At 33.4% G+C, this 72,089-nt stretch overlaps 1 protein-coding gene across 1 annotated transcript; it reads left to right on the top strand.

Annotated features, from left to right (window-relative positions):
* The first annotated feature begins 60,035 nt into the window (after nt 1–60,035).
* LOC130841453 (homeobox protein TGIF2LX-like) lies at nt 60,036–60,743 on the top strand. The gene has a single exon (XM_057717613.1). It carries the CDS (start codon nt 60,036–60,038, stop codon nt 60,741–60,743), a length of 708 nt encoding a protein of 235 aa, XP_057573596.1.
* The last annotated feature ends 11,346 nt before the right edge of the window (nt 60,744–72,089 follow it).

The following is a 72,089-nucleotide window of genomic DNA, read 5'->3' as shown; positions in this document are numbered from 1 at the left end:
TAGAGAGTTTTACTTTTCATTAAAGGTTGAGCAGTATAATGTAAAACGTTTAAAATTTGGGCTTATGATATTGCATGCGTGCTCTTTATTTTATAGTTAAATATGTGTTTAAATAGAAAGAAAGTCATATTAAATAGAAAATATGTTTGTTCCAAATTTCTGGTTCCCTTTCGAAACAACCAGCAGATAAAAATCTTCTTTAGTGTGATTGATTGAGGAAATCACAAATCTAATTGAAGTAACTCTTTTCACAATCCCCATATACTCCTCTCAGCAAATCACATAATGAAGACAACTACACATGCCTGCAAGGAGCAGATTATTTAGAAAAAGCTAGCTATTTTTGTTTGTTTCAATTTTAAATAATTACCTTGTTTCTGCATTTTACTTTCTCTACAAGGGGAACTGAACATTTTACCTCAAGAAAAGTTATTCCTAAAAAAGTAAAAGATAAAACCAAAACATAAATTAGATTTTTTCTAGATCTGCTAATTTTCTTAAGTCCAAGACATGACCCTGTTTCATCATGATACCTAGATACTATGCTCTGTTGTTTTAATATTCATTTTCACATGACATTATTTCTACTTTTTTTATATATAATCAAAATTATTTAAATGGTGATTATAGCCTGAAAACTTGGTCAATATAATTCTATTCAAATATAAAAGCTCATATATAAAAAACAGTCTAGAGATACGTATTATAACATGTGCATATTATATTTCACATGTAAATTTTGATCATATGGCACTATACTGAATTAAGAATGCTTTACCAAGATGCAATGCTGCTTTTCTGCAGTTAAGTTATGCTGGAATTATTTCCCCTTAAGTTATGTGACAGGATTTCTTCCTTTCATTTTTGCACTTCACATAGTTGCTTTGTTAAAATTCAGGCTCATGTTTTACCATGATTAATGGCAGTGAGGGGATCTCTCTACCTATAAGTGCTGCTGTGAATATGTTTACTGATTTTTTTTCCTTTATTCTCCTGCTTATACTTCTCAAACTCACATGATTTTTTTTTTGAAAATATATAGAAAAATCAGTTACCTTGGGAAATGGAGTAGTGATATAGGTACTTGTGGCCAAATTTTGTCAGACTTGGTAATGATTGGTTTAGCCAGGTGGTAAATTAGGGTCATTCTGATGCTTAATTAACATTCATAACTATAGAAATTTGGACACTTTTCTTTTCTTTCACATACTCCTGCAACATCTTCTTTAGGCTAATATTTATAATCACATTAGCAGTTCTTCTTATAAACCTACCTACTTGATTTTTTTGGTAGTACTATGAATTGAATTAATAATAATTGTTGCAAACTTGTAACTGCCTACATATGAACCTGGTTTAATTAAAAGATAGAAATAGTCTCATGGCTGCTTTGTTCTATTAATCATTTGGTGCTCCTCTGAAATTGTACTTGGATCTGAAACAGTTTTCAGGGATAAAATTCTCAGGTCACTTTTAAGTGAGCATTTAATATTGTCAAAAAAAACCCAAAATCAAAAACAATTTTATCCTTATCTTTATAATGCCACAAATGGCTAAAAAGAGTGATTTTTTCTTGTTTTCTCTTTATCATATGGCTGATCTCCCACTTTTTCAAATATCTAGTTATCTGTGTATATTTTGTTGCATTGTTGTTTATTTTGTTTCTTTTTCAACTGAATCAAATTTTTACAATAATAAAACGTTGAGCTTTTTATTCCTATGTGCACATGAAAAATAAACCATTTTGTCCATCCTAAGGCTAGTCCACTCAGAAGGTAAAAGAAAAAATAACTGTCAAGAGTTTGAGGACTTTATGACCTTGATCTTGAATTCTAAAACAAGGAAAACACTTTTAATTCAATTTAATGTACATCCACACAGTAACTTTTCTAAAGAGATGCTCATTTAATTGCAAGAAAGAGATATATTTAAATTGGTTCAGGTAAAGAGAAGCTTTTGTGAAGTGCTAGTAGAGCAAAAATTTACAGAGTCTCATGTATATCCAAGAATTCAAGAAAGATCATCCAGTCTTAAGGCTTTCTAAAAGACCTCTAAAGTAGAAATGTTGTTACAAATAAAGCTTCAGGATAAAAACTGCTTAGAGCTAACTCTAACCCCCATCACTCATTCAGAGTTTAATTTTAGGCAAATCATTTAAAACACCTGTTTGGGGTTTTTTGTTTGTTTGTTTGTTTGTTTTCATTTTAAAAATGAGGATGATAACTACCTTGTGGAGATGTTGTGAGGATAAAAAGAGTTTATTCATGTTGCTAAATTATTTTCATGGTAGATTTAGTGCATGGTAAATGGTAAATCATTACTACCGAAATTATGTATATTTGCTTCTTTCAGCCCCACTCCAGAATGCCAACATTTTTTGTACTTCTAATCTTGAGCAAGTATTTGTTCATTTATGAATATTATAGCTATATCAGAGCAACTCTTTAAGCCAAGATATGTCATCCCTTGCTGGACAACCCATAAATAACCCATCCTTGGTTACGGTTAGCTGCCGCTGAAAGAACAGAGTCATGTGATGTGAAAATCACTTCCCAGACAACAGGGACTTGAAATGGTGAGATTTCCATAAGATGGAGATGTGGGCATAGCAGATAATAATTGATGGCATCACCTAATATAATTACTTTTCTTTTATACTAATGATAGACATGTATAATATATAATCTTCCAACATCAAAAGCAATAATAAAGGGGGTATATTGAGAACAAAGAGGTGACTGTTTAGAGGATCAGTGAATAGATTAAGAAGTGGTATGAAATAGAGAGATTTTTCTACTGTTGTTTTCAAAAATGGATAGTGGGACCTGAGCACATATCAGAAATCATCTTTAATGCCAAACCAAAATATCTGAAAAAAAAAAAAAAAAAAAAAGCTTCCCACTAATGATTTTGTTTACTTCTAATTGTTCATGAATATTTTTCTCCCAGTTTTTATAGTGTTATCCATGAGCAAGTGAACAACTGATATTTAATTGTATAATAGCCAACTGTCTCAATGTTTTTGAAAGATTAACCAGTTAACTGTTTCAATTCTTACTTCATTTTCATGGGTAGGTAGCATTAAGAAAGATTCTTACCCTCTCTTTTTATTTCATACAGCATTTCCATATTTCACTATTCATGAATACACAAATGGCTGCCCATAGAGTGTCTGACATATGTTGTAAACTGTGTAAAATCAATTAAATTGGTGTGTATTTAAGGAAATAGGCAAAGAAATTAGGAAGAACCAGAGTTTAAAAATAATAATGTAAATTTTATGTTTATACTTTTAACCTGGTAAATGTAAACAGTAGGTCATGTTGTTTCAGAAGAAATGGGAATTATTTTTGTTCTGACCAAAACATCTAAATCAGGAGGGTACGAGAAACAATGTTTTTTTTTAAATTTTCAAAATATCTACCAGTCAGAGTAACAATAGAGAAATCTCCCTTTCTCATCTACTTAGAATGATTACAGGATATAAAATACATTGTACCAAATGATACTTTTAGTATATCCCAGACAATATCTACTGTGTAGTTCCAAGAAATTTGTTCTCTCCATTTTTCCCTCTTAGGCAAAAAGTGATAGCAGAAGAAAAAATAATATTTTCCAAATATAATGTGATTAGATAAGGATCAATCTAAATATATAAATTGCTTGGTTACAAAGTCCACTGGCACTCTTTAGAATATGAACAATAGATCAGAGCACCAAGTATCTCTAAAAATCTCTATATGTGAAAAACATGGTATACAGGTATTAGAATCACCAGTTATTGAATCAAAGGTTCTGTACCTTATTCTTTATTTCAATATTCTGGTTTTATTTTCTATTTTATTAGTTAAATGATAATTTGCTCTCTTTTCTTATATCTTTGTAAGAGATTATTAATTAGTTTGCATTTGCAAAGCAATTGCATGTCAGTTCAGTCTTTCACTTAAAATAAACTGTAAAGTTGAATCCCAGAAAGTTAATGAGTCATTTTTTCTTTTGAGCTAAAGTAACTTCACTACTATCAAAGAGACTATTAAGACTTCAGTATTCCACTAATTAGGATTTTAGTAACCCCAATTCTTGCCTAATTGCTCTCATTTTTTTCTCATTAAAAACACTTTAATAGAAATATATTTTCCTACTGTAATCAAGAAGGTGAGGTGATATCAAAAGCATTTCTGTTATTTCATTAAATTGGGTTAAAAAGGTGAATACTTCACAGCATGACAAAGGTGCATAAGATAGTACTTGTCAATGTCATTCTTAATAATTTACTCTCCCATCTCTGTTTTATGAATGATGTTTCCCTTTGAACTATTTCTGTAGGTTTTCTTTTAATTTTACTTTTATATTTAATTAACATTGCTTCATTCAGCCATTAACAGAAGTCTCCTCAATGCTATTCACCTCTCATAATTGTCTCATTATTCAAACAAGATGCAATTCAAAATTTTCCCCTTTAGTCTCTTTTAATTAGCTCTGTCTACTCACTCTAGCCCCTTGATCTGCTCCCATTGCTTTTTTTTTCTCTGACTTTGTACTTTGTCCTTTGTCCATTCAAGTCAAAAAAAAAAGTATCAATTCACCCATTTTTAATTGCAATTGCTACAATTTAGAAAGTGCCATTTTCTGTCTGATAATGAAAATAAAACCATGAATCAATGAATAATAGGAATTTGAAGAATATGTGCTTGCAATAAAGGATTTCTGTCAATAAGGAGAAAAAAAGAGTGCATATCTTCCCATTATACATTTTTTAAACAATATATTTCTCCAAAATGAGAGAGAGGAATAGATCAGCATGGTACAAAATGTACTAACAGAGTAATATAATAAAATTTTCATGCAAAATTTGTATCAGGTTGAGCTAATGAATTAAAAAATGAAGTCACAATTAGTTCCCAATTGGACAAAAAAAAAATGCTGTCATTTGGCTTAAAACAACAATATAGTTGTTTCAGCCAGCAAATTGTTGACAGCTGCTTAATAAATACAGGATTCATTACTTGAGTCAACCTACAGAGCATTGTTCAGAATATAAATGTGTACTTGGTCAAAGGCTAAAAGTCTTTCCTATAGATTTTTAAAGGATATTATAAATTTCAAAGGCATCACTACTATATAAAGAGTTTTAATCATCTTTACATTCTTTAAAATATGTACAAGGGTGCATGCATAATACAGTGCTTTGAAGATAGATGTCCAGTGCTAGAATTCCACTGTCTTGATGAGGAAGCTTTTACTTAACCCAGAGAAAGGAACTGAGTAAAAAGTTGGATGTTTAAGAATGATGAGCTTTTAATCCTCTCTACAACCTCAAGTTCTTGGGACTGGAAAAATTTCTAGCTTGCCAATCTGACACTTGTGTCCTATGATAATCCTCTTCTACTTGCATTACCCTGATTAAGTCAATGTGGAATATTTTGAATGTTTTAATCTGAATATTTGTATCAAAAATAACCTACCCTGCGTATTATTAGTAAACATACCATTTGTAATAATAGAAATCAGACCACAGAGTGTACATATGTGTGTGTGTTTACTGCATAGTTCAAAACACCATCATAGATAAATAGATGATAGATAGATAGATAATTTGTTAACCCCAAAGACATTTTTATAAATTGTGCAATAATTGTTTTAAAAACACATTTGTTGGGATTTCCTATGTAAAGATTGGCATTTTCACTTTGCTAGTTCATGGTGTTCCTAAATAAGCAAACATTGTTGACTGACTATAATGTTATAATTGAGATTATGTTTTTATTAAAGAATAACATTGATGTACATATTAAAATGTAAAAGAAAAATTCATATGTTTATCAATCTACAGGTCTGTTGATCTAGAAATGATAATCTAACCAGTAGTCATTCAAGTAAATGAAAATTACTTCCTAAGAGCTCTTATATCCCTAACAGAGACAAATCTAAAAGTCAAAACATATTTATATGCCCAAAGTAAATTTTAAGAGAATCCTCAAAGTTGCTATAAAGGATGGAATATTCCTTGGTTCCTACAATCACATTTACTCCTTTCTCTCAATGTCATAATATATATATAAATAAAAATATATATGTATGCATATATATATATATATATATATATATTTCTTTCCTTACTAGAACGTTTCATGAACATACCCTACATGCCAAATAGAGTCTAATTATACTACTATCCTTCATAAGAAAACTCCTTAGAATAATTATTTATTTTGCCTTTTATCTCCTTTAAATCATTGCTCATTCTGTCTTCAACTAGGCCTTCACTCACAGCATTTCAATAAGAATGATCCTTTCAAGGTTACCAATGACATATATTTGCTAATGTCAATGGTGAGTCCTTTGTCTTCCTCTTACTTATCCTCTCAATATTTGATACAACTGAACATTCTCTCATTATAGAAACACTTTGTTCTCTAGGCTTCTGTAATATTTTATGTTCCTCCTAACTAGTTTTTCATTTAAATGTTGGAGGTAAATTAACTCTTTCTTTTGTTTACTTCTGTTTTTTTTAACTTTTTATTTTCTTATTTTTTACAATAAACTGCATATATTTAGAGTGTACAATTTGGTATCCCAGTATCCCAATTCATTCCCCTCCCAACCCTCTCCCCTTTCCCCACTTGATGTCCATATGTTTGTTCTCTACATCTGTGTCTCTATTTCTGCCTTGCAAACCGGTTGATTTGTACCATTTTTCTATAGTCCACATATATGTGTTAATATACAATATTAGTTTTTCTGACTCACTTCACTCTGAATGACAGTCTCTAGGTCCATTCATGTCTCTAAAAACGTCCCAGTTTCATTGATCTTTACAGTTGTGTAATATTCCATTGTATGTATGTACCACATCTTCTTTATCCATTAATCTGTTGATAGACATTTAGGTTGCTTCCATGTCCTGGCTATTGTAAATAGTGCTGCAATTAACATTGGAGTGCATGTGTCTTTTTGAATTATGGTGTTCTCTGGGTGTATGCCCAGCAGTGGGATTGCTGGGTCATATGGTAGTTCTATTTTTAGTTTTGAAAGGAACCTCCATACTGTTTGCCATAGTGGCTGTATCAATTTACATTCCCACCAGCAATGCAAGAGCATTTCTTTTTCTCCACACCCTCTCCAGCATTTACTGTTTGTAGATTTTCTGATGATGCCCATTCTAACCGGTGTGAAGTGGTACCTCATTGTCGTTTTGATTTGCATTTCCCTAATAATTAGCGGTGTTGAGCAGATTTTCATGTGCCTCTTGGCCATCTGTATGTCTCCTTTGGAGAAATGCCTATTTGGTATTCTGCACATTTTTTGATTGGGTTGTTTATTTTTTTTTGATATTGAGCTAGATGAACTGTTTATATATTTTGGAGATTAATCCTTTGTTGATTCATTTGCAAATTTTTTTTTTTCCCATTCTGAGGGTTGCCTTTTCATCTTATAGTTTCCTTTGCTGTGCAGAAGCTTTGAAGTTTCATTAGGTCACACTTATTTATTTATTTATTTTTTAATTTCCATAACTCTAGGGGGTGGATCAGAAAAGATCTTGCTGTTATTTACACCAAAGAGTGTACTTCCTATGTTTTCCTCTGGAGTTTTATAGTGTCTGGTCTTACATTTAGGTCTTTAATCCATTTTGACTTTATTTTTGTTTATGGTGTTAGGAAGTGTTCTAATTTCATTCTTTTACATGTAGCTGTCCAGTTTTCCCAGCACCACTTATTGAAGAGGCTGCCTTTTCTCCATTGTATATCCTTGCCTCCTTTGGCATAGATTAGTTGACCATAGTTTATCTCTAGGCTTTCTATCCTGTTCCATTGATCTATATTTCTGTTTTTGTGCCAGTAGCATACTGTCTTGATCACTGTAGCCTTGTAGTATAGCCTGAAGTCTGGAAGCCTGATTCCATCAACTCCATCTTTCCTTCTCAAGATTGTTTTGGCTATTCGGGGCCTTTTGTGTTTCCGTACAAATCGTAAAATTTCTTGTTCTAGTTCTGTGAAAAATGCCGTTGGTAATTTGATCGGGATTGCACTGAATCTGTAAATTGCTTTGGGTAGTATAGTCATTTTCACAATGTTGATTCTTCCAATCCAGTAACATGGTATGTCCCTCCATCTGCTTGTGTCACTTTTGATTTCTTTCATTAGTGTCTTATAGTTTTCTGAGTAAAGGCATTTTACCTCCTTGGTTAGGTATATTCCTAGGTATTTTATTCTTTTTGTTGCAATGGTTAATGGGACTGTTTCCTTAATTTCTCTTTCTGATCTTTCATTGTCAGTGTATAGAAATGCAAGATATTTCTGTGTGTTAATTTTGTATCCTGCAACTTGACTAAATTCACTGATCAGCTCAAGTAGTTTTCTGGTGGCATCTTTAGGATTTTCTATGTATAATATCATGTCATCTGCAAAGAGTGACAGTTTTACTTCTTCTTTTGCAATTTGGATTCCTTTTATTTCTTTTTCTTTGATTGCTGTGGCAAGGACTTCCAAAACTATGTTGAATAGGAGTGTCAAGATTGGACATCCTTGTCTTGTTCCTGATCTTAGAGGCAATGTTTGTGGTGTTTCACCATTGAGAATGATGTTTGCTGTGGGTTTGTCATATATGGCCTTTATTATGTTGAGGTGGGTTCCCTCTATGCCCACCTTCTGGAGAGTTTCTATCATAAACGGGTGTTGAATTTTGTCAAAAGCTTTTTCTGCATCTATTGAGATGATCATATGGTTTTATCCTTCAGCTTGTTAATGTGGTGTATCACATTGATTCATTTGCATATATTGAAGAATCCTTGCATTGCGGGGATAAACCCCACTTGATCATGATGGATGATCCTTTTAATGTGTTGTTGGATTCTGTTGACTAGTATTTTGTTGAGGATATTTGCATCTAAATTCATCAGTGATATTGGTCTGTAGTTTTCTTTTTTTTTTTGTAGTATCCTTGTCTGGTTTTAGTATCAGGGTGATGCTGGCTTCATAAAATGAGTTTGGGAGTGATCCTTCCTCTGTAATATTTTGGAAGAATTTGAGAAGGGTGAGTGTTAGCTGTTCTCTAAATGGTTGATAAAATTCACCTGTGAATCCTTCTGGTCCTGGACTTTTGTTTGTTGAGAGATTTTTAATCACAGTTTCAATTTCATTCTTTGTGATTGGTCTGTTCATATATTCTGTTTTTTCCTGAGTCAGTCTTGGAAGGTTATACCTTTCTAAGAATCATTCCATTTCATCCAGGTTGTCCATTTTATGGGCATATAGTTGCTTGTAATAATCTCTTATGGTGCTTTTATTTCTGCAGTGTCTGTTGTAACTTCTCCTGTTTCCTTTCTAATTTTATTGATTTGAGTCCTCTCCCTCTTTTTCTTAATGAGTCTTGCTAGAGGTTTATCGATTTTATTTATCTTCTCAAAGAACCAGCTTTTAGTTTTATTGATTTTTGCTATTGTTTTCTTTGTCTCTATTTCATTTATTTCTGCTCTGATCTTTATGATTTCTCTCTATCTACTCTCTTTGGGTTTTGCTTGCTCTTCTTTCTCTAGTTTCTTTAGGTGTAAGGTTAGATTGTTTATGTGGGATTTTTCTTTTTTCTTGAGGTAGGATTGTATTGCTATAAACTTCCCTCTTAGAACTGCCTTTGCTGCATCCCACAGGTTTTGGATCATTGTGATTTCATTGTCATTTGTCTATAGGTATTTTTTGATTTTCTCTTTGATTTCTTTAGGGATATCTTGATTATTTAGTAGTGTATTGTTTAGCCTCCATGTGTTTATGTTTTTTACAGTTTTTTTCTTGTAATTGATTTCCAATCTCATAGCGTTGTCATTGGAAAAGATGCTTGATATGATTTCAATTTTCTTGAATTTACCAGGGCTTGATTTATGACCCAAAATGTGATCTATCCTGGAGAATGTTCCATGTGGACTGGAGAAGAATGTGTAATCTGCTGGTTTTGGATGTAATGTCCTATAGATATCTATTAAAGCAAGCTGATTTATTGTGTCATTTAAAGCTTGTGTTTCCTTATTAATTTTCTGTGTGAATGATCTGTTCATTGGTGTAAGTGGGGTGTTAAAGTCCCCCACTATGATTGTGTTACTGTCAATTTCCTCTTTCCTAGTTGTTAGCATTTGCCTTATGTATTGCAGTGCTCCTACATTGTGTGCATATATATTTATAATTGTTATCTCCTGTTCTTGGATGGATCCCTTGATCTTTATGTAGTGTCCTTTCTTGTCTCTTGTAACATTTTTTATTTTAAAGTCTATTTTATCAGATGTGAGTATCACTTCTCCAGCTTTCTTTTGATTTCCATTTGCATGGAATATCTTTTTCCATCCCCTCACTTTCAGTCTCTATGTGTCCCTAGGTCTGAAGTGGATCTCTTGTAGACAGCACCTATATGGGTCTTGTTTTTCTATTCATTCATCAGTCTGTGTCTTTTGTTTTTTTTTTTGTTTTTTTTTTTGTTTTTTGTTTATAATTTTTTTTTGGGAGTACACCAGGTTCAATCATCTGTTTTTATACACATATCCCCGAATTCACTGTTTTTTAATTTAGATATTCTGATAGGTGTGCATTGATATCTTATGGTTCTAATTTGCATTTCTCTGAAGGCTGATGATATTAAACATCTTTTCATGTACTTAATTTGCCATCTGCTAAAACTTCTTTGGTAAAAAATCTGTTCATGTCTTTTACCCATTTTTGAGTTGGATAGTTTTGTTTTGTTTTTAACTACTGTTTTGAGAGTTCTCCATATATTCTAGATATAAGTCCTTTGTCAGATATGTGTTGTGCAAATATTTTCTCCTAGTCTGTAAGCTTGATTCTTCATTCTATTGTGAGGATATTTTTTACAACAACATTTTAAAATTTTTGTGAGTGTAATTGATCATATTTCTCTTTTATGGTTCATGCCTTTAGCATCATGTCTAAAAAATCTTTGCTTAATCATGGGTCTTAGAGATTTTCACCTATGATTTCTTCTAAAAGGTTAAGATTTACATTTCATATTTAGATTTATGACCCATTTTGAGTTTATCTTTGCGTAGTATGTGAGGCTTAAGTCAATGTTCATTATTTTGCATATCAATCTCCAATTTATCCAACACCATTTATTAAAAGATCAACCTTCCTGCACTGAATAACTTTTGTGCCTTTGACAGATATCATTGGCAGTACTAGTAAGTCTATTAGTAGACACATTATTCTACTCCATTCATCTGTGTCTATCTCTTTGTCAAATATAGTGTATTTTTTTTTATGTTGTTGAATTCTATTTGGCAATATTTTGTTGAGGATTTTTCTGTCAAAGTTTATGAGATATATTGGTCTGTAGTTTTCTTTTTTTTTTTATATCATGTATCTGATTTTCCTGTTAGGGTATACTGGCCCCATAAAATGAGTCAGCATTTTGGATTATTTGAGTCTCTATGAATTTATAATTATACAACACTTCAACAAGAAGCAAAAGGAATAAAAATTGATTGATAGATGAATGAAACAAAGGGGAGAATATATGGGGAAGCAAAGGAAAAATATAGAAAAAAAAGAAGAAAATGAAATCTGTATATCACTTTGGATTTTCCAATAGTATATGAAAACAGCAGAGTTTGATAGCTCAGGACTGGAGAACCCTCAACAGAGTAGATGAATCCCCTTAAGAGCACTATTTCTGTAAAATATTTTTTTTAGAAACAGTGATCCCTGGTTTCTTACTGTTGATTATTTTTACTGATTTTTTTTTCCTTCAATGAATGCCTCTCACTTTGAAAAGAGATGTTTTTCCTCAACAAGAAAATAAGTGAAACACCAGTTTCTCTACTTTGTCAACAAGTTTTATAATGCTACACTGACTGCCCCTTAAAGCAACAGTTCTGAAAGTGTAAGGATATAGTATTGCATTTCCTTCAAAATAATTTAAAGTATATTACACTTTCTTATTACAGATTTTGTTTGAATATCATTACCACTGAAGGAGAACAATACACTTTCTTTTAGATAGTAACAGAGATATTTTAATTTGCTTTAGTACTTTCCAGTTTACAATGCAATTTCACTAACTGTCTCTCTTGAAACTATCATTGATTTTATGAGGTATGAGAACACTACTTTTAAAAAGCTATTTTTGTTTAGAAGTAGAGGTGAAACTTGTGGATCAGTCCAATGAGTTTAAGCAGCAAAGACAAATCTCATACATAAGACTATTAGCTGAAGTGATGGCACACAAATTCTTCATGCGATTAGTGACATCCTTGCAACTGTTTCACCTAACTACTATACTTTTCACATACTATTTAGAAAAATACAGCTGAACCTTAACATCTTTGAGAAAATACAAATAAATATGATGCAGTAAATAATAAAAAAAACTTACAGCTCATTAGTCACCTTAACAATTATGTTTTTTAGAATATATCCTTTTGTAATCTATGTACAAATTGTCATGTCCATCACATGCACACACTTGTTTAAATAAAAAAGACTAATAATAATTCCTTTATCAGGCTGAAGTACATCTCTGGTTCACTTGTAATTTAGTTAACACCTCACACCAAAAATAATACTAATAATAATATTTTATAGGTTTGGAATGTGATCATATTTAACTCTAACTTATTTTTTTTTAATTTCTTTTTCTTTTTTTTTTTTTTTTGGATGTGTGAAAACTCATGGACTTGTGAACAAAGGTGAATGATTATTTTTGTATGCTGTTGGTTTGTTATGCAGCAATATTATGGTAAAATGTAACTAATATTTCTAACATTTAACAGGGTGTATCCATAAGCACAAAAAGTGATGTAAAAAGTTTTCATTTATTCAATGGAATTTTCTTTGAAAATATAGCTTATATATAATCTTTATTATAATTTGTAGTATATTTATATGGCTTTCTATTCTGAAGAATTATTTGAGCTTGCTCTTATTTAAAAAAATAATTTCTATTTCTTAAAGAGTATGTAAGAATGATAAAAATATTTTCAGGCACACATAAGTAAAATTATAATAAAATTATGTAGAAAGTAATAGATGTGAAATATTTGTTTTAGTTAAAATGAAACAAAAATTATCTTTGCTAGGACATGAACAACACTATAGACCAAATGTACCACACAGACATGTACAAAATATTCCACCAAACAACAACAGAATGCACTTTTTCCTCAAATGCATATAGAATATTCTCCAACATTAGTCAAAAGATAGGCAACAAAACAAATCACAGTTTAAAAAGATTTTAATCAAAGTTCTGGAGATCTGCTTCACAACAATGTGAATATACTTAATGCTACTGTACTGTACACTTAAAAAAGATTAAGATGGTAAATTTAATGTTATGTGTTTTTTATCTAAATAATAACTTAAAAATAAAAAGAAAACATGAGGAGCTTCTATGACCAGTTAGACCTCATATATAAACTGCTTTAAATGGGCAAGGTAAAAGGTAAGAGGAGATTTAATTTGGCTGAATTAGATATGGTCCTAGGATGTTGCTCCTTAAAACGTTTGTCTTTCTGAGTTCCAGAATACTCTACCCAGCAAGGCTCTAATTCAGATTTTATGGAGAAATCAAAAGTTTTACAGACAAGCAAAGGTAAAATAATTCAGCACCACCAAGCCAGCTTTACAACAAATGCTAAAGGAACTTCACTAGGCAGAAAAGAAAAGGCCACTACTAGAGGCAAAAACAAAACAAAACAAAACAAAACAAAACATTATGAATAGGAAAGCTCACTGATAAAGGCAAACATATAGCAAAGGTAAGAAATCTTCCACACACCAGTATGATATGAAAACCAGCAATCATGAGAAGAGGAGAGCACAAATGCAGGAAGTTGGTAATGCATTTGAAATTAAGAGACCAGCAAGTTAAAACAATCTTGTTTACATGTAGATTGCTATGTCAAAACCTCATGGTAACCACAAACCAATAATCTATAAGAGATATACACAGAAGATAAAGGAATCCAAACACAATACCAAAGATAGTCATCAAATTACAAGAGAAGAGAACAAAACAGGAATGGACAAAAAATATATACCTATAAAAACAAACTCAAAACAGTTAACAAAAAAGCAACAATAACATACATATTGGTAATTGCCTTAAATGTAAATTGAATAAATGCTCCAACCAAAATACAAATCTTTGAGAGAGAAAATCAATAAAGAACAGGCCTTAATTGACACATTAGATCAGATAGACTTAATTGACATCTAGAGAGCATTCCATTAGAATGCAACAGAATACATATTATTTTCAAGCACATGTGGAACATTCTCCAAGATAGATCACATGCTGGGCCATAAAGCAGACCTTGATCAATTTAAGAAAATGGAAATCATATCAAGCATCACTTCTGACCACAATGCTATAAGATTAGAAAACAACTACAAGACAAACCTGTAAAACACAAACGTGAAGGCTAAATGATATGCTATCAAACAACCAATGGACCACTGAAAGTATCACATAGGAAATAAAAAAATACCTAGCAACAAATAAAAATGAAAAATATGACAATCCAAAACCTATGGGCTACAGCAAAAGAAATCCTATGAGGGAAGTTTATAGCAATACAAGCTTACCTCAGGAAACAGGAAAACTCTCAAAAAACAACCTAAATTTATACCTAAAGCAACTAGAGAAAGAAAAAAAAAAAAAAAAAATGAAAAGTTCATAGAAGGAAGGAAATCATAAAGATCAGAGCAGAAATAAATGAAATAAAAATGAAGAAAAGATCAATAAAACTAGTTACCATGAGATTTTGACATAGCAGTCTATATGTAAACAAGATTGTTTAAACTTGCTTGTCTCGTAATTTCAAATGCATTCATTGATCAATGAAGCTGGTTCTTTGAAAAGATAAATAAACATTTAGTGAGACTCCTCAAGAAAAAAAAAAAAAGGAGAGAGCCAAAGTCAATAAAATTAGAAATGAAAACTGAAAAGTTACAACCAACAGGACAGAAATACAAAGGAGCATAAGGCAACTATATGCCAATAAAATGGACAAATTCTTAGAAAGATAAATCTCCTGAGACTGTATCAGGAATAAGTACAAAACATGAACAGACCAATTCCAAGTAGTGAAAGTAAAACTGTGATTAAAACACTCCAACAAACAAAAGTTGATTACTAGATAACTTTGCAGCCAAATTCTATCAAATATTTAGAGAAGAGCTAACACCTATCCTTCTGAAAGTATTCCAAAAAGTTGCAGAGAAAGGAACACACAAAAACACATTCTATAATGCCACCATCACCCTGATAGCAAAACCAAACTTAACAACAACAACAACAACAAAAATTATAGGCCAATATCACTGATGAACATAGATGCAAAAATCCTTGACAAAATACTAACCAATTGCAACCAATAATATATTAAAAGGATCATAAACCATAATCAAGTGAGATTTATTCTAGGGATGCAAGGATTTTTCAATATCTACAAATCAGTGGGAAACAACCGTTAGCAAATTGAAGAATAAAAGCCATATCCCAAAAGCTGCAGAATAAGGTTTTGACACAATTCAACAAACATATATGATAAAAACTCTCCAGAAAGTAGGGATAGTGGGAACTGACCTCAACATAAAAAAAGCCATTTATGACAAACCTACTGCTAACATCATACTCAAAGTTGAAAAGCTGAAAGCATTTCCTCTAAGATCAGGAACAAGACAGGGATGTCCACTCTCACCACTTTTATTCAATATGTTTTGAAGACCTAGCCACTGCAATCAGAGGGAAAAAATACAAATAAAAGGAATCCAACTTGGAAAAGAAGTAAAACTGTCACTGTTTCTGAAGATATGATACTATACATAGAAAATCCTAAAGATGCTACCGGAAAATTACTAGAGCTCATCAATGAATTTGGTAAAGTTGCATGATAGAAAATTAATGCACAGAAATGTCTTGTATTCCTATACACTAACAATGAAAGATCAGAAAAAGAAATTAAGGAAACAATCCAATTTACCATCACATCAAAAAGAATAAAATACCTAAGAATAAACCTACCTAAGGAGACAAAAGACCTGTACTCTGAAAACTATAAGATGTTGATGAAAGAAATCAAATATGACACAAACAGATGGACAGACATACCATGTTCTTGGATTGGAAGAATCAATATAGTCAAAATACCCAAGGAAATCTTCAAATTCAACACAATCACTACCAAATTATAAATGGCATTGTTTGCTGATCTAGCACAAAAATATGTGTTTTTAATTTGTATTGGAGACACAGAAGACCCCACACAGCCAAAGCAATCTTGAAAATGAAAAATGCAGCTGGAGGAATCAGACTTCCTGACTTCAGACTATACTATAAAACTACAGTAATCAAAACAGTATATTGGCACAAAGGCAGACTTAGAGATCAATGGAACAGGATAGAAAGCACAGAAATTATCCAATGTACCTATGGTTACCTAATCTAAGATAAAAGAGACAAATAATATACAATGGAGGAAAGACAGTCCCTTCAATAAGTGGTGCTGGGAAAACTGGACAACTACATGGAAAAGAATAAAATTAGAAATTTCTCTAACACCATATACAAAAATAAACTAAACATCAACTAAAGACCTAAGTGTAAGGCCAAACACTATAAAACTCTTAGAGGAAAACATAGGCAGAACACCCTTTTACATAAAATGCAGCAATATCTTTGTGGATCCATCTCCTTAAGTAATGAAAATGAAAACAAAAATAGAAAATTAGACCTAATTAAACTTAAAAGCTTTTTCATGGCAAAGGAAACAATAAAGAAAACAAAAAGACAACCCACAGAATGGGAGAAAATATTTGCAAATGATGCAACTGACAAGGTATTAATCTCCAAAATATACAAACAGCTGATACAGCTCAATATAAAAAAATAACTACCCAATCAAAAAATGGGCATGGACTTCCCTGGTGGTGCAGTGGTTGAGACTCCATATTCCCAATGCAGGGGACCCAGGTTCAATCCCTGGTCAGGGAACTAGATCCCACATGCCACAACTATGACCCAGCACAACCAAATAAATAAAAATAAATAAATAAATAAATAAATAAATAAATAAAAACTGGACAGAAGATCCAAATAGATATTTCTCCAAAGAAGACATATGAAGGCCAAAAGGCACATGAAAAGGTGCTCAACATCACTAATTATTAGAGAAATGCAAATGAAAACTGCAATGAGGTATCACCTCACACCAGTCAAAATGGCCATCATCAAAAAGTCTACAAACAATAAATGCAGAAGAGGGTGTGGAGAAAAGGGAACCCTCCTACACTGTTGGTGGGAATGTAAGTTGGTAAGCCACTATGGAGAACAGTATAGAGGTTCCTTAACAAACTGAAAATAGTTACCATGTGTTCCAGAAATCCCACTCATGGACATATATCTGGAGAAAACCATGATTTTAAAGGATACGTGCACCCCAATATTCATTGCAGTGTTACCAATATTCATTGCAGTGTTATTTACCAAAGTGAAGACATGGAAGAAACCTAAATGTCCATCAACAGTTAAATAGATAAAGAAGATGTGGTACATATATACAATGTACCAGCCATGACAAAAAGATAAAATAATGTTATTTGCAGCAACATGGATGGACTTGGAGATTACCATACTAAGTGAAGTAAGTCAGACTGAGAAAGGCATATATCATATGATATCACTTATATGCAGAATCTAATAAGAAGATAAAATGAAATTATTTACAAAACAGAAACAGACTCAAACACTAAACAAACTTATGTTTACCAAAGGGGAAAGGTGGGAGAGAGGGATAAATCAGGAATTTGGAATTGACAAAACACACCACTATTTTTAAGATAGATAACCCACAATGACCTACTATATAGCACAGCAAACTTTACTCAGTACTCAGTAATAACCAATACTGGAGAAGAATCTGAAAAAGAACACATATATGTATATGAATGACTGAATTACTTTGTTGTACAACTGAAACTAACATGACATTGTAAATCAACTATGTTCCAATATTAAATAAAAATTTACAAAATAAATGACACAAATTAATAACAAGAAAATGTAAAAAGTAAAAATCTCATTGGAAAATGTTAAACTAATAGCAACGGTATCAGATCAATCACTTAAAAATGCAGGTATTAAGGATAAAAGACAAATGTAGTAAAATTAAATCTGCAACAGTAAGTTAAGAAATGCATAAAACAGGAAGATACAAAATGTGATATCAAAAACATAAAATGTAAGTTGAAATAGAAAAATATAAAGTTTTGGAATGTGTTGAAATGTAAGTTACTATCAACTTAAAACAGATATAGGGTGTTCATATGTACATTGGGTATTATATGTGAACCTCACAGAAAGTAAAATCTTACAGTAAATGCACAAAATAAAATGAGAAAATATTTAAACATAATACTAAAGAAAACAATAAAGTCACAAGGGGAGAAGAATAAAGAAACAGAGAAGAGTTACAAAAACTGCCAGAAAACAATGAACAAAATTACAATAAGTACATACCTATCAATAATTATCTTAAAATGTGAATAGATTACATTCTCCAATCAAAAGACATAGAGCAACCAAATGGATAATAAAATGAAGACCCCATCTATATGCAGCCTATAAGAAACTCACCTGAGAAGTAAAAACAGAGATTGAAAATGAAGAGATATAAAAAGATATTTCATGCAAACAGAAATGAAGAAAACAACAACAGCAACAACAACAACATGGTGTAGCTATACTCATATCAGACACAATAGACCTGAAAACAAAGACTATAATCAAATGCAAAGGACATTACATAATGATAAAGAAGTCAATTCAGCAAGAAAACATAACGTTTATAAATACATGTACATCTCACATAGGAGCACCACAATACATAAAGCAAATATTAACAGACATAAAGTAAGAAATCAACAGCAATACAATAATAATAAGAGGCTTTAACACTCCAGTTCCATCAATGGATAGATCACTCAGACAGAAAACTATTATAAAAATTTTGGCCTTAAACACCACATTAGACCTAATGAACTTAATAAATATGTACAGTACATTCCATTCAAAAGTCATAGAATACACATTCTTCTGAAATGCACATGAAACATTCTCAAGGATAAATCTCATGTTAGGACTCAAAACAAGTCTAAATAAATTTAATAAGATGGAAATCATAACAAGCATCATTTCTGACCACAATGTTATGAAACCAGAAATCAATTCAAAAACTGTGAAAACAGCAAATATGTGAGGATTAAACAACACGATACTAAATGGCCAATGGCTCATCAAATATATCAAAGGAGGCATTTTAAAAATGCCTAAAAACAAATGAAAACAGAACTACAATTTACTAAAATTTGTGAGATGCAGCAAAAGTGGTTCTAAGAGGGAAGTTCATTGCAATAGTGGTATATCTCAAAAAGCAAAAAAAAAACAAAAAAACAAAATTCAATAAACAATCAAGTTTTACACCTAAAAGAACTACAAAAGGAAGATAAAAGGAAATTTAAATTAGTAGAAGGAAGAAAATGATAAAGATAAGTGTAAATAAGCAAAATAGAGACTAAAAGTACAATAGATGAGATAAATGAAAATGTGCTGGTTCTTTGAAAAAGTATACAAAATTAACCAAAATTTAGCTAAACTAACCAAGAAAAAAAAATACAGTGGGCTCAAGTAAAATCAGAATTGAAAGAAGATTAGTTACACTGATACCAAAGAAATACAAAAGATCATGAGACAACTGTAAACTATATGCCAACAAACTGAACAATTTAGAAAATATGTACAAATTCCTACAACATACAATCTTTCAAGACTAAATTATGAAGAAATAGATAATCTGTTCTGAACAGATTAATTATTAGTAAGGAGATGGAATCAGTAATCAAAAATCTCCCAACAAATGAGTGTTCAGGACCAGGCATATTTACAAGTGAATTTCACCAAACATTCAAACAAAATTTAATATCTATCCTTCTCAAATTTTTCCAAAAAATTGGAGTAAGGAATGCATCCAAACTTATTTTAAGAGACCAGCATTACCCTGACAATAAAATCAGACAAGGACACCACAAAAAATTTAAAATTATAGGCCAATATCCTTGATGAACATAGATACAAAATCTTCAATAAAATATTGGCAAACTTATTCCAACAATACATTAAAAAGATTATACACTATAATCAAACAGGATTAATTCCAGGGATACAAGAATGGTTCAACACCCAGAAACCAATCAAAATAATGCACCATATTAACAAGATAAAGGATAAAAATCACATGGTCATCTCAATAGGTGCAGAAAGAATATGAAAAATTTTACATATATTTATGATAAAAACTCTCAACAAAGTGGGTATAGCAGTAATGCACCTCAACATAATAAAGACCTTACATGACAACCCCATAGCAAGCATCATATTTTATGGTGAAAGTTGAAATCTTTCATCCTAAGATTAAGAGAAAAACAAGGATGCCCACTCTTGCCATATTTATTCAATATAGTATTGATAGTTGTAGGCATAGAAATTAGGCAAGAAAAATAAAGTCATTAAAATTGGAAAGGAAGAAGTAAACCTGTCACTATTTGCAGATGACATGATAGTATATACAGAAAGCCCTAAAGATTCCACCAAAAAAGTATCAGAACTAACAAATGAATTCAGTAAAGTCACAGGATACAAAGTCAATATACAGAAATTGTTTGCATTTCTATACACTAATTATATACTATCGGAAAGAGAAATTAAGAAAATAATCCCATTTATAATTGCATCAAAAAGAATAAAATACCTGTGAATAAATTTAACCAAGGATGTGAAAGGCATATGTATTGAAAACTACAAAATCTCATAGAAAGAAATTGAAGAACACACAAAGAAGTGGAAAGACATTCTGTATTCATGGATTGGAAGAATTAATATTGTTAAAATGTCCATACTACCCAAAGCATCTACAAATGCAATGCAATTCCTATCACTGGAACAGAATAGAGTGTGCAGAAACAAACTCACACACCTATGGTCAATTAATCTATGATAAAGGAGGAAATAATATAAATGGAGAAAAGAGTCTTTTCAACAATTGGAATTGGGAGAATGCAAAAGAATGAAATTAAACCACTTTCTTACACCATACACAAAAATTAACTCAAAAGAAACATTTAAGTGTAAGTGAAACATAAAATTTCTAGGAAGAAAATAAAGGCTGTAACTGCTTTGACATCAATTGTAATAATATATTTTTTGGATCTATCTCCACAGACAAAAAAATAAAAATAAAAAAACAAAAATAAACAAATGGAACCTAATTAAACTTAACAGCTTTTGCACAGCAAAGGAAACTATCATCAAAATGAAAAGGGAATTTTACTGAATTGGGGACTTCCTTGGTGGCACAGTGGTTAAGAATCTGCCTACCAATGCAGAGGACACAGGTTCGATTCCTGGTCCAGGAAGATCCCAAATGCCATGAAACAAATAAGCTTATGCGCCACAACTACTGAAGCCTGTTTGCTGAGAGCCCATACTCCACAGCAAGAGAAGCCACCACAATGAGAAGCCTGCACACCTTAATGAAGAGTAGCCCCTCTTGCCACAACTAGAGAAAGGCTGCATGCAGCAAGGAGGACCCAACACAGCCAATAAATAAAAATTAATTGATTAATTAAAAGAACATTAAAATTTACTGAATCAGAGAAGGTAATTACAAACCATATATCTGATAAGGGATTAACATCCAAAATATATAAATAGCTCATAAAACTCAATATCAAAAAAACAATCTTATTTAAATATGAGCAGAAAACTTGGATAGGCATTTTTCCAAAGAAGATATACAGATGGCCATCAGATACATGAAAAGATGCTCAACATCATTCATCATCAGAGAAATGTATATCAAAATCAACAAGAGATATCACCTCACACCTGTCAGAGTGGCTAGCATCAAAAAGTCTACAAAAATCAAATGTTGGTGAGGATGTGGAGAAAAGGGAACCATCATGCATTATTGTTGGAAATATAAATTGGTGCAGCCACCATGGAAAACAAGATGGAGTTTCCTTAAGAATATTAAGAATTGATCTACATTATGATCCAGCTCTTCCAATGCTGGGTATTAGTAGAAGAATACAAACTCACTAATTCAAAAAGATATATACATCCCTATGTTCTTTCCAGCATTATTTACAATAGCCAAGATTTTGAAGCAATCTAAGTGCCCATTAATGGATAAATGGGTAAAGAAACTGTGGTGTGCATATGTACATTGGAATACTACTTTGTCATAAAAAAGACTGAAATCTTGCCACCTGCGGCAACAAGGATAGACCTTGAGGGTATTATGCTAAGTGAAACAAGATCAGACAGAGAAAGAAAAATACCATATGATTTCATTCATGCCAAATCTAAACAAAGTAACAAAAACAAAACCAAAATAAATTCAAAAGTACATAGAACAGACTGGTTATTAGCAAAGGGTAAGGGGTGGGGTGGAGGATGAAATGGGTGAAAGGAGTCAATTATATGGTGATAGGTGGTAACTAAACTTTTGGTAGTGATTAATTTATAGTCTATACAGATGTCAAATCATAGTGTTATATACCTGAAATTTATAGAATGTTATGTACTATTTTTTAACTAATTTTCTTAAAAAGTTTATACTTCTTTATTGCTATGTAATGCTTCCACATTATTGAAGTAACGTCAATCCTCATCACTTGTGGATTTTGTATTTGAGAATTAGCCTAGCAACAAAAAATTATTTGTTAACACCAAATCAATACAGCACTTTCAAGGTCATTCACAGGCTTGGGCAGAACAACAAAACATTTGAGTTGCATGAAGTGCATGTTCATAGATGAAGTCAAACGAGGCATCCTTTGTCTTCTTGTTTCAGCTCTCATACTGTAAACAAGTGTCCTTTTTGGTATATTTAGTGCCACATTTCTTTCACAGCATTATGGTTTTTCTTTGTTATTTCAATATTTAAAACAATCTCTAGTCATAGTGCTGAGGTACTGTCCATTTATCCTAAGCTTACAAATGCTACAAATATGCCTTACCAAGAAAATACATGTGTTGGATAAGGTTCATTCAGGCATGACTTGTAGTGCTGTTGGCCATGATTGCAGTGTTAATGAACCAATAATATGCATTAAATATGACGTCTTCAAAAAGAAATAGACAAAATGTAAGTTATGTATTGATTGGTTAGGGAGTATGTTGTGATCAGTCTCATGGTAACATAATCTGTATCTCCTCTAAGATCTATGGCTCAGTATTCACTGATGTTTCTGGCAACTTGATAGAACATAACTACTACAAATAACAAGAATATATCACACCATATTTATGTAACAATTCACCTGTTGAAGAACATATGAGTTATGTAAAGTTTGGCTTTGGATTTTTAAAAATAATGGTGCTATGAACATTTCTTGCACAGTTATTTGTTCTAACACAAATTTCCATTTGTTTAGGATTAATGTCTAAGAGTAGATTATAAGTCATATAATAGTTGTGTGTTTAGTCTTAGACTGTCAATCTGTTTTTCACAGTGATTTTTACATTTTATATTCCCCCAGAAGCATATTAGAGATCCAACTCCTCCATATCTTTACTAGTATGTGTTATCAAAATTTTTAACTTTAGCCATATTGATAATTATAGATAAATATCGGACTGTTATTTTAATTTGCATTTTCCTGGTGGATAAAAATGTTGAACATATTTCATACACATAGTTGCCATTGTACATCCTTTCAGTGAAATGTCTGTTGAAGTATTTTTCCTGTTTCTAAGTGTATTCTTTGTGGGTTTGCTGTTGTTGCTTAATTGCTCAGTTTGGAGAATTCTTTCTGTATTCTAGATACAAGTCCTTTGTTGTATATCCCAGGTTTGTAAATATTTTCTCCCAGTCTGTATCTTATCCTTTATTTCTCTTTGATGGGGTCATTTATAGAGAAGACAGTTTTAATTTTTATGAGGTCCAATTTATAAATTTTTCCTTCTATGAGTCAATCTATTGGAATATGTCTAAAGCTTTTCCTATCCCCAGGTTTTAAAGATTTTTTCCTAGGTTACTTTCTCAAATATTTATAATTTCACATTTTACATATAAGTCTATGATCTGTTTTGAGTTCACCTCTGTGTAAAATATGAGTTTTTGGCAAAGTCTTTTTTTTTTTTTTTTCTTTTTGCCTATACATGTCTCACTGAAACAAAATCATTTATTGAAAAAGCTATCTTTTTTCCATTGAATTGTTTTTGTGTCTTACACAAAAAAAATCAGTTAAGCATTTTTGTGTGAGTCTATATCTGGATATATCTCAGAAAAAAATTATATAGTGTGTACCTCCACCAATACCACCTTGTCTTGATTACTGGAGTTATAAACTCTGGGAGGATCTGATTGAATGGTTCCTTCATCTTATATATCTTCTCAAAACTGTTTTATTCTTAGCCCATTTTATTTCCATATAAAATTTGAATAATGTTGTCTATTTATACAAAAAACTTGCTGGTACTCAAAGTGCAGAACTTTGTTTCTAATACTATTCTCCAATAAATGTAATCAAGGATCCTTATGAAAAAGGCTGATTGTAGGGCTGTGGAAGGAAGTAAACAAGGTAAGACTGAAGCATCTTGTAATGTCAGAAAGTAAAGACGTGCTCAAATAATAAAACAGTCTGAGCATATCAAAAAGACCCAGGAGTCAACTGAGAGAGATTCAAATGATCAAAGCTGGAATAACTTGAACAAGAGCATCAATATTTTAATATTGGAAGTAACCCAAAATATTAAATAACTATCAATGAGTTCATACTAATATGAATAAAAATTTGAATAAATTGACAAATCTCATTACAGAAGAATTTCAAGTAATTTAGCTACTTTACATTCAAGAAGGTAGAACATAACTACCCACTCCTCAGTGTGGGCTCTGCATAGTGACTTCCTTCAGAAAAGATGAGAATAAAAAAAAAAAAAGAAGAAGAAGAGGAACTTAAATTTTTAAGTTTTCATGAAGTCCAGTTTATTTTTCCTTTTACGGAAAGATATTTCAGTGTCAAGCTTACAAACTCATGTTTAGCCTTAAGTCAAAATTTTTTCCCCTATGTTTCTACAAATCCTGTTATCTCTAACAAATTCTCAGCTGGCTTTCTTTGAAAAAATTCACACTGATCCTACAATTCATATAGAAAATCAAGGTACTTGGTGTAGAAAAGACAAATCCTGAAAAAGAATAACAATGTTTGAAGATATACACTTCCTGATTTCAAAACTTAGTACAATACTGCAGTAATCAATAATGTATGATTCTGGAAAAAAGGCAGACATATAAATCAATGGAATAGAATTGAAAGTCCAGAAGTAAACATCCATTTATAGTCAAATGAATTTTGATAAGTGTGAAGAAAATTTATTAGAGGAATGATCATTTCTATAATGGTGCTGGGACAATAGAATATAAAACAATGAAATTGGGACCTACTCCACATCATATATAAATATTAACTAAAAATGGATCATACACCTAAGTGTAAGAGACAAAAATAAAATTCTTATAAGAAAACATTTGTGCAAATCTTTATGTCATTGGGTTTGGCAATGCCATCTTAGATATGACATCAAAAGCACAAGTGACAGAAGAATAGATATATTGAATTTACAAATTTGAAACATTTTGTGCTTTAAAGGATCCCATCCAGAAGGTGACAAAAAACAATCCACAGAACAGGAGAAAATGTTTGCAAATCATGAACGTACACACACTACTATATATAAGATAGATAACCAACAAGGACCTAATGTATAGAACAGGGAACTATACTCAACATCCTGTGATAACCTATATGAGAAAAAAATCTATAAAAGAATGGATACATATATATTTATAACTGAATCACTTTGCTGTACACCTGAAAATAACACATTGTAAATCAACTATACTCCAATAAAATTAAAATTAAAAAATCAATAAAAATAAAAAGGAAATCATAGTAAAAATATAAGAAGTACTAATAAAAGCATTGAAAGAAATCTCATGAAAAGAATATAAGAGTAGAGAGATGAAAAATAATAAAATTAGAATACCTATTTAGGAGATCCAACATCAAAATAATACTTAGAGCAGATGAGAAGAGAAACAAATATTGAGAAAAATTTTTTTAAGTTAAAATGTTTTCTATAGTTAAATGTCTCCAAACTTAAAGATCCACTGATGTTCAGAAAATTTTAAAAAGTGCACATCATTGTGCAATTTGAGAGCTCCTAGGGTATGCAATAAGCCCTAAAAGGAATATGAATCAGTATCATAAGATTTCTCAAAAGTAATAAGAGAGACTTCCGTGGTGGTTCGGTGGTTAAGATTTCACCTTTGAATGCAGGGGGTGCAGATTCGATCCCTGGTTGAGGAGCTAAGATCCCACATGCCTCACAGACAAAATACCGAAACATAAAACAGAAGCAATATTGTAACAAATTCATTAAAGACTATAGAAATGGTCCTCATCAAAAAAAAAAATTCTTAAAAAATGTAATGAGATGCTATACTTAAGAGTAACAGTAGATACTTGAAAACAATGGAGCAATGACTTCAAAATTATGAGTAAATGTTTCATTCAACCTAAAATTATATATCAAGTCAAATTATCATTCAATTGTGATAATACAATAAAGTCATTTTCAGAGAAAAAAGACACATCCAGAATATATAAATAATACTTAAAAAGTCAACATTAAAACTCGATTTAAAATTGCACAGAAACTCAAGTAGATATTTCTCCCAAAGAATACACACAAAAGCCAATAAACAAATGAAGAGATCATAATCATTGATCACTTGAGAAATGCAAATTTAAACCACAATTAGATACCCACTAAAATGGTTATAATCAAACTGATGAAAACAAGTGTCAGCAAGGGTGTGGAAAAATCAGAGGATGCAATTATTTTGTAAAAAGTTTGGTAAATCCTCAAGATTTTTTACTTGAACCTATTAAATGCCCCAGCCTTCTCACCCCTATACACATACCCAAAAGAATTGAAAGCCTATGTCCAAACAAAAGCATGTACATAAATGATTACAGTAGCATATTCATAATAATCAAAAATTAGAAACTACCCAAATGTCTATCAACATATGAATAGATAAACTAAATGTGGTACATTATCCATACAATGGAATATTATTCAGCCACAAAAAGGAATGGAGTACTGATAAAAGCTATAACATGAATGAACTTTGAAGATATTACGCTAAGTTAAAGTAGTCATTCAGAAAAAGTACATAGTGTAAAATTCTTTTTATATGAAATATCCTGAATAGTTAAAGCCATGCAGGAAAAAAAGGTAAATTAGTGGTTGCTAGGAGATAAGAGGATGGGGAATAGAGAATGACTGTTAATGAGTATGGGGTTTTTTGGGGGGGTGATGAAAATTTTCTCAAATTAGATAATTGTGATGATTGAAAAATTTTGTGAATATCCTAAAGTCACTGAATTTTAAACATTAAAAGGATGATTTTTATGACATGTGAATAATATCATGGATGAAAAAATGGAACCAGAGAATAAATTGCTGAACTTATGAATAACAATACATCGCCAAATTTTTTCTTCCTTTCTCATTAATTACTTATAATCTCAGAAATACACAGCATAAAAAAGATACCTAGTGGTAGTTTAATCATGATTTTATTGTTTGCTTGGCTGTATGTGTGAGTGTATAGTATTTGTAGCAAGTTGAATGGTGGCTCCCCAAAAGATATGTCCACCCAGAACCTGTAAATATGATCTTACTCAGAAAAAGTTTTTGCATATATAATCAGTTTAAGAATCTCAAGATAAGACCATTCTAAATTGTCCAGGTACCCCTTAATCTAATGTGTCCTTATAAGAAGACAGGACACAGAGGAAAAAGTTGATGTAAAGTTGGAGGTGAATATTGGAGTGATATATTTACAAGGATTTCAAGCAGCCACTAGAAGTTGGAAGATTAAAGGATGATTCTTCCCTAGAGCCTCTGGAGGGAGTGCTTCCTCACAGACTTCTGGTCTGCAATAAACAATAAATTTTTATTGTTTTAAACCACAAAGTTTGTGGCCATTTGTTATGGTCACCCAAGGAAATTAATACATATTTGGGTACTGGGATTTAAGGTGCTGTTGTAACAAACACCTAATATATGGAAGTAGTTATGAAATTGTGTAATGGACAGAAGCTGGAAGAATTTTGACATGTATAGTAGGAAAAGGCTGAGTTGCCTTAAAATTATTGCTAGTGGAATTATAAATATTAAAAGCAATCTTGGTGAAGGAGGAAGGAAGAAGAGGCAGTCACAATAATCCAGAATAGACAAGAAGAGATTCTCCCCCAGAGCCTTTGAAGGGGCATTTCTCTACTGATACTTTGATTTTGGACTTGGTATCCAGAACAGTGAGATAATAAATTTCTATTCTTTTAGGCACCAAGTCTGTTGTAATTTGTTATGACAGTCCTAGGAAAGCAATACAAATAAAAAATTCCAATGACTTTATGAAAATATTTGAGAATTAATAAGTGCATTTTTCAAGATCCCAGGAAACAAGGTCAATCCACAAAACCAGCTGCATTTCTATGTAATGATAGTGAAGAATTAGAAACAGAAATTCAGAACGATTTACATTCACTTCAATAAATAGCATTCCTTTAAAAACATACAAATGGCCAATAAACATATAAAAATATGATCAACATCATTAGTAACTAGGTAAATGCAAATAAAATCCACAACAGGATCCCACTTCACAGCCACCAATGGGCTATTATCAAAAAGACATGCAATAATACTTATTGCAAAGAATATTGAGAAATTGGAACCCTCATGCATTACTGGTAGAAAGATAAAATTGTACAGCCACTTTGGAAAGCAGTCTGGTAGTTCCTCAAAATGTTATACATATGACCTAAAAGTCCTACTCCATAATGTATAACAAAAATTGAAAGTATGCATCCATGCAAAAATTGTACAAGAATGTTGATGGCATCATTATTCATAACAAACAAAAAGCAGAAACAACCCAAATGTCCATCAACTGATGAATGGATAAATAAACGTGGGGTATCTCTACAATGAAAGGAGTCATATCTAATTAGTAAGGCTATTTTATAAAGTAAAATTTTTAGGGTGTAAAGCATTCTAAGAAAACATATGCAGGATTTGTATATAGAAAATTTCAAAACATTGATAAAGGAGATCAAAGACAAACGGAGAGACATACTACATTCTTTCATTAGAATACTCAACCTAGGGAAGATATCAATTTCCCACAAATTGACCTGTAGATTTAACATAATTGCAATGAAAAGTCAGTATGATTTTTTTGTAGATATAAAAAAGCTTATTCTAAAATTTATATTGAAAGGCAAAGTCACTAGAATTACTGAAACTATATTTTAAAATAAGAATAAAGTTGGAGAAATTACAGTACCAATTTTAATATTTACTACAAAGTTACAGTAAACAAAACAGGATAGCACAGGTGAAAGAATAGATATATAAATCAATAGAGCAGAATATATAATCTAGAAGTATTCCACAACAATATAATCTGTTGAATCTTGCAAAATGTTGAAAAGCAATTCAATGGAAAATTGACAGTCCTTTCAACAATATTATACAATTTGGACACCCATATAGAAAAAAAGAACCTTGACCAAAACTTCCAACCTTATACAAAAATTAACTAAAAATTGATCTTAAATAGCTTTAAATGTCAAATGTAAAGTTATACAATATTTAGAAGAGATATGAAAAAGTTTACTGACCTGACATTATACAATTATTCTTAGACATGACACCAAAATCATGACATTAAAAAAATAAATTGAACTTCATTAAAATTAAAAACTTTGTCTCTACAAATGATGCTGGTAAGATAATGAATAACAAGATACAGACTAGGAGAAAATATGTGTTAGTCACATATCAGACAAAGGACTTATATTCAGAATATATACAGAATTCACAAAATTCAATAGTGAGAAAACATAAAACTCATTTTAAAATGTGCCAAAGACTTGAAGAGATATTTTGCCTAGTGAGAATGCAGGGAAACTTGAACTCTTTTGCATTGCTGGAGGAAAAGGCAAAATGATACAGGCACTCTGGGAAATACGAGGGTGAGTCCAAAATTATCTGCACTCCGGTTATATTAAAACTTATTTTGGCTGCAGTGTCTTATCAGTGCTTTCCGTTCAATACTACTGTGTCCCCAGTCACTGCTGTGCAGGTGTGAATGTGTTACATCAGTTCATTTGTAACTGTGGCATGAGCAAAAATGGATGCCCCAAATTGTGATTTGCACAAAAGAAGAGCAGTGTGCAGTTATTTGTATTTTGTGGTTTGAGGGTGTACCTGGTGCCATTATTTATCGAAGACTTTGTGCACAGTATGGAGAAAGTGTTTTGTCATGAAGAAGTGTGTATGAATGGATAGAGAAGTTCAGGGAAGGTCGCATAAGTTTAAGCTATCTAGAAGGAGCCGGACGCCTGTCCACATCCAAGGCTGATAACAACACTGAGTGTTCGCGTGAAATGATTCTGTTGGACAGACATGTGACAGTGGATTATGTGGAAAATAATTTGCAAATCAGCCATGGCTCTGCCTATGAAATAATCCATGACAGACTTAGGTTTTGAAAAGCTTGTGCTGAAGCCTAAACTTTGGATTAAACGTAGAGGACTACTATCTAAGGGTGTTGTGATCTTGCATGACAATGTATGTCTGCACACTTCTGCCCACACTGTCAAAACTCTGCAAAAACTTCATTTTGAGGTGTTAAAGTAACCTCTCTATAGTCCTGATATTGCTCCATTGGACTTTCACCTGTTTGGTCCCCTGAAAGCAGGCCTACAAGGACAAAGATTCACTTCTGGTGAGGAAGTGAAGACAGTGGTCATTTGTGGATCACTGCTCAGTCTAAAACATTTTTTTTTTAATGAAGGAATATGAAAGTTTGTTGACAGATGGACAAAGTGTATTGAAAATAAGGAGAATATGTCAAAAATGATGTAATTGTCTTTCCTAAAATTTAATTAAAATAAGTTCTACAGCCAGTGTTGATAATTTTTGACTCACCCTTGTTGTTTTGCACTTTCTTATGAAGTTAAACACACATTTAACATATGACCCAGCAACCTCAGTTCTAAGAATTTAGAGAAAAATTATGTTTACAGAAAAACCTGTAGAAATGAATTTATAGCAGCTATAATTATAATCACTTAAATCTGGAAACAATCCAAATACTCTTCATAAAGTAAATGGTTAAGGTAACTACCATATATGCTCCAAATGGAGTACTGCTTAGCAATAAAAAGGAATTCATGATTGATATGTGCAACAACTTGAATGAATCAAGCCATCATATTATGTGAAAGGATCCAGTCTAAATATGTAACAAACTGCATGATTTCATTTATATGCCCTTTTCAAAGAGACAAGACAGTTCTAACATCCTTAGGGGTTAAGAGAAGGTATGCCTACATACCTTCTCTTTACTTAGGGGTGGAGAGAAGGTATGCCTACAAAAAGATAGCATAATGTAGTTTTAGGAATGATGGAATAGTTCTGTTTCCTGATTGTAGTAGTGGATATTAGAATTCATAGAACTATACAAAAATTTATGTTAATTATAATAAATTAAATTTTAAATTAGATGGATAGAAAGAGAGAAAAATGATTGGTTATTTCAGATGGAAAAATGATAGCATTAGAAGTCTGAGTAAAGAACATGAGTCTGTAACGAATGACCGAGTACATTTGATAAAGAATTGCATTGAGCTTTTTCACATAAAAACAGTCATTACCAATTTTAAAAGCTCAGTAGTTGGCTTAAGCAAGGAGCTGAAGAATTAATGGAATTTCAAGGGCTAAATGGTAACTGATTTCACTAAGAGTAAAACGTGAAATTAAAACATAAAATTTACTTTCATTTAAGTGTTATATCTACTAGAGCATGTTATATTTTTATAAAAGTTAATATGTTATAAAGAATAATTTCACAAATGTATTTTGGCAAAAGGCCATAATCACAAATTTCTAATGTAACTGTCAGTTCAAATTCTTATGTCAATACCCTCAAGCTTATTCCACTAACTTAAAAATAAATATAATTTTAACACTGCCAGATATCGAAAGACATAACATAGAGTTCTTAGGCATTATTGTAAGTAATATTTTGCTTTTTTTCATAAGCAGTAACCATGCCTCTTTATTTTCTTCTCAGGAACAAGAAATGTAAGTAGAAAACCTTTGCCAATGATATTTTGAAACAAATGGTTAACAAAAAAAGGTCCTTCACAATATCCATGTTAAACAGAATACTTCAATCAGCATCAAATACGAATACCATCTATAACCAGGGATTTAGTAATACTGTCTAATGACAGCTCAGATATAAAATATTGACCATCAAGTTTGCTTAACACTGACCACGGCAGCCTCTCCAATTTCAAAAGAAACTAAGTTTCTTTCTATTATCTTAAATTAATCTTTTATTATTAAAGAAAATTGAATTTCTTGAGAATATAATTCTCTCATTCTCTACAGAATAATACACAACTTTTTCTTCTTTTTGAATTAATATCTGATATTGTCCTCACTCTCTCTTTCCATATCATGTCCACTTTTAAAAATAAAAATAATGGGGGTCCTCTAAGAACTTTGACTTTAATGGAATGAAAACCAATTCCTCTGGCTGCTAGGTGGTAAGGAAAATAAATACTAGTGGAATTAAAAATACATATGGCACCTTTTCAGTGCATTGGCACAGTCCTTTCCATAGGGACTCATTATTAGGAGTGGTGGTATTTAACTGAATAAATAGCCACATAGATTATTTTTATGAAAATATTAGGGCTACTGATTACATACATGTAATCAACAGCATCAATATATGCATGGCACTGTACTAAGTAGGGTACAAAAATGAGGATGAAAACATTGCTCTAGCATAGGAAACAAGAAACACATATGCAAAAAAATAATATAAATGTTGATAATTGACCAGGCAGAACTTAATGGAAAATAGCAAAATAAGAACTCTGTCCTCTAAGCATTTATTTAAAAAGCTAATTTGCCTGGGGTAAGCCATATATTGAAAATATCTGCCAACTTGTTTTAAGCATTTTTAACCTGCATGTAAGTTTTTGTATGAATTATCGTATTAAAATGCAATACAACCACATAAGGCAGGGGATGTTTACTAATATAAGAGATAGGGAAATTGAGGTTTATGGAGATTAAGTCTTTTAGTCAAGATAAATTAACTAATAAATTATAAAGTCAGCATTTAAACCTAACCTGATATATATATACATATATATATATATATATATATATAGAGAGAGAGAGAGAGAGAGAGAGAGAGAGAGAGATACTAAGCTAGATGCTTAATAAATTCACACACCACATCTCCTAGCTTATCCTCTTTTTTCCATTAGGAATATATCTATTTTCTTCATTATTTTCTTCTTAACATCTAGCAAAGTATTGAATATATATGTATCTTCATATGTCTCCATATATATTAGCTACTCAGCAAGTATATTTAAGTGAAAGATCTTTGAAAGTATAAAGTATGTAAGCTCTAAGGAAAAGATAGAAAAGGGTTAACCCAAACAGGAATTACATAACTTATGGTATAATTGAACACCACAGGCAAGATCTAAGATATAAAAAGAAATAATGTGTTCTCTAAATATATAGAAAATATACTATGAGGCGGGATTACACCAAGAGGGTTCTGACAGCAGGTGATTTATCAAAGAATAACCAGATAGCTTTAGGGAAGAAGAAATTAAAAAAAAGAAAAGAATCTAGAGAGAAGATGACATTGATAATAACCTATTTTTAATCACTTTTTTAAAGAATAGATTTGCATTTGCAGAAAAGTTGCAAAGATAATATAATATTCCCAAATAATCAAAACTCAGTTTCCCCTTATGTTAATATATCAGTATGGTACCATTGTCAAAAATAATGAGTCAGTATCGATACATTAATATTAACTAAAATTCATTCTTTTTTTTAGATTTCTTTAATATTTACCTGTTGTCTTTTTTCTGCTACAGAGCTTCATCCAAGATAACATATTACTTTTAGTAATCACATCTTAGACTCATCTTGCCTATGAGATATTCTCAGACTTTCTTTATTTTTGATGACCTTGACAGGTTTGCAGAGTACTAATCAGATATTCTGAAGAATGCCCTTTAATTGGGATTTGTCTAAAGTTCTTCTTATGATTAGATTCTGTTACTGATTTTTCAGAAGACTATGGTGGTAAAGTGCGTATCATTACATCAAACCAAGTGTACATGCTATCGACACAACTTATTACTGACGATTTAACCTTGATCACTTGTCAAAATAAGTGTCAGATTTCTCATTCATAAAAGTCACATGTTACTTCTTTACACACTGTATTCTTTGCACGGAAATCACCATGTACAGCCCACAGTGAAGGAATGAAGAGTTATAACTAGATATCCACAAGCAAAAACAAACAAAAAAGTGATCATACAGTAGCTCTATTTTCAATTTTTGAGGAACCGCCATACTGTTCACTCTACTGGATGAACAAGTTTACAATCACACCAGCAATGCACAAGGATTTCCTTTCTCCACATCCTTGCAGAAATGTATCTATTCTTTTCTTGATGATTGCCATTCTTACAGGTGTGAGGTAATATCTCATAGTGGTTTCAGTTCTCATTTCCTGGATGATTAGTGGTGTTGAGCACCTTTTAAAAAATCGTCACTGGTTACTTTTTCTCATTAAGGAAACATTGGATTATAACATTATATGTTTCATGTGTACCAACATTATATTTCTACTTCTGTTTACACTACAATGTGCTCATCAACAAAAATGTAGTTGCCATTCCTCACCATATTGTTGACTCCATTTATCTATTTCACCCTTCTTCCATCTCTGCCCTTTTTCCCTGATAATCACTACTCTGTACTTGGTATCTATGTGTTTGTTTTTGGTTCATTTAGTTTGCTCATTTATTTTTGTTTTTTATATGCCATGTGAGTGAAATCATATGGTATTTGTGTTTCTCCATCTAATTTATTTCACTTAGCATAATACCCTCAATGTCCATGTATGTTGTTGCAAATTACAAGATTTCACTGTTTTTTATGGCTGTGTAGTATTCCACTGAATACACATACCACATCTTCTTTATCCATTCATCCATTGGTGAGCATATACATTGTTTCATATCTTGGTTATTATAAATAATTCTGTGATGAACATAGGGGTGCATATTTTTAAATTAGTATTTTTTTGATTATTTGTATAATTACCCAGAATTGGAATCCTTGGACCATATGGTTATTCCATTCTTAAGTTTTTGAAGATTCTCTATATGCTTTTTTTTCCATAGTGGCTGCACCAACTTACAGTCCCACCAACAGTGTATGAAGGTCCCCTTTTCTCCACATCCTTGCCATCTTGCTTTTTTGATAATAGCCATTGTAACATGTGTGAGGTTATATCTCATTGTGGTTTTGATTTGTGTTTCCCAAATAATTAGTAATGTTGAACAGCTGTTCATGTGCCATTGGCCTTCTATATGTCTTCTTTGGAAAAAAAAGTTTATTCTGAAGAGGGAGATCAAGATGGTAGAGTAAGAGGACATGAAGCTCACCTCCCCCCATTAACACATAAAGATACATCTACATGTGGAACAACTACTGGAAACTTGCAGAAGGACTCCTATACAACTAAGGCTATAAGAAAGACACACACATAATCAGGTAACACAGGAAGAAAAGCATCAAGTAGGACCTTGTGCTGCTAGAAGAGAACTAAGAGGAAAAGGGATATTGCATATGTGGACACTCACACTGCAGAGTGAACAGGCTGAGCCACAAATTGGGCATTCCAGTTCTGGGGTTCTACACACAAGAGATAAGCCTCCCTGGCTGCTTGGATAACTGTTGGGACAGATAGAAAGGCTAGAAAAGCTAATACCCTGTTTGTGAGGAGTGTTCAGTTGCTGCTTTGCCCCCAGGCAGGGTAAAGAGAGCCACCTAGCAGCCATCACCTTGTTGCACTCCCCAGTCCAAGCTGAGCAAAAACTCTGGACCTGCTGACTCCATGCCACAGCACTGGATCTAGGGTGGCCAGGACCTGGAAAAAGACTCAATCTAAAGAGGCAGAGGAGATCCAGGGGATCACAGTGTAGCCCAGGTGAAGCAGCAGTGGCCATTGTTGGTGCTTGCTCAAAGAGTGTACCAGAAGCAGCCTAGACGTCCGACAACAGTGTGGCTGTTGAAATTCCTGTGACTGCCTCAATATGTCCCCCAGTACAAGTGGAGTGAAAGGTCCAGCTCAGCCCACTCCATGCAATATCCTGAAAATAGATCAGGGACATTCACAACAGGGGGAAAAGATGGGAGTGTAGGCTGTATCTGAGCAAAGCCACAGATAGCTACTCAGGCAGTACATCTGTAAGCACATGAGCCCCACTTGCTTCAGGGCACCCCTCCTTTGAGGCAAAGGCCCGGGTACAGGGAGAAGGAAAAGCACACACTTAAGGGGAACAGAACCAGCTCAAGTCTGACACTCAGGGCTTCTACTCCAGCAACTTGGGAGCAGACCCCATCCTTGACAGGGCAGTAATGAACACTGAGCAGAGAGGAAGTCCTGCCTCATACACAGCACAGGCTCTAGTTTCTCCATAACCATCCAAACACCCTACCAAGGTGATACTGGCCACCAAACCCTGAGTAAAGATGGGACTGGTATCAATATCAAATCCAGACTTCCCAAAAAAGGCATTGGGCACATGCAGTCTATGTACAGATGCTCCCACAAGAGAGCACCACCTCAAGATTATAATAGGTCACAGTTTCACCTGCATTCATAGACACAGAGAAAGTTAAATAAAATGAAAATGCAGAGGAAGTACTCTCAATTGAAAGAGAAAACCACTAAACATAAAGAATAAAAATAATAAGCAGTCTACCAAAGAATTTGAAACATTGGTAATAAAAATGCTAACTGAATTAAGGAAGATAATTGGTCTAAACACATAATTTTAAAAAGAAACTAGAAAATATACAGATGACCAAATCAAAAATAGATAATTCAGTATCTGAGATAAAGAGAACCATAGAAGTAATGAATAGCAGAGTAAATGACAAAGAATAAAGCATAAGTGATCTAGAAAATAGAATAATGAAAACCACCCAATCAGAACAGCAGATGGAAGACAAGCCAAAAAAAAAAAAAAAAAAAAAAAAAGCAACATACAAGATCTATGTAATAACAGTAAATATGCCAACATTAGCATTGTGTATCGGTTCCAGAAGAAGAAGAGATAAATAAGGGTATCAAAAGCGTATATGAATAAATTATGGCTGAAAACTTACCAAACCTAAAGAAGGAAACAGATATCCAGATACAGAATGCACAGAGGTTCCAAACAAGATGAACCTCAAAAGACTGACACCAAGACATACCATAATTAAAATGGCAAAAGTTAAAGATAAAGGGATAATTCTAAAGACAGCAAGAGAAAAACAGAGTCATATACAAGGGAATCCCCAGAAGGCTATGGCTGATTTCCCTGAAGAAACTTTGCAGGCCATAAAGGAGTGGCAAGATATGTTGAAAGTGCTGAAAGGGAAAAACCTGTGACCTAGGATACTAAACTTAGCAAGCTTATCATTTAGAATTAAAGCAGAGAAAGATAACTTCTCAGGCAAACAAAAATTAACAGATTTCATCAATACTAAGCCTATCTTAAAGAAATATTGAAGGGTCACCTCTAAGTGGACAAAAGAATATACAGGGAAAGAGAAATCCCAATAGGAAAAGTAAATATATGGTAACGATTGAAAGCCACTTAAATAATTCAGTACATAGATTAAAAGACATAAATAATATAAAAATAGCTGTAACTATAATAAATAGTAAAAGGCTAAGCATGAATATGTAAAATATAACATCAAAAACACAAAATGTAGGGGATGGGAGTAAAAATTATGTAGATTTTTTAGAATATGTTTGAACTTAAATGACAATTTAAATCAAGTTGTTATATTTATTGGGCAAAATATATGAACCTAATGGTAACTACAAGTCAAAAACTTACAGTATGTACATAAAAATCATACAGAAAGGAACCTGAGCATAGTACAAAAGAAAATCATCAAAGCACAATGGGAAAAACAAAATGTAGTAATGAATAGAGAACTACAAAAACACCTGGAGAAGAAGTAATAAAATGACAGTAAGTACATGCCTATCAATAATTACCTTAAATGCCAATGGACTAAATGCTCCAATAAAAAGACAAGGTGGTTGATTAGATAAAAATCCAAGACCTCAATGTGCTTCCCACAAGAGTCTCACTTCAGAGTTAAAGACACACATAGACTGAAAGGGAGTTAATGGAAAAATGTATTTCATGCAAACTGAATCAACAAGAAAGTGGGGATAGCAATACTCATAACAGAAGAAATAAACATTAAAACAAGGCCTATAAGGAGAAGACAAAAAAGGGCATTATATAATGCTAAAGGGAATGATAAATGCAATATGAGGATATGACACTCATTAACATACATGTACCCACTACAGGAGCACCTAAATATATAAAGCAAATACTAACAGACAAAACTGAGAGAAATTGACAGTAATACAATAATAGTAGGAGACTTAAACAACCTGTTACCATCAATGGACAGATCATCCAGACAGAAAAACAGTAAGGCAACAGTGATCTAATATAAATAATAAACCAGTTGGACTTACTTAGCTGATATTTATAAGAAATTACACCCCAAAACAGTAGAATACACATTCTTTTCAAGTGCACATGGAAAGTTCTCCTAGACAGGTAATATACTAGGTCACAAAACAAGCCTCACAAAATTTAAAAGGATAGCAATTATATCAAGAATAACAGTGTAAAACTAGAAATCAACTACAGAAAGAAAAACTGGAAAAGAAAAAAAAAACATATGGAGACCAAAAAACATGCTGCTAAAAAACCAATGGGTCAATAACGAAATCAAAGAGGAAAACAGAAAATACCTCAAGATGAATGAAAATGAAAACACAACTTTCCAAAATATACATAAAGCAGCAAAAGCAGTTCTAAGATGGAAGTTCATAGAGATACAGGCCTTCCTGAAGATACAAGAAAAATCTCAAACAACCTAACCTAACACCTAAAGGAATTAGAAAAAGAACAATGAAAGTCAGTAGCAAAATATTTTTATTTCAAAGGTCAGCTCTGTTTTTCAAATTATGATATTTATTATTAAATCATGTACATGCTATTCAAATATATTGTTGCCCTACTATTGTTTGTGTCCCATAATTTCAGTATATATTAAAAAAAACCTTGAATAAAAACCTTGCATGGATTTTATTAACACGTCAAAAATATTAATTCCATCCCTAGGTTGAAAATCATAATTCTATGCTGCTGATTTATCTAAAAATTTGAAGACTTTTTTTTCATCCAAAAATGTACTGGCCATAGTTGGTACCAGAAAAAATAAGAAAAAGAACATATATTTAATCCCAAACCTTAGATTGAGTAACTACTGAATCAAAATGAAATGTGTTTGATGGTGATCAAGAGACCAGAGTTTTAGATCAGGTTTTCCAATAACATAGTCTTCCTGATTGTAGCAAACAGTCCCCTTTCCAAGGCCTTGTTTTTGTTTCCCATACACACAGATTATCTCTAAAGTCTCAACTAGATCAAAAGTCCTTATGAAGGTATAAAGATAGTTAATGGAATTGGAAATGCTCTTTTGCTACAAATTTTAATAAAAATGACACATTTTATCAAAGTTATTCTCTAAGGTAAAATCATTCTACATTGATTAATATATATTAAATATTAATCTATATATTTTAACAATATACAGAATTCCCCCTTAGTAATGGCAAAATACTTAATGTTGGACCAATGTTCCTGCAGGTAAATATAAACTGTGGACAGAATATAAAAAAATATAAGAAATAATTATCTGAACATATTAGAGGACAACCAAAGGCATGATAAAATTTCAGAGGAGTTCACAAATAGAAAAGAGAATAACACTGGGTAAGTTTATGCTTTTTCAAAGCATTCTTTCCTGAGGATGGGCTTTAGTCAACTCCATGTAGGGCAGCTTCACTTTATGTTGAATTGCACAGTCCTGCAGACATGAATACCCAGAGAACAGACTTCAGTATACCTTGGCAGCTGTAAAGTGTGGGGAAAACACTAGAAAGAATAATTCCAGAGAAAGGGAGTCCCAAAATTTGTGTATAAATTTGGCCTAAATTTCTAGCTGATCCAAGAACTACCACAAGAATATGACAGATGCCACACAGGCTAAAATAACTTAAAAGATATTTCAGCTGCTCTCCTTTGCAGGGGCATCAGAGTTTGGGACATAAGTCCAGCTGAGTAAATTGCCCTCAAAACTGCAACAACAAACAAAAAACTCCATTGTTTAAAGAAATATAATAGAATCAAGAGTCTCTGCAATGTTTCATTTATGTTATCAAGGCTAAAACCCCAAATTACTAGACATATGAAGGCACAGGAAAAATGTTCCATGCCCAGGTAAAAGCCAAAATGAATGGAGACTGATTCACAGGTAAACAGAGATGTTGAAATTAGCAGACAACTTTGTAAAAATTGCTGTAATTACTATATTCACAGGCAATGCAAAATATGCTTAATAAGTAAACTTACAGGAAATATCACAGAAGAGACTTTTGAAAATGGATGTTCTAGAACTGAAAGTTATAACATCTAAACAAATAAATAAAAAACCTAGAAGGAATAACACCAGATTTCAGACAAAAGAAACAGCTGTTCACTTGAAGGAAGGTCAATAGAAATTATCCACTCAGAGGGACTTCCCTGCTTGTGCAGTGGTTAAGAATCCACCTTCCAATGCACGGTACAGAGGTTTGGTCCCTGGGCCTGGGAGATCCCACATGCCACAGAGCAACTAAACCTGTGTGCCACAACGACTGAGCCTGTGCTCTGGAGTCCACAAGCCACAACTACCAAACCCACGTGGTTAGAGCCTGTGTTCCACAACAAGAGAAGGCACTGCAATGAGAAGTCCATGCACTATAACCACAATGAAGAGTAGCCCCTGCTCGCTGCAACCTGAGAAAGCCTGTGCACAGCAGAAGACCCAACACAGTCAATAAATAAATAATAATAATAATAATAATAATAATAATAATAATAATAATAAAGAAATTATTCACTCAGAAAAAGAGAAAAAAAAACTTAAAAAAATAAACAAAGCTGTAATGATCTGTGGGAATGTATGAAAAAGTCTAAAATAAATATATTGGGGATACCAGAAAAAGAGAAGTGAGAGAAAGGGACAGAAAAACCATTTGAAAGAATGCGAAAAGCATCTCAAATTTGGGAAAATGTATACATAGCTTCAAGAGGCTCAGAGAACCCAAAGGGGAGAAGAAAAATGCATCATATTCAAAATGTTGGGTCAAGTCCTTGCATTGGCCCTCATGGTGGACTCAGAGTGGGAGGCCTAGGATGGCAACGAGGATGGCAGTGGGTGGCAGCCAAGCTCCTGCCACCCAGAGTGGCAGCACCGCACATGGGTCCCCAGTGGACCCCAAGCAGCTGTGGTGGGTCCTCAGCAGGTGACAAATGTGCAGCCACCTCCACTCTTCATGCTGCAGCATGCAGGCACGGAGCTGGGCAACCCACCCTGAGTTTTAAAACAATGGCTGAAAACAAAATACCAAGAAAGACTTGAGATTTTTTTAAAATGATATGTTAGAAATGGACGGTGCAACAATGTGAGTTGACTACAATCAGAAACAATGGAGGTCAGAAGGTAGTAGAGGGAGATCTTTAATGCATTAAAGAAACAATAACTACCAACCTAGGATTTTGACCCTATATTGAGGAAAATATTTTCATAATATAGGTGAATTGAAGACACATTCAGAAAATTAAAACTATACTACTAAGAAAATCTTTCACCTACAGACCTGTGTGACAGAAACTGCTAAAGAAAGTTTTTCTCAAGGAAGGGCAATGCTTCCAGATGGAAATCAGACCTCCAGGTATGATCAGAGAACACAGAAAATTGTAAGTGTGTGACTAAAATAACAGATTATGTGTCTTCTTAATAATTTAATAGACATAAAACCAATTAAAAGAATAGTTATAACATTGCATTATAGGATTTTGAATATATTTAGAGATAATACCTGTGAAAACTATAATGTAGAAAATGGGGGTGTAGGTAATGGACCTATCTTAGCACAACATTGTTATATTTTGCATGGAATGGTAGACTATTAACACTATGGAGATGACAACAAATTAAGGTTATGCATTGTAATCACTACAATATATTTTTAAGTGCTATATCCAAAACCTTGTAAATGTTAATATGTAATGTTAATAAACATTTAACTCAAAAGAAGACAATAAAAGAACAGAAGAACAAAAATATGTTGGGAAAAGCAAAGACAAATATGAAAATGTTAGTCTAAAATATCACTATTAATAATTGTATGTATACATAAGACCAATACTTCAAATAAAAGTCAAAGATTTTCAGATTGCATAAAAAAGCAAGACCAATATTATTAGTTTTACAAAAGATACATTTTATAAAGATACGGTTTGGTTGAATGTAAATGCTGGGATAAGGTATGTTATGCAAGCACTAAGCATAAAGCTGAAGTAGCTACATTAATTACAGATAAGATGTAATTCAAGATTGAGTACAAACAGAAATAAAAGGAAATGTTTCATAATGATAACAATTATAAATGTGTCTATGCCTAATAATAGAGCTTCAAAGTACATGAAGGAAAATATTACAAAATTTAAAGGAATAAATGTGCAATAAAATTTAGATATCAGAAAAAAACCTCTGCTATTCTTAGAAAAATCTAGGAAATCAATCAGTAAAGACATAGAAAAACTGAAGAGCATTATCAAGCATCTTGATCTAATTCTCATTTGCAGAATACTAAGTATACCAACTACAGAATATACTTTACTAACTGCATATTTTATATTCTCAAGTTATTCCATATACCTGGACATGAAATCTGCCCCAACACATCTAAAAAGTTGGATAACTTAAAATGTTTTTCCTCAAACCACAATGAAACTAAAATAGAAATTAATATAATAACAAATGTAGAAAATAATTTCAAATCTTATAAATGAAAAAGTACATGATTCTAGACAGAAAGGGTCAATAGAAAAATCCGTTATCATAGTTGGAGACTTCAACACTCCTCTCTCAGTAATGGACAGATACAACAGATGGAAAATCAGTAAGCTATGTGATTTATTTTGCTGTGAAAAAGCTTTTAAGTTTCATTAGGTCCCATTTGTTTATTTTTGATTTTATACCCATTATTCTAGGAAGTGGGTCAAAAAGGTTCTTGTTTTGGTGTATGTCAAAAAGTGTTCTGCCCATGTATTCCTCTAAGAGTTTTATAGTGTCTGGCCTTATATTTAGGTATTTAATCCATTTTGAGTTTATTTTTGTGTATGGTGTTAGAAAGTGTTCTAATTTCATTCTTTTACATGTAGCTGTCCAATTTTCCCAGCACCACTTATTGAAGCGGCTGTCTTTTTTCCATTGTATATTCTTGCCTCCTTCATCAAAGATTGCCCATATGTGCATGGGTTTATCTCTGGGTTCTCTATTCTGATCCATTGGTCTATATTTCTGTTTTTGTGGCAGTACTATGCTGTCTTAATCACTCTAGCCTCGTTGTATAATTTGAAGTCAGGGAGCCTTATTCCACCAGCTCTGTCTTCCTTTTCTAGAGTGCCTTTGGTTATTCAGGGTCTTTTGTGTTTCCATACAAATTGTAAAATTTCTTGTTCTAGTTCTGTGAAAAATGCCATTGGTAATTTGATAGGGTTTGCATTGAATCTGTAAATTGCCTTGGGTAGGATAGTCATTTTCACAATGTTGATTCTTCCAATCCAAGAACATGGTATGTCCCTCCAACTGTTTGTGTCGTCTTTGGTTTCTTTCATCAGTGTCTTATAGTTTTCTGCATACAGGTCTTTAGCCTCCTTAGGCAGGTTTCTTCCTAGGTATTTTATTATTATTGTTGTGATGGTAAATGGGAGTGTTTCCTTAATTTCTCTTTCTGCTCTTTCTACATTGTTAGTGTATGGGAATGCAAGAGATTTCTGTGCATTAATTTTGTATCCTGCTACATTACAGTATATTGTCATAATTGTTCCATTTTATTTTTGTTGTTAACATCTTACTATGCCTATATTATAAGTTAAAGTTTATCACAGACATGTGTGCATAGGAAAAAAAAGTATATACAGGGTTTTTTATTATCCAAGGTTTTAGGTAAGCACTGGGAGTCTGGGAACCTATCTCCCACAGATAAGGGGGGACTACTGTAGCTGCAACCCTTACCACATGCATCACAGCATTATTCACAATAAGCAAGGTACAGAAACAAGCTAAATGTCTATTAACAGATGATTGGATAAATAAAATGTGCTATATACATACAATGTAAGGTTATTTGGTCTTAAGAAGGAAATCTTTCCATGTGTGACATGGGTGAACCTGGAAGACATTATGCTAAGTGAAATACACCAGTCACAGAAGAATAAATACTGCCCAATACCACTTACATGGTGTTTGCTTGGGACAGAGGGAGTGGGAAATTGGGAGTTTCTCAACAAGTACAAAGTTTCATTTATGTGACATCAATAAATTATAGAGATCTTCTGTGTAACATAGTGCCTATAGTTAACAATTCAGTATTGTACATGTAACATTTTGTTTAAAAAATGGCTCTCAAGTTAAATGTTCTTATGACACAAACAAAAGCAAACAACCCCAAAGGGACAGGAGGAAAATTTGGAGGTGATGGATATGTTTATTACCTTGATGATGGTTTCATGGATCTGTGCCTGTCTCCAAACTCATCAATTGTATTCATTTCATATGTCTAGAATTTTTTTATTATCAATTATACCTCAATAAAACTGTTTGGAAATATATATATATATATATATATATATATATATATATATATATATATATATATTAGTAAGAGCATACTGAACAACATGATCAACCAAATGGATACAATTGAAATGTGTACCACATCCAACACTGGCAGAATACACACTCTTCAAGTCACATGGAATAGTCACCAAAGTAGACCACATTTGGGGCCATGAAAAACATCTTAAGAAATCTAAAAGAATATAAATCAGACAGTGTATTCCCCCAAATCACTATGGTGTTAAAATTAGAAATAAATAACAAAGATAATTGAAAAATTCCAAAACACCTAAAAAAGTCACTTCTAAATAACACACAGGTTAAAGAAGAAATCTCAAGAGAAATCTTAAAACATCATGAACTAAAAGAAAATGAAAACAGGCCTTATCAAAATTTGTGAGAGGCAGCAAAAGCAGTTGTTTAGAGAGAAATTTATAGCTTTGAATGTGTATATTAGAAAAGAAAACAAATCTTAACTCATTAACCTGTTTCCACCTAAGGAAAGTAGAAAAAGAAGAGTAAATCAAATCCTAAGGAAAGTAGAATTAAAAAAAAATAGCAAGAATTAGCATAAATCAATGAAAGAGATGACAGGAAATCAACAGAGGAAAATCAACAGAGCCAAAAGTTTGTTCTTTAAAAACAATTATTAAAATTGATAAGCCTATAATCAGGCTAACAAAAAAAAGAATACTCTAATAACGAATATAAGAAATGAAAGAAAGGACATCACTATAGATCCCATGAACATTAAAAGGATAACGAAATAATAATATAAACCACCATATGCTTAGAAATTTGATAACCTAGATGAAATGGACAATTCCTTGAAAGACATAATTTGCCAAAACTCACAGAAAGAGAAATAGACAACCTGAGTAAGCCTGTATTTATTAAAAAATTTTGAAACTACGACCTTCCAAACAGAAATCACCAGGACCAGATGGATTCACTGGTTAATTGTACCAAACACTTAAGGGAAAAATTACACCAAGTCTCTGCAATCTGTTTCAGAAAACAGAAGCAGAGGTAATATTTCCCAATTCATTCTATGAGGCTCACATTACCCCAATACGAAGTCAAAAAATCACATTATAAGGAAAGAAAAATGAGGAACAGCATTTCTCATGAACATTGATGCAAAAATCCTCAACAACATATTAAGAAATCAAATCCAGAAAAGTATAAAAAGAATTTTGTACCATAACCAAGTTGAATTTATTGCAGATAAGCAAGGTTGTTTCAAGATTCAAAATTCAGTTAATGTAATCCATCACATCAGCAGGCTAAAGACAAAAATATCACATGATAATACCAATAGATGAAGAAAACACATTTCAAAAAATTGAGTAATTCCTGATAGAAATCTCAGAAAACTAGGAAGAGTAGAAAATGTCATCCACTTGATAAAAAACATCTACAACAAAACCTACAGTTAACATGATTCTTAATTGTGAAAACCAAGAAGCTTTTATGATAAGATTAAGAACAAAGCAATGATATTCATACTCACTTCTTTTCACCATTTTATTGGAATTTCCAGCTAATACAATGACAAGAAAAGAAGGTACAGGTATGCTAATTAGAAATAAATTTATAAAGCTCTCTTTGTTCACAGATAACATGATTGTCTATGTTAAAAATCTGAAAGAAATTGACAAAATAACTGAAGGAATTGATAAATGATTATAGCAATGTTGCCAGATACATGTTTAATATTCACAAGTCAACTGCTTTCTAATATATTAGCAATGAACGTGTGAAAATTGAAAGTAAAATATATATATATATATATATAAGCACCACCCAAATGAAATATTTTGTTATAAATCTAACAGAAATATGTGCAAGATCTGTATAACAAAAAATACAAAACTGGAAGCTGAGACGAAGTGAGAGAGTAGCACAGACATATATATACTACCAACTGTAAAATAGATAGCCAGTGGGAAGTTGTTGTATAACAAAGGGAGTTCAACTCCAGGATGGAAGATGCCTTAGAGGACTGGGATGGGGAGGGTGGGAAGGACTCGAGGGAGGTGCGGGGGGAGTCGAGGGAGGGAGGGAATACTGAGATATGTGTATAAAAACAGATGATTGAACTTGGTGTACCCCCAAAAAATAATAAATAAATAAATAAAATTAAAATGAAACAAAACAAGAAAAACTACAAAACCATGATAAAATAAATTATAGAAGAACTAAATAAATGGATAGATATTCCATGTTCATAGATAGGAAGACTCTGTACTTTGAAGATATCAATTCTTCCCAAATTGATCTTTATTTCAATGCAATCCCAATCAAAATCTCAGCAAGTCATTTTGTGTATATTGACAAATTGAATCTCATGTTTTCTATGGAGAGTCCAAATTCCCCAGATAACCAACACAATCTTGAAAGAGAATAACTAGTCAGTGAACCAACACTACCCAACTTCAAGACTTACTATAAAGACATGGTAATAAATATAGTATATATTCATTTTACATAATACAGAAAGAAAACAGGGATAGATCAATGGAATAGAAGAGAGGCCCCAGGATAGAGCCCCCAGAAACAGACCTATGCAAATATAGTCACCTAATCCTTGATAAAGATGCAAAGGCTACTAAACAAAGAAAGTATAGTCTTTTGAACAGATGTTGCTGAAAAACCTACACACCCACTTGCCAAAAGAAAAAAAAAGTATCTAGACATTGACCTTACACTTTTCATAAAAATTAACTCAAATTGGATCATGGACCTAAATGCAAAATCCAAAACTACAAAACTCCTGAAGATAGTATAGGAGAAAATCTACATTACCATAGGTTTGGAAATGACATTTTAGATAAAGCTGAAAAAGCACAATCAATGAAAGAAAAGATTGGCAATTTGGAGTTCATTAAAATTTAAAACTTCTGCTCTGTGAAAAACATTTTTTAAAGAACTTTTATTGAGATAAAATTGACATACAATAAACTGCATATATTTAAAGCGTACACTTTGATACTTTTTTTTTCTTATTAGTAATGTATATATGGCAATCCCAATCTCCCAATTCAGCCAACCTCAATTGTGCCCCCTACTTTCCCACTTGGTGTCCATATGTTTATTCTCTACATCTGTGTCTATTTCTGCTTTGCAAATCGGTTGATTTGCACCATTTTTCTATATCCCACACACTTGTGTTAATATACAATATTTGTTTTTCTCTTTCTGACTCACTTCACTCTGTATGACAATCTCTAGGTCCACCCATGTCTCTACAAGTGTCCCAATTTCTTTTTATGGCTGAGACATATTCCATGGTATATATGTACCACATCTTCTTTATCCATTCCTCTGTTGATGGACATTTAGGTTGCTTCAATGTCCTGGCTATTGTAAGTAGTGCTGCAATGAAAATTGGGGTGCATGTGTCTTTTTGAATTTTGGTTTTCTCTGGGTATATGCCCAGTAGTGTGGGATTGCTGGGTAATATGGTAAATCTATGTTCAGGTTTTCAAGGAACCTCCATATTGTTCTCCATAGTGGCTGTATCTATTTACATTCCCACCAACAGTGCAAGAGAGTTCCCTTTTTCTCCACACTCTATCCAGCATTTACAATTTGCAGATTCTCTGATAATGCCCATTCTAACCAGTGTGAGCTGATACCTCACTGTAGTTTTGATTTGCATTTCTCTAATAATTAGTGATGTTGAGCAGCTTTTCCTGTGACTCTTGGCCATCCATATGTCATCTTTGGAGAATTGCCTATTTAGGTCTTCTTCCCATTTTTGAATTGCATTGTTTTTTTTTGATATTGAGCTGCATGAAATGTTTATATATTTTGGAGATTAATCCTTTGTCTGCTGATTGTTTTGCAAATGTTTTCTCCTGTTCTGTGGGTTGCCTTTTAGTCTTGCTTATAGTTTCCATTGCTGTGCAGAAGCTTTTAAATTCCATTAGTTCCCACTTATATATATTTGTTTTTATTTCCATTACTGTAGGAGGTGGGTCAAAGAATATCTTGGCTGTGATTTATGCCATAGAGTGTTCTTCCCAAGTTTTCCTCTGGGAGTTTTACAGTGTCTGTCCTTACATGTAGGTCTTTAATCCATTTTGAGTTTATTTTTGTGTATGGCATTAGGTAGTGTTCTAGTTTCATTTTTTTTTTTTTTTACATGTAGCTCTCCAGTTTTCCCATCACCACTTATTGAAGAGGCTGCCTTTTCTCCATTGTATATCCTTGCCTCCTTTGTCATGGATTAGTTGACCATAGTTTATCTCTGGGCTTTCCATCCTGTTCTATTGATCTATATTTCTGTTTTTGTGCCAGTACCATATTGTCTTGATTACTGTACCTTTGTGGTATAGTCTGAAGTCAGGGAGTCTGATTCTTCCAGCTCCATTTTTTCCTGTCAAGTTTGCTTTAACTCTCTGGGGTCTTTTGTGTCACCATACAAATTTTAGGATTTTTTGTTCTAGTTCTGTGAAAAATGCCATTGGTAATTTGATAGGAATAGCATTGAATGTGTACATTGCTTTGGGTACTATAGCCATTATCACAATGTTGATTCTTCCAATCCAAGAACATGGTGTATCTTTCCATCTCTCTTTGTCATCTTTGATTACTTTCATTAGTGTCTTATAGTTTTCGGAGTGCAGGTCTTTTACATCCTTAATTAGGTTTATTCCTAAGTATTTCATTATTTTTGTTGCAATGGTGAATGGGATTGTTTCCTTAATTTCTCTTTCTTATCATTCATTGTTAGTGTATAGGAATGCAAGAGATTTCTGTGCATTAATTTTGTATCCTGCAAATTTACCAAATTCATTGATTAGCTCAAGTAGTTTTTTGTGTCATCTTTAGGATTTTCTATGTATAGTATTGTGTCATCTGCAAAAAGTGACAGTATTACTTCTTTTCCAATTTGGATTCCTTTTATTTCTTTTTCTTCTGTGATTGCAGTGGCAAGGACTTCCAAAGCTATGTTGAATAGCAGTGGTAAGAGTGGACATCCTTGTCTTGTTCCTGATCTTAGGGGGAATGCTTTCAGTTTTCCACCATTGAGAATGATGTTTTCTGTGAGTTTGTCATATATGGCCTTTATTATGTTGAGGTATGTTCTCTCTATACCCACCTCCTGGAGAGTTTCTATCATAAATGGGTGTTGAATTTTGTCAAAAGCTTTTTCTGCATCTTTTGAGATGATCATGTGATTTTTATTCTTCAGTTAGTTAATATGGTGTATCACATGGGTTGATTTGCATATATTGAAGAATACTTACATTCCTGGAATAAACCCCACTTGATCATGCTGCATGAGCTTTTTAATGTGTTTTTGGATTCTATTTGCTAGTATTTTGTTGAGGATTTTAGCATCTAGATTCATTAGTGATATTGGTCTATAGTTTTCTTTTTTTGTAATATCTTTGTCTGGTTTTTGGTATCATGGTGATGGTAGCCTCATAGAATGATTTTGGGAGTGTTCCTTCCTCTGCAATTTTTTGGAAGAGTTTGAGAAGGATAGGTGTTAGCTTTTCTCTAAATGTTTGATAGAATTCACCTGTAAATCCATCTGGTCCTGGACTTTTGTTTGTTGGGAGATTTTGAATCACAGTTTCCATTTCATTACTTGTGATTGGTCTGTTCATATTTTCTATGCCTCCCTGATTCAGTCTTGGAAGGTTATACCTTTATAAGAATCTCTCCATTTCTTCCAGGTTGTCCATTTTATTGGCATATAGTTGCTTGCAGTAGTCTTTTATAGTGCTTTTAATTTCTGTGGTGTCCATAGTAACTTCTCCTGTTTCATTTCTAATTTTATTGATTTGGATTCTCTCCCTCTTTTTCTTGATGAGTTTTGCTAGAGTTTTATCAATTTTGTTTATCTTCTCAAAGAAGCAGCTTTAAGTTTTATTGATTTTTGCTATTGTTTCCTTTGCTTCTATTTCATTTATTTCTGCTCTGACATTTATGATTTATCTTCTTATACTAACTTTGGATTTGTTTGCTCTTCTTTCTATAGTTTCTTTAGGTGTGAGGTTAGATTGTTTAATGGGATTTTTCTTGTTTCTTTTGTGTGTGTGTGTGTGTGTGATGGAATATTTTATTCTTGACAACTGGATTTCTTGACTGTGTTTTAATTTTATAGCTAAATATAATGATTATTTGTGATACATTATCCCATCACATCAATCAAAAGTCTCAATTTAACCCCCCCAAAATAATGAATAGCAAAAGTGACAAATATATTTTGTTTGTTTGTTTGTTTCTTTAATTTTTTTATTCATTATTTTGGGGGGTACATCTTGTTTCTTAATATAGGATTGTATTGCTATAAACTTCCCTCTTAGAACTGCTTTTGATGCATCCCATAAATTTTGGATTGCTCTGTTTTCACTGTCATTTTTCACTAGGTATTTTTTTGATTTCCTCTTTGATTTCTTTATGATCTCTTGGATATTTCTTAGCATATTGTTTAGCTTCCATGTGTTTGTGTTTTTTACAGATTTTTTTTTCCTGTAATTCATTTTTAATCTCAAAGTGTTTTGGTTGGAAAAGATGCTTGATATAATTTAAATTTTCTTAAAATTACCAAAGCTTTCTTTGTGACCCAAAATATGATCTATCCTGGAAAATGTTCAGTGTGCATTTGAGAAGAAAGTGTAATCTGTTATTTCTGGATGTAATGTCCTATAGCTATCTATTAAATCAAGCTGGTTTATTGTATCATTTAAAGCTGTGTTTCCTTATTAATTTTTTATGTGGATCATCTGTCCATTTTTGTAAATGGGGTGTTAAAGTCCCCCACTATTATTGTGTTACTGTTGATTTCCTCTTTTATAGTTGCTGGCATTTGCCTTGAGGGGCTCCTATATTGGATTCATATATATTTATAATTGTTGTCTTCTCTTCTTGGATTGATCCCTTGATCATTGTGTAGTGTCCTTTTTGTCTCTTGTACCATTTTTTTTTTTATTTTCAAGTCTATTTTTTCCTATATGAGTATCACTACTCCAGCTTTCTTTTGATTTCCATTTGCATGGTATATGTTTTTCCATCCCCTTACTTTCAGTCTGTATGTGTCCCTAGGTCTGAAGTGGGTCTCTTGGAGACAGAATATATATGGGTCTTGTTTTTGTATCCATTCAGCCAGTCTGTGTCTTTCGGTTGGAGCATTTAGTCCATTTACATTCAAGGTAATTACTGATATGCATGTTCCTATTACCATTTTCTTAACTGTTTGGGGCTTGTTTCTGTAGGTCCCTTTCTTCTCCTGTGTTTCCCACTTAGAGAAGTTCCTTTAGCATTTGTTGTAGGGCTGGTTTTGTTGTGCTGAATTCTTTTAGCTTTTGCTTGTGTGTAAAGCTTTTGATTCCTCCATCAAATCTGAATGAGATCGTTACTGGGTAGAATATTCTTGGTAGGAGGTTTTTCCCTTTCATCACTTATATATATATATCATGCCACTGTCTTCTGGCTTACAGAGTTTCTGCTGAGAAATCAGCTGTTAACCTTATGGGAGTTCCCTTGTATGTTATTTGTCATTTTCCCCTTGTTGTTTTTCATAATTTTTCTTTGTCTTTAGATTTTGTCAATTTGACTACTTTGTGTCTTGGCATGTTTCTCCATGGCATTATCCTGCCTGAGACTCTCTGTGCTTCCTGGACTTGTGTGGCTATTTCCCTTTGCATGTTTGGGAAATTTTTTTCTACAATCTCTTCCAATATTTTCTTGGGTCCTTTCCCTCTCTCTTCTCCTTCTGGGACCCCTATACTGCAAATGTTAGTACATTTAATGTTGTCCCAGACATCTCTTGGGCTGTCTTCAATTCTTTTCATTCTTTTTTCTTTATTCTTTTCCACATCAGCGATTTTCAGCATTCTGTCTTCCAGGTGCCTTATTCATTCTTCTGCCTCAGTTAATCTGTATTGGTTCCTTCCTGGATATTTTTCATTTCAGTTATTGTATTGCTTATCTCTGTTTGTTTGTTTTCTTTTATTGTTCTAGGTCTTTTTTAAGCTTTGCTTGCATCTTTTCAATCTTTGCACCCCATCTTTTTTCAAAGTCCTTGATCATCTTCACTGTCATTATTCTGAATTTTTTCTATAAGGTTGTCTATCCCCACTTTATTTAGTTGTTTTCCTTGGATTTTATCTTGTTCCTTCATCTGGTACAAATCCTCTGTATTTTCACTTTCCCTATCTTTCTGTGCCTGTGTTTTTCAGTTCCACAGAATGAAATACTCCTGATACTACTTGTTACTGTTTTCTGCCCTCTTGTGGAGGAAGCTAAGAGGCTCCTGCATACTTACTGATGGGAGGGACTGGTGGTGGGTAGGGCTGGGTGTTGCTTTGGTGGGCAGAGCTCAGCCAAACTTTAACCTGCTTGTTTACCACTTGGTGGGACTATATTCCCCCCCTTTTGGTTATTTGGCCTGAGGCTGCCCAGCACTGGACCTTACAAACTCTTTGGTGCAGCTAGTGGCAGACTCTGGGAGGGCTCATGCCAATGAGCACTTTCCAGAACTCTTGCTGCCAGTGTTCCTGTCCCTGCAGTAAGCCACAGCTGCCCCCACCTCTGCAGGCAATGCTCCAACACCAGCAGGTAGGTCTGGTTCAGTCTCCTATGGAGTCACCACACTTTCCACCTGGGTCCTGGTGAGCACACTATTTTTATGAGCCAAGAGTGGAGTTTCTGTTTCCCCCAGTCCTGTGGAGGTCCTGCAATCAATCCCCACTGACCTTTAAAGTCTGATTCTCTGGGGATTCCTCCTCCCTCTGGCAGACCCCCAGGTTGGGAGGCCTGACATGGGGCTCAGAACCCTCACTCCAGTGGGTGGACTTCTGTGGTATATCTCCTCTCCAATTTGTGAGTCAACCCCCAGTGTTTATGGGATTTGATTTGTCACTGCGTTCCTCCTCCCATCTCATTGATGCTTCTCCTTTGTCCGTGGATGTGGGGTGTCTTTTTTAGTGCATTCCAGTGTTTTTCTGTTGATGATTATTAGCATACTTGAAGAATTCACAAAAATAATTTTATATGAAGTATGTGGTCCTCTTATCACCCAAAATGATGAGAATTTAAATTATTTGTCTTTTTCTACATACACCACATACACACACACACAGAGATATGGGCACATTGCACATTTACATGTACAGTCATACCTTGGAGATATTTTAAGTTCAATTTCAGAGTGTCACAATAAAATGAACATCACAATAAAATGAGTCACACATTTTTGGCTTCCCAATGCATATAAAATTTTTGCATACACTTATACTCTAGTATATTACATGTGTAATAGCATTATGTCTAAAAAACCAGTGTGCATACCTTAATTAAAAATACTTCATTGCTGAAACATGCTAAACATCATCTGACTTTTCAGTGAGTCCTATTCTTTTTGCTGGTGGAGTCTTGCCTTGATGTTGATGGCTACTGATTGATCAGGATGATTGTTGCTAAAGACTGGGGTGACTGTGGCAATTTCTTAAAGTAAGACAATGAAGTTTACCACATAGATCAACTCTTCGTTTTATGAACAATTTCTCTGTTGCATGAAATGCTGTTTGATAACATTTCACCCACAGTAGATCTTCTTTCAAAATTGGAGTCAATCCTCTCAAACCCTTCCCTTGCTTTACCAACTAAGTTTATGTAATATTCTAAATCCTTTGTTTGCATCTAAACAATCTTCACGGCATCTTCACCAAGAGTAGATTCCATGTCCAGAAACCTCTTAGCTTATTCCTAAGAAACACCTCCTCATCCATTAAAGTTTTATCACAAGATTGCAAAACTTCAGTCAAAGCTGCACTTCTAATACTAGTGCTCTTGGTATTTCCACTGCATCAGCAGTGACTTCCTCCACTGAAGTCTTGAATTCATGAAAGTCATCCATGAGGGTTAGAATCAACTTCTTCCAAACTCCTGCTAATGTTAACATTTGCCTTCTTCCCATGAATGACAAATATTCTTAATGACATCTAGAATGGTGAATCCTTTCCAGAAGGTTTTTAATTTATTTTTCCCAGATTCATCAGAGGAATCATTATCTATGGCAGCTGTAGCCTTACAAAATGTACTTCTTAGATAATGACTTGAAAGTTGAAATTAGTCCTTAAACCATCAGCTGCTGAATGGATACTGTGTTAGCAAGCATGAAAATAACATTAATCTCATACAACTCAATCAGAGCTCTTTGGTGACCAGATGCATTGTCAATGGGCAGTAATATTTTGAAAGCAATCTTTTTCTGAGTAGTAGGTCTCAACAGTGTGCTTAAAATATTTGGTCAACTAGCTTGTAAACAGATGTGCTATCATCTAGGCTTTGTTGTTCCATTTATAGAGCACAGGCAGAGTAGATTTAGCCTAATTCTTAATGGCCCTAGGATTTTCAAAATGGCAGATGAGCATTGCCTTCCACTTAAAAGTCACCAGCTGTATTAGCCCCTAACAAAAGAATCATCCTGTCCTTTGAGGCTTTGAAGCCAGGCATTAACTTCTCCTCTCTATCTATAGAAGTCCCAGATGGCATCTTCTTCCAATAGAAGACTGTTTCCTTTATACTGAAAATCTGTTGTTTAGTGCAGCCACCTTTCATTAATGATCTTAGCTTCTGGATACCTTGCTGCAGCTTCTACATCAGCACTTGCTGCTTCACCTTGAACTTCTATGTTATAGAAATGGCTTTTTTCCTTAAACTTCACAAACCAACCTCTACTAGCTCCATTCTTTTCTCCTGCAGTTTCTTCACCTCTCTGAACCTTCACAGAATTGAGAAGTTAGAGCCTTGCTCTGGATTAGGCTGTGGTTTAAGGGATTGTTATGGTGGTTCAATCTTGTAGTATCCAGATTACTAAAACTTTTGTTGCCATATCAGCAATACAGCTATTTTGCTTTCTTATCATTCACTTATTCACCGGTGTAGCACTTCTAATTTCTGTCAAGAACTTTTGCTTTGCAGTACAACTTGGCTGTTTAGTGCAAGACTTACCTTTCAACCCACTTGCACTTTGACCTGTCTTCCTCACTAAGATTAATTATTTCTAGCTTTTGATTTAAAGTGTGAGACATGTGGTTCCACCTTTCACTTGAACACTTAGAGGCCACTGCAGGGTTATTAACTGGCCCAACTTCAATATTGTTGTGCCTCAGGGAATAGGGAGGCCCAAGGAGAGGGAGAGAGATGAGGAAGGAGGGAAGAGCTGATTGGTGGAATAGTCAGAAGACACACATTTATTGATTGCTTTTGCTGTCCTATATGGGAGTGTTTCATGGCACCCCAAAACAATTCCAGTACTGACATCAAAATCACTGATCACAGATCACCATAACAAATATAATAATAATTTAAAAGTTTGAAATATTGTGAGAATTACCAAAATGTGACACAGAGATATGAAGTGAGCAAATGCTGTTGAAAAAAATGGGGCTGTTATACTTGCTGGATGCAGAGTTGCCATAAACCTTCAATTTGTAAGAAATGCAATGTTTGCAAAGTTCAATAAAGTGCAAGTACAACGAAGTAAGTTATGCCTGTACCTATATACTTTTTTGTTTCTCTTCCTTTTCTTTTTCCAAAACATGAATAATAATTTGCATGCCATTTTAAAATTGTTTTTCACATTGTAAATACATTCCATATTAATGCATGTCTATGCCATAAAACTTAATTGCTAGATTCTTTTCAATTGTAAGGAAGTATCTTTTCATTTAAGCAATCCCATAATGTTGGAAATCTGTTTCTAGTTTCTCACAATTATAATTAATTTTATGAAAATGTTTTGTATATTTTATTTTTATAATCTTATCAAATAATTTCCTTATGATCAATTGCTTGAAGTAACATTCCTGGGTTCAATAATAAACTTTTTTTCTCTGTTTCATCCTGCAAGGGCTCTAAAAGTGCTCTACCATTTTATACTGCTACCAGAAGTATATCAATATACTTATTTCAACAAACAGATGCTCAACAATCCTGTTTATTTAGAATTTATTTGGGTTTTGATTATTTGATATGAAAAAATCATAACCAATATTGTTTTGTATATATATGCTAGTGACTACTAAGAAAGCTAAACCAATTTTTATTTATTTATCAGTCATTCATATTTCTTCTTTGTTAAATACTCCATATTATTTGCTCCTTATTCTATTAGGATGATCTACTCTTTATTGACTTATAGGGGATATGGAATTGATAAATATATTAATATCTTACTTCCCATATACATTGCCAATTTTTAAAATAACCTATCATTAAAAAATACATGTTTATGAAGGTTTTTGTTTGTCTACAGGTTGGGATTTTTCATACAAAAGGTTCTAATATTTATACAATTACAACTAATAATCTTTACACTTGTAATGTCTTTTCTACAATTGTGCATTTATATACATGTGTGTGTATATATATATATATATATATATATATATATATATATACACATACATATGTGTGTGTGTGTGTGTGTGTGTAATGCACACATGGACATGTAAATTAATTTGGAATTTATAGTAGTATTAGATAAAATCCTGGATACTCAACTTCATACTTAATGCTAAAACAGACAAGCATACATTTTCAAAGTGCCAGTCACTTTTCCCGACTTGTCTTTTCACCCATGGTCAAGCTACTGTCTTCATTCCTCATAATTAAAGTATATTTTATGAATTTGCCAAGATTCTCTACACTTTACATCCCCACCCCTCATACAACACAATGTATTTAAGGATGGCTCCCTAAGTGTTTCTCCAATTTGTTTAAAACTGTAAAATACCTGTCAGAAAGTATTCCAAGTCTGTGGCATGTTCTTGGCAACATTTGTCATTTTCAGGGTGAATAAGCATCCTTCACCAATGATACAGAAAGCCATACCTATCATGTACACAGTACCATTAAGCCCTTGAAGCTATGGCCATGTTCTGCTTATTTCATTGGTCTCGTTATACCTACATGTTTATCACACTGTTTCAATTACTTGCTACTTTAAAAGAAAGGATCATATCTACTTAGACAAAGGTTTCTACTCCTGTTTGCTTTTACAAAAAATGCTATAGTATATCACACGTTTATTCCTCCTGATGGATTTTAGAGATATTTTTCAACATGTAATGTAAAGTGAGAAGCTAAAGGAGGTTGAAAGTACTTGTGATTTTGATGGATAAAAGACACAAAGATAAATTTAAAGAGAATTGACATTTTTACAATACTACGATTTCCTACCCAAGAAACAAATGTATTTTGCCATTTATTAACATCTCATTTTATGTTCTTCAATAGGATTTTATATTTGTCTTAGTACAGACCAGCATAATACCTTCTGATTTTATGCCTAGATGTTTTATGTCTTTATAATTTCCCTAATATATTTTCTAAATGATGATTGTTCGTATATGTTAAAGTTTATAATGTATTCAGTCGTAACCGGCCACTTGACCTAACTCTTACTATTTCTAACAGTTTCTCAACTGATTTTAAAATATTTCCTAAATGGCTAATCATGCCTTCAACAAATGTTAAGATTTTACCTCCTTTTCATATATGTGTTACATTTATTTTGGTTTGATTAATCCCACTGGTTCCAACTTCTGAGCAATGGTATAGTTGTGAAAATAGACACTCCTGCCTTACTCATGAAGTTGAAATAATCATTTTTGTTTTACTAACTACAAATGAAGCTTGGTACTGGTGTTTTATCTCCTTATGAATCTATGTTATGTTAAGGAAGCAAAAAATAAATGGACCAATAAACAAGGAAGAAATGATAGATAAAAAACAATATCACAGAATCATCCCCCAATAAGACTTAAGGATCTTACAGCTTAAATATTTAAGATTTCCCACTGCATAGATGTAAATGAAATGCTTTCCAATTCTTGTATAAATTTGGCATAATCCTGATGTAAAAATCTCACAAAGCATGACAAAAAAATTCATAGCCAATTCACTTGTAAAATCATAAATCATTACTAAATAGAATCTAGATTCATATAAAATATAAAACACTTGAACAAATGGACTTCAGGAATTGTCATTATTTAACATTAGAATGTATATTTACAGAATTATTCACATTAACACATAAAAGAAAAACGTATTATCAATACAGGTTAAGAACTATTTTACTGAATTCAAAAACAATTTCTGATAAGCATACTATAATAAGACTAGAAGGATGCTTCCTTAACATAACATAGATTTTAATTTCATGACTAAAGGATCAAAGAGAATTATCACACTTGGATAACAGAGTTCAAAACCCAGACATAAAGACCATGGGAGCACAGGGAAGTCATGCCAAAGCCATACACTTCCAGGACATAAAGGAGAAAAATTGAAGGGGGGGGGGGGCGAAAGCAAAGGTCTAGTTAAAAATTATTTTTAAATCAGCTTTGAATATTAAAGGAAGGAGTCAGGAACACCACTTACACTCTCCTTTTATTGAGTTTAATGTCTAATAGATAAGGTTGTTTCTGATACATGTGAATGATCCCATGATGCAAGTATAAGCAATAAGAAGGAAAAATAATATCAGAGTAAAACCAAAAGGAAGAAAGTGAAAAAGTATGCATAAACCAGGTTTAGCCAAAAGAAATTGAGTTCATTAGTTAGCAGTAGCTGGTGACAGCAACAGAAAAATAAAATTCTGCAGAAATATATAAACTGATGGGGTGAAAACAAGTGCATTTGGACCTATGGAAAAAAAGGAAATGGGGAACCAGGATGTAGCAGAGGGTGGGAGGGGCGGCATGAGGGCTGGAAAGGATGTGATGTCACAAAGCCTACTGTCTCAAAGCTGTTAGCAACACTGTTAAAAGGCCTGGGAAGCAAAAGGTGAGACTTCCTCTTGGAGACCTGCCCATGCCTTCTTCACTGGCTTTCCCAGACCTACGTTAGTCTTAACTCAGCCATCCTTGGTTCCCAAGATAGTGAAGACAGGCCTCAAGAACATGGAGGCCACTGAAGAAAGCCCAGCAGAGACCCAAAGCCCTGCTCAGGGCACCTCAATTGAGTCGAATAGTTACAATGCTACAGATAAAGTTCTTGTCTCACTAGAGGGCAAGAGGAAGCAGAAAGGGTACTTGCCAACTGAGTCTGTGAAGATCCTCCGTGACTGGCTGTATGAGCACCGGTTTAAGGCCTACCCTTCAGAGGTAGAGAAGCGAATGCTGGCAGAGCAGACCAATTTGTCTTTCATGCAGATCTCTAACTGGTTCATCAACGCCCGCAGACGCATTCTTCCGGAAATGCTTCAACAGGTTGGAAGTGACCCCAACCAGATCACTGTGTACAACCAAAAAGGCAAGGCTGCCAATGTGACCCGCCAGCAGAGCACCCATCTACTTCCCAAGACCAAGTCAGGGCCCAGAGGTCGAGACAAGATACAGTGCCTGCCCCTGAGCTCCCCGCCAATGAGTCAGGAGGCAGAGGAGAAGCTGCCAGTTCTAGAGTTGGTCCCAGGCCAGAAGTTCACCCCTAAAGCCTTGTCAGATGAAAAGGTTGACTTTTTCACCAGTGGGCCCTTGCTTACATCTTCTCCTGAACCTGTGGCGACAGAGGAGTACAAGGACTTCAGCAGCTTCCAGCTGCTGGTGGATGCAGCTGTAAAAAAGGCTGCCGAACGGGAGCTACAGAAAAAGCAAGAGCCCAACCTATGATTTCCCACGTCTCTAAAAAAAAATCCCAGGTAGTCAGTCCCTTGTTTACAATGGTAGATCCATTTATGCTCTCCCAACTAATTTATAGTTTTACTTTTATAGAGACATCTTTCCTTCTAGAGGTTTTATAAGAACTATCACTAGTTAGTGGGACTCAATTCTGCCAGATATTTCAGTGTTTCCAGATGGAAGACACTAACTGTTTTGCTTGCCCCTGGATATAAAGACTTCAGACAATCAGGCCAATATATCTGAGACTAGAAACAGTGCTACGACTTCAGAGAAGAATGTTTTGCCTCTTCCAACCAGGCTTTTTGTCCTAGGGTTGCTGCAGACACCAAGTCACCCCTCTTTCTCTCTCTTTTTGTAATTTTCTTTGTTTATTAGCATGAATTATGGAAAGGAAATTCTCTATAAAAGATGGCTACCACAGCACTGGCCTCATTTTAATTTTGCATTTTTGTAAAATTGTCAACTCTGTTTTCATTTGTATAGTTTATTGACAATCTTAAGGAGTAGCTAATTTCCACAGGGCGATAAGCATGAGAGCCAAAATACACTGAATTCATAAACACATTACAGGTAAGGGTGAACTCTTATTTGGGGTATTAGTGAAAAGTATGCTCAAAGATAAAAAAATTCCAAATGGTAATTTTCTGCTATTGATTGTTGGATAGTTGATTATAGAGAATATTTTTATTAGCCTTAATTATCTGCATCAGAGGAAAAAGGTGCAAAACAAACAAGCAAAAAACCCCCAAAAGAAAAAAAACACAACCAAAATTTTCTCAAAAGGAACAGCACACAATGAAGATCATATAAAAGTAAAGAAAAGGGGAAAAGGATTCAATCTTTAACATTTTGTGAACAAAAAAAAAAAAGAAAGCATATTCAGGTATCCTATTGCTTTTGTTGTTTTGGTTTGATTTGGTTTTACTTTTTTAATCCATTTATTCATTTTTCCTTTTAAAATGTTTGTATTGGTAGGGGTGGAGGTGGGGATGACAAAAACTTCAGGCAAAGCCTGCTTGGAAATTATCCAGTTGTCCTATAGTGATAGCTCTTCCCACTGCCTAAAGTACAGGCAGCTCTTCAATAGGGACAGAAAGATGCTCCTTTGGAAAGCTGTAATTTAGCTTCACTGCACTTAGGGGGCTAAAATCTGAAGAACCTGGGGCTAAAATTTCGACTCTAGCATCAATTTCTGCTCCTGCCCTGAAGTGAAATAGATCATATTTGGTCTCTACTTCTAGCCCTCACTTTTTTTATATTGGTATCTAAGTAATGGCAATTTTGAATACAAGATACCCTATCTTATTTAAGCATCTTAAAAAACAAAAATTACAGGCTATTACTGTGGATATTACAATTTTACCAGGAAGGAAGCAAGCCCACATTCCTAAACTGATGTTCCTGAAATAGACTAAAGTATGTTTATATTTCTAAAGTAAACATGGATTCAGGGAGATTAGGAAGGAATAAGGGCAAATTTATTGATTTATGTCCTTACTGGAAAAGACTCTTAAACACTCAATGAAGCTCCCATATGTCTTCTTCTCATAGTCCCTCATCTGAGCCATTTTCTCTATATGGAGGCATTGGAGGCTCTTATTCAAGGAAAAGATTTTTACCTGGATGGAACGATTTTTAAGCTCAGTCTATGCAATCCTGAACTCTTCTTACTTTGCCTTATAATTTTTATCTCTAAGAGGTTTGGGGACACCTCAGACTTCTCTTTGGCTCAGTGGAAAACAATCTGATTTTGTAGCTTTACTTCTGGGGTCTGGAAAAGGAAGTTTCTTCTTTTTAACCATTTACAGCTTGTCTCAGAATGAGTCCAGTCAGATTATTGCCAAATGATTATTGTAGAACCCGTTCTGAGGGGAATATGCTAGGATGACACTGAAAGTTTTATATTTCTATCTTGCACTTTGTAATGGTAGGTTGTATGCTATAGTGGTGGTGTAGTTTTCATTGCATTATGTGGGAAGAAAGTAGGGGGAACTGTTCTTTGCTTTCTATTTGGTTTTGTTGTGCTACAAACAGTTTTTCTGTTAAATTAAGAAAAAATATAAGAAGGAATTTCATTGCTGAAGTTTTTGCTGTGTAATTTTTTAAAATTATTTTAATATAGGTTTAATAACGGTTAACTCACTGTCATTCTTCCAGACTTTAACCACTCTGCAGTTGCAGCTTCTCTATTGTTATTTTCTGGTAGTAAAGCTTTGAAAGCTTTAATCTGCCACACTCTGTGGAGATAAATAGAAATAATTCTCTAAAGAAACTGTGTTTTTTAAACCTAACCATTATTTCCATGTTACTTGAGTTAGGAACTATGCAAAACCTAATAGAAAAAAAAAAGAAAAAAAAACTTCTAACACCATGATATTTTAGAAATAAACAGGTGAAGGTAGCATGGAGAAAATTTTCTTGGAAAAGATAGATTTCTATTGATATCAGTGAGGTATATCATAGAAAGATTTAAGATGAACAAAATTCCATGGGGATGGTTCTATCAAGGAATAGGGCATAATTGGGTATGAATGAAGTTGATCTGTTCAGTTCTCCCTCTCTCTCTTTCTCTAGGATGGTGTAGAAGTAAGACATCAGTATGTTCTCCAGGAATCTTATATTAAAATTATTCTTATAAAAGGATGTCACATCAGTGTATCTTAATTCTCTAGTATAGAAGCACATTTATAAACAATTTAGTCTTAAGGGATATCTTCAACCTGGTGTTCTTTCACCTCTCTTAAGAGTACAACTTGCAGTATCAAGGATTTTCCTTTAGCTCATCTATGAAGTCTAGAATACCTTGAATATTTTTTTTAAATGTGCTCTAATATATGCAGTGCATCTTTTTGAAGAGAAAACATGGGTATGGGATTCTCCTGGCTATTTTAGTCAGTGATGACTAAGACACAAAATATATTCAAATTATCTGCTAATCTATCTAGCCAGTGAAGGCATACTTTGTGTACTAAGATTAAGCCATTATAGTACATTTCCTTTAGGCCACTTAGTCTGTTTTCAGTTTTCAAATGTTTCCCAATTCTTGTATTTGATTAATTTTAGTTATTATGAGTATTCTATCATATTTGAAGGACTTAGACACTTGCATCATTCTTTCTTAAGAAAATGATTATTTACGCATTTACAGTTAAGAATATGCCCTAGACTTTTTGGATTTTTTTAGTTCATCATGCTAAAATAAGGACAATAAGAGCAAAGTAAGCACGGATTTGACTACCCACTTCCAGAATGTTAGAAAGAGGTCACATTCTTTGGAGCAGGTAAAAAGCAAAGTGTCAGCAGATCAAAGAATATGGTCTTTCACCTAAGAAGGCATATAATTATATTTGATTTTTAAAAAGTACTTATGGATGATTATTTTTAGAACCTTAAGAATTGGCACACATTAAGACATAAATCAAAAAAGACTTCAAAAATTCCTAAATAAATAAGCCAAGATCAATTGTAAAGGAAAGGTAAAATTCATTTGCATAAACCATTTAAAGTGAAGTGCACTAGGCCAACTGTGGCCTTTCATAATAGTTTTTACTACTACTTGTATAGATGGAAGACCAGGCTGGATAGTCTACAAAGCCCAATAAAGAATGACTCAATGTTTTCTATGAAATAAAAATTGGAAATGTGAGAAACACATTTTAGAACACCTTTCTTATTTGGACTTTTTCAAAGCTCATTTTCATTTATAATAACATTTTCATTTTGTTTAAATCTTACTAGTTCATTGACATTGGTGAAATTTTAAACATTTAAGTATGCATTCTTTTATACGAAAAAGACAATAACAATGGGTGACCAGTGTTTTTCTACTAAATATTCTAAATGCTGCAACCTGCAATTTCTGGTAATATCCATGTATAACAAATGATGGCTCTTTATGGGTTATATACATATCTTAGAGAGGTTTCAGATGCTAAAATTCTAAACACAGATTGTTAAATGTCCTGGGTCCCTATATAATATGATGAAATGTGCTATCATTCATTATCATTTATTATTATTATCCTTTCAAAAATGCTACAGTTCTTGCCTTCTTATCCCAAAGAGCATCTGAAGAACCCTAAATTTATTTCCTTCGCTTTTTAGGATGTAATGTAGAAACAGTTGAGTAAGAGAGTATTGAAATTTGCAGTAATTTATTTAAAAACAACCTTGGAGGTTGATCAATATAGTAGAGTAAGAGGATGTAGAGCTCACTTCTCCCCATGCAAACATCAAAATCTACATGTGGGACAGTTCTCACTGAAAAGTAACTGGAAACTGGCAAAAGGACTCCTGTACAACCAAGGCTGTAAGAAAAATCCACACGTAATTGGGAGAGAAGGGAAGAAAAGCAATTGGGTTGCTCCTGGGAGGTAATTCAGAGGAAAAGGGTGAATACACAGGTGGACTCCACCATGGGAAGTGAGCAATGAGAGTCACAGATTCGGTACCCCAGTCTAGAGGCATTTGCAGGGGAGGTGACTTCTGTTGGTTGGTTGGAGGACTACTGGGACTAATAGGATGGCTGTGGGAAACCTGGAGTCCACTCATGAGGACAGTACACACACTGGCTTGCCCCTGAGGCAGGAAGGAGAGAGTGGAGGGAAGACTGCTCCAGCAGCTGCTGGGTTTCCCAGAATTGCCTCTGTACGTGCCCCAGCCTGAGCCAAGTGAAGGCTCCAGCCCCATTCACTCCATGTCACAGCATGGCACTGGACCTGGGGCAGCCAGGACTGAGGAGGAAACTTAGCCATGGGATGCAGAGGTGACTTGGCCCTAAGGAGTAACTGGGTGGGTGAGTGGCAATCACTGGGTGGAGTGGTTGGTGCTTAAGTGGCACATTAGAAGCACCCTAAAACTCTGATGGCAGGTGCTTCACCACAGCTCAATCTCCGACATGTGAAGAGTCCACATGGGCTGCTGGTGCCCTGAGGTGTGGCTACACAACAGGGTGGGGGCAGTGGAGGCAGGGGAAGTGACCAGCTGTGAGGGACAAAGGGTACTTGCACTCAAAGCTGTGTCTGAGCAGAGCAGGGGAAACTATTATGGGAACTTGCACAGGCAACACATTGGAGACAGCTTGAGTTTCTGCCTGTAGGTGACATGAGCCAAGAGCCCACACAGGCCATCCTTACATTAGAAATTAAAGGGAACTGAATGCAACTCGGGCCAGACCCTTATGGCTTCTGCCCTGGCACCTTGGGAGCAGACACTGTCCACGTTACAGAGATGACAGCCACTGAGCAAGGGGAAGTCCCACTTCACACATGGCTCCAGCTCTAGCACCTCCATCTTCAGCCCCATGCCCTACTAAGGTGATAGCTGCCAGCACATCCAGAGAAAAGATATGCTTTACATCCATGTCAAATCCAGCTCTCCCATGAAAGTCATCGGGCACAAGCAGTCTCTACAGGAAAACTCCAACATAAGACCACAACTTTAAGACATCATAAGTAACTGTTTCACATAAATTCATTGAGGCAGAGAAAATTAAGCAAAACAAAAATGCAGAGGAATTTCCTTCAATTGAAGAGCAAAAGAAAACCCCAGAAAAATAACTCCTGAAAAAGAAAGAATTTACCAGATCAAGAACCCAAAGCATTGGTAATAAAAATCTTAACTAAGTTGGGAAAAAGAATAGATGAACACAGCAAAAATTTTAATAAAGATCTAGAAAATATAAAAAAGCCCCAATAAGAAAGGAGGAACTCAATGGCTGCAATTAAAAAAAAAAAAAAAGGACATTGGAAGGAATGAACAGAAGTGAAACAGAGGAATGCAGAATTGATCTGAAAGATACAAAAATGGGAATAATCCAATCAGAACAGCAAAAAATATATATAAATTTAGAAAAAGAAGTATATGAGATATCTGAGATGACCTTAAGTCTGCCAACTTTCACATTATAGGGAACTGAGAAGGAGACGAGAGAGAAAGGGGGGTTGAAAATATATTTGAGGAAGTTATGGCTGAAATTTCCCAGATATCCAAGTTCAGGAAACACAGAGGGGTCTAAACAAGAATAACTCAAATAGATATACACCATTGTATGCTGTAATTAAAATGGTAAACGTTAAATGAATAAAAAAGAGAAATTTAAAGGCAATAAGAAAAAAAATGAGGGAATGAGGGAACCCCCATAAGTCTATCAACTGATCTCTCTGGAGAAATTTGAAGGACAGATGGGAGTAGCATGATTTATTCAAAGTGCTGAAAGGGAAAAACCTGCAAACTAGCTTACTCTACCCAGCAAGATTATCATGTAGAATGGAAGAAACAATAAAGAACTCCTAAGACAACAACAACAAAAAAGCACAAAAAAACAAAAAAGAATTTATAGATACTAAACCTACCTTAAAAGAAATGATATAATCTTCTCTAAGTGGAAAAGAAAAACTCTACAGGAAAATAAAAATCCCAATAAGAAAGACTGACAATCTACCACTTAAATAAGCCATTACTAAGATTAGAAGAAAAAAAATTGTAAACAAAGCTAAGGGCTAAATATGAAGATCCAAAATATGGCATTGAAAACACAAAGTGTAGAGGAGGGGAATAAAAATTGTATATCTTTCAGAATGTGTTTCACATTAAATGACAAATATAAAACAAGTAGATATAGTTATAGGTCAACATAAACAAACCCCATGGTAACCACAAATAAAAAACCTACAATAGATATGCAAAAACTAAAAAGAAAAGAACACAAGTATACTACTAAATAAAGTCACCAAACCACAAGAGAAGAAACATAAAGGATAAATATACAGAGAAGAACTACAAAAAAAAAAAAAAAAAAAAAAAAAAAAAAAAAAAAAAAAAAAAAAAAAAAAAAACAGAAAACAAGTAATAAAATGGCAACAAGTACATATCTATCAATAATTGCCTTACATATGTATAGATTAAATGCACCAATCAAAAAACTTAGGGTGGCCAATTGGGAAATAAATAAGATCCATCTATATGCTGCTTACAGGAGACTCATGTCAAAGCTGAAATGTACACACACAGACTGAAAGTGAGATGATGGAGAAATATATTTCATGCAAACGGAAATGACAAGAAAGTGGCAGTAGCAATCCTAATATCAGACTAAATAGATTTTAATCAAAGCTTATAATAAAAGACAAAGAAGGGCAATATATAATGCTAAAAGGATCAATACAAGAAGAGAATATAATATTCATTAACACATATGCACCCAATACAGGAGCACCTAAATATATAAATCCAAAACTAACAGACATAAAGGGAGAACTCAACAATAAAGTAATAGTAAGGGACTTTAACATCCTACTCACATCACTGGACAGATTATCCAGACAGAAATTCAATAAGGAACCAGTGGTCTTTAATGACACCACAGATATTGGGATTTAATACTATCTACTGGATGCTGCATTCCAAAACAGCAGAATACACATTATTTACAAGTGCACATGGAATGTTCTCCAGGGGAGATTACATGCTAGTACACAAAACAAATCTCAAAAAATTTAGAGGATAAAATTACATCAAGCATTTTTAAGGACTTTTATTGAGATGTAATTAACATACAGCAAACTGCATATATTTAAAGTGTACAATTTGATATTTTTTTCTTATTAGCAATGTATATATGGAAATCCCAATCTTCCAATTCATCCCATCCACCCCACCCCCACATCTCCCCCTTGCTGTCCATATCCTTGTTCTCTACATCTGTGTCTCTGTTTCTGCCCTGCAAACTGGTTGAACTGTACCATTTTTCTAGATTCCGTATGTATGCATTAATATAAGATATTTGATTTTCTTTTTCTGACTCACTTCACTCTGTATGACAGTACCTAGCTCCATCCATGTCTCTACAAATGTCCCAATTGTGTTCTTTTTTACAGCTGAGTAATATTCCATTGTATATATGTACCACTTCTTTATCCATTCATCTGTTGATGGATATTTAGGTTGGTTCCATGTCCTGGCTATTGTAAATAGTGCTGCAATGAACATTGGGGTGCATGTGTCTTTTAGAACTATGGTGTTCTCTGGGTACATGCCCATTAGTGGGATTGCTGGGTCATATGGCAACTCTATTTTTTGTTTTTCAAGGAACCTCCATACTGTTCTCCATAGTGGCTGTATCAATTTACATTCCTGCCAATAGTGCAGGAGGGTTCCCATTTCTCCACACCCTCTCCAGCATTTATTGCTTGTAGATTTGTGGATGATGCCCATTCTAACTAGTATGAGGTGATATTTCACTGCAGTTTTGAATTTCATTTCTCTAATAATTAGTGATGTTGAGCAGCTTTTCATGTGCCTCTTGGCCATCTGTACATCTTCTTTAGAGAAATGCTTATTTAGGTCTTCTGCCCATTTTTTGATTGGGTTGTTTTCTTTGAAATTGAGCTGCATGAACTGTTTATATATTTTGGAGATTAATTCTTTGTCTGTTGATTTGTTTGCAAATATTTCCTCCCATTCTGAGGGTTGTCTTTCCATTTTGCTTATAGTTTCATTTGCTGTGCAAAAGCTTTTAAGTTTCCTTAGGTCCCACTTGTTTATTTTTGTTTTTATTTCCATTACCATAGGAGGTGTGCCAAAAAAGATCTTGCTGTGATTTATTCCAAAGGGTGTTCTGCCTACGTTCTCCTCTAAGAGTTTTATAGTGTCTGGCCTTATATTTGAGTCTTTAATCCATTTTGAGTTTATTTTTGTGTATGGTGTTAAGGAGTGTTCTAATTTCATTCTTTTACATGTAGCTGTGCAGTTTTCCCAACACCACTTATTGAAGAGTCTATCTTTTCTCCATTGTGTATATATACCCTTGCTTTCTTTGCCACAGATTAGTGGACCATAGTTTATCTCTGGGCTTTCTACCCTGTTTCATTGATCTCTATTTCTGTTTTTGTGCCAGTACCATACTGTGTAGATTACTGTAGCTTTGTAGTACAGTCTGATATCAGGGAGTCTGATTCCTGCAGCTCCATTTTTTTTTTTTTTCAAGATTGCTTTGGCTATTCAGGGTCTTTTGTGTCTCCATATGAATTTGAGGATTTGTTGTTCTACTTCTGTAAAAAAACACCATTGGTAATTTGATAGGGATTGCATTGAATCTGTATATTGCTTTGGGTAGTATAGACATTTTCATAATATTGATCCTTCCAATCCAAGAACATGGTATATCTTTCCATCTGTCTGTGCCATCTTTGATTTCTTTCATCAGTGTCTTATAATTTTCTGAGTAAATCAAGCACTTTTTCTGAGCACAACAGTATGAAACTAGAAATCAATTACAGAAAGAAAAATTGGAAAAGCCCAAATACATAGCAAGTAAACTAAAATAATGATTCCATCAGAAAACCAAAAAGGTATTTGGAAATTACCTTGAGAAATGAAAATGGAAACACAACTCTCAAAAATATATGGGATGCAACAAAAAAAGTTCTAAGAGGGAAATCTATAGCTGTACAGGCTTTCCTCAAGAAACAGGAAAAATGTCAATTAAACAACATAATTGACCACCTAAAGGAATTAGAAGAAGAACAATCAAAATCCAAAGTCAGCAGAAGGAAGGACATAATAAAAGTCAGAGAAGACATTATTAAAATAAAACATACAAAAAAAAATAGAAATGAGCAATGAAACCAAAAGCTGTTCTATTGCAAAGATTAAAAAAACAAAAAAGGTTAAATATTTAGCCCATCTCACCAGGAAGAAAAGAGAGAGGACCAAGTAAAAAAAAGTAAATAATGGAAAAAAAAAAAAAACACAATAAAGCAAACAAAAACAAAGAGGAGAAATAACTACCAATAAAAGAGAGACACAAAAACAACCATAAGGCAGTACTACAGTCATATGCCCCAAATTTGGACAACCTCAAAGAAATGGAGAAATCTCTAGAAACATAAAACCAGCCAAGAATAGGGAGTCAAGGAAGGGAGGGAATACAGTGATATGTGTATAAAAACAGATGTTTGAACTTGGTGTACCCCCCAAAAATTATAAATAAAAAAAAAGAAAGAAGAAATAGAGAATTTGAACAGACAAATCACTATATTTGAAATTGAATTTGCAAGAAATGTCTCCCAGCAAACAGAAGTCCAGGACGAGACAGATTCACAGGGAATTTTATAAAAGATATAAAGAAGAGCCAATATGTGTGCTTCTAAAACTATTCCAAAAAAAAACTGAAGTGAATGATATACTCCCAAATTCATCCCGTGAGGTCTCCATAAGATTGATGCTAAGCCCCAAAACACTAAAACCAAATAAAAGTTCAGGCCAATGTAGTTAATGAATATAGAAGCAAAAATCTTTACAAAATATTAGCAAATCCAATCCAACAATACATAAAAGTGATCATACACCTTGATCAAGTTGGATTTGTTTGAGGGAGTCAAGAATCATTCAGTATTTGGAAATCAACCCATGTGATATACCACAGTAAAAAAATGAAGGGTTAAAATCACATGATCTTTTCAATAGACACAGAAAAAGCCTTTGACAAAATTCAACATGGCTTCATGATAAAAGCTTTCATCAAAATGGGAATCGAGGGAACATAATTCAACATAATAAAACACCATTTATCACAACAGTTCTAACATTAGACTTAATGGTAAAAAGCTGAAAGGCTTTTTCTCTAAATTCAGGAAAAGGGATGGATACCCACTCTCAACACTTCTATTTAGCCTATATAAAAATCTTAGCCACAGCAGTTAAACAATAAAATGAAATAAAAGGCAACATAATTGGAAGGGAAGAAGTATAAGTATCACTATTTGAAGATGACACGATATTTTATATAGAAAACCCTGAAGTCTACACTAAAGTCTTTAGAACGAAGGAAAAATTTGGTAAAATTGCAGAATACAAATTTATAAAAAGGTTTTGCTTTTCTATACATGAGTAATTAACTATAAGAAAGTGAAAGTTAAAAAAATCCCTTTAAAAAGTGTACCCGAAAAATTAAAAAGTTATGAATAAATTTAATCAAGCAAGTGAAAAACATATAATCTAAAGAGTATACAGTTATTATGAAGGAAACCAAAGATGATACAAAGAAATTAAAATGTACCTCAGGCTCCTGGAATAGAAGAATTAATATAAAAATGGCCATACAACCTAAGGCAATCTATAGAGTCCATGCAATCCCCTTCAAAATACTTGCCATTTTAAACAGAATTAGAATAAATAACAGCATAATGTATATGGAAGCACAAAAGGCCACAAATAACCACAGCAATCTTGAGAAAAGGAACAAAGTTGGATGTGTCACTCTCCCAGTCTTCAAACTATACTACAAAGGTACAGTGATCAAAACAGTATGGTACTGGCACAGAAAAAGATACA

The sequence above is a fragment of the Hippopotamus amphibius genome, chromosome X (assembly GCF_030028045.1).
Source record: "Hippopotamus amphibius kiboko isolate mHipAmp2 chromosome X, mHipAmp2.hap2, whole genome shotgun sequence".
Classification (NCBI taxonomy): Eukaryota; Metazoa; Chordata; class Mammalia; order Artiodactyla; family Hippopotamidae; genus Hippopotamus; species Hippopotamus amphibius.
Note: the sequence above shows the minus strand (reverse complement) of the source record. Positions and strands in the feature narration are given on the sequence as shown.

Coding starts and splice junctions, on each gene's coding strand:
- LOC130841453 (XM_057717613.1), top strand. CDS start 60,036: ATGGAGGCCACTGAAGAAAGCCCAGCAGAGACCCAAAGCCCTGCTCAG.